This window comes from Thunnus albacares, chromosome 17, assembly GCF_914725855.1.
Source record: "Thunnus albacares chromosome 17, fThuAlb1.1, whole genome shotgun sequence".
NCBI lineage: Eukaryota > Metazoa > Chordata > Actinopteri > Scombriformes > Scombridae > Thunnus > Thunnus albacares.
The window spans coordinates 20,923,670-20,984,617 of NC_058122.1; the positions used below are offsets into that span (position 1 = coordinate 20,923,670).

Consider the following 60,948-nt stretch of genomic DNA (forward strand, 5'->3'; position numbering starts at 1 on the left):
TCGACAACCTCAAATATTTGTTTTGTCTGACCAACAGTCTGTTTAATTTACAGTGATAGAAACAGAAAGAAGTAGCAAATCCTCCCAACGGAGAAACTGGTACCAATGAATGCTTGGCATTTTTGCAAGAAAAACTGACTTATAAATTGAATCAGATTATGAAAACAGTTGATTACTTTTCTTTTGATTGATGTCAATTAATGGATTAATTGTTTCAACTCTAAATGCAATCAAATACAAAAACAACCACTGACTACTGCCTCCAAATTTACAATCAAGCCGAACCAACATTTTTCTGACAGTGTCAAAAAATAACACTATAAGCTTCATAAAGACTGACGTTATTGCAGGGCTGCTGCATTGTAATTTGTAATTTTGCAGAGAGCTGAACTCCGCATACAGACGGTGGCTATATTGAGCTGACTCGCTGCTGTACACCCACACAGATTAATGAAATTCCAAAGCCTTTAGTAAGGACAGTGAAAAGGGACTCAACCTGAATACACACAGCCAAGCATTCCTTAAGGGAAACGCAGGCCGCTTCTCATGAAAACGTCCCGAGTCCTGAACTACACACAGCATCAGAGAAAACCGCCTGCATGCTACAACTGCAGACAACGCCTGCAGGCAACAGTTTATGTGCGACTCACACTGTTCAGTCACACCTCCTGCGTCTCTTCTATCAGCTTCCATTTTTCCTTTCACTTCATCACTACACACAACAGTGTGTGCTGCAACTATTTTTTTATTCAACGGATAATCTGTAAATTAATTGTGGATATGTGAAAATAAAATGAATTAAAAAACGATGAGCAATTCTGCATTAGGTCAGAAAATATAGGAGACGATATCACAGTTTGTTCATGTTGGTGTTTTTCTCTGTTTTATATAATTGTTAAGTGAATATCTTTGGGTTTTGAATTGTTGGTGAGACAAACGAGACATTTTAAGATGTCAGCTTGAACTTGAAATTATAATAAGCATTTTCAATTTACTTTTTTTCTGCCAGTTTACAGAAAAAAAAGAATATTCAATTCATTGAGAAAATAAAATCTCCAGATGAATTGATGATGAAAATAATAATTGGTTGTAGCCGTACAGTCAACGTACCAATTTGAAAATTCTTCAAAAGTATGCATCCCCTCTAATATCACTATTGTGAATTTCAGGATATTACGCCATATTCTTTCTTAAACACAGAGAACAGATCAAAAACTAAATATAAACTGAACATAAGTGGGCTGAAAATTCACTTTACATTAAGTTACATAAGTGATGTTTCAATCCAAGGCAACTGCAAGTACTACTTTTTATTAGGATTACGTATATTGTGAACAGATTTCTAGAAAGTCTTTTCTGCACTTTCTTTCTATTTTGTACAGGAAAAGAGAAAAGACATTCAGACTGACAGGACACCATTGGTTTCTCATTCAAAGATGGATCCAGGCCAGTGCTGCCTAGCAGTAAATGCAGGCCAGGAGTTTGACTCAAGGCCAACAAAGGTCCGGTGTGTTGTTGTGCAGTGTGGAGAAGCATCAGAACTGGGGCCCATCAAACAGTACCTGTCAGTGTGACTAATGTAAAGCATCCAGTCTGGTAAATATGAGATTGTAATGGCATAATGTTTAATATTTCAATACAGATGAGATAAGAGGTAATGATGTCATAACATTCAATACAGAGGACAACCTGGAATGAACATAATGTCTCTTCTTATTAAGACTAAGATACTATTAATAAAGTTATAATGACAAATGCATATATCACACCTTTGTATGTATTATATACACTGTGTATGATTATGGCCCTAAAGATATGCTTCTTATTTTGAGATTGTAGGCCTATTTCTTTGTCTTAGAGGTAGCCTAATATAAGGAAGTCCTTTCATAGGGCTTCCATGATAGACAAAAGCATCCAACAAAAGTCAGCAGTGGCACTGAAAAAGTACAACTTGGAGTTCAGAAGTTGTTTTAATCATAGACAGCTGTATTCAATAGGCGTATGTGCGGTTTTGAATAACTTTGATGACCTAACTGCCAAACTTCCAGTAACACCAGTTTAATACCTATATTTTAAACTTCTAACTTTTGTTGTTCTCAGCTATTGTCACAATTTGGCTATATATAGCCTATAAATATGTAATATATGCCCGTTTGGTTGTTTGAGACTGCATATAAGCGCTCTCAGTGTATTAAAATAATAACTTCCTTCTAGCCACGCCATTTCAAACTAGGGCCGAAGTGTAGTTACGTCTTGTAAAGTCTATAAGTAGTCATTAGAAATTGTTTTCTCGAAGACAGCAGAAGAGATTGGGCTCATAAAACCATTTACCCGGTTTAAAAAATTCATTTTATAGCTAATATACAGTAAATTATTAACTTACAGGTCTTCCTATAGGCGTCGGCCGGTGGCGGCGGTTGGGCACTGTCAAGTTTGAATGAAATTATGGTTTTCCGGTTATGTATTTCAAAGTACTACTATGTTCTTTTGATTTTTACAATAAAGACATATAAAGTGCCGTGATGCTGACTCGGGTTAGTGCTATTATTATCATTCATTGAATTTTTTGATACAATTATATTGTTTCTTGCGCTCTAGTAGTATTTTTACATGCTATGTAAATTTGAATGATACTTTTAATCTGTAGAACACATATCGGTGCTTCCTGTTTTGTAATGAGTCATAACGCGGCGGTGCAGCAGCTCCCTGGAGATGCTTAAGAGAAGGAAATGGTCGTGAGGTGTGAAAACAGAAATGACATTTCAAGCCACAGTGTTGTGAGAAAACGCACGAATGCATGTCACATCTGTACTGTCCTCATATTAAAGATGTCACATATTTAAAGGAAAACTATGGTTAATGAGATGTAGGCAATACGTTTCATTGGTGTTGCATTTCCCCTTTTAATCCCATGTTAAATTTTAAAGTTGCGATATTCTAGTCTTTCTTCTTGCTGTTTTACTTTTTTATTGATATAATCTTTCTTTCTTTGTTATTTATTTGTTTTCTATCCAATCCCAATCTCTTATTTATGTTCAATTTCCTATGTGTTGCTTGACTTTCCTATAATGATAAAGATTCCTTACCATAGATAAAGCCAAAGTTTTTCCAAGGTGAGTAGGCCACATAGGCTAATACTACATTATATTCATGTGCACAAATACCTATTTTCAAAAGGGGTAGCTGTATTGACACATATATACCACAAGATGGCGTTATGAACTTCTTACTGGAAGGCGATTCTGCTTCATTAATATAGCCTATATTTAGGCTGACTGATGTGCCATCTAAGGTAATTTACAGTAATGAAATGTAATTAATGAGGATATTGAGATGTGTCTTTCATATGCAACAATTTTCATTTCAATTAATTGTTGAGTCTAGCAGTGGTGTTGATCATGATATTGTGATTTTTTTGAGTAAGATATGACCAAAATGTTCAGGTGTATGACAATGACACATTGTCAATGGCATTCCCATTCACATCAATATAACTTTTAATAAAGGCATAGTGTGGTCTGATTTAGGGGTAAAACCAGCTAACAGATCATGTATACATGTATAATGTACATAATCACCTACTATATAAACTTAGCACTCCTTGCACTTTTACACAGTCTTATACCATTTGTGTACTTGTCTACAACTTACAGACCTGCATATAGTAGGTACATAAAGCTATTATGTTTGCTTATTTTGTTAAGCTTTGTTCTCCTTGTTCTGGCTGTATGACTATGTGTTTCCCTGAGCATTGTTCTTGGAACTGAGTAAGTACATTGAGAGAAACCAGAAGTCGGAGTCAAATTCCCTCTATATGTAAACATACTTGGCCTATAAAGCTGATTCTGATCCTGATTGTTTAACAGGATGTTCAATGTAGGTTTCAAAAACATGTGAAAATCTCCACAAATCTCTCACTACTAACTACCAGGGTTTTATTTTAACAACCATTGCCATGTTAGTCCTCAAGTACCCTAACTGGTATGACAGTTTGACTAAAAGCAGATTTTAAATAGTAATACTGAGCCCCTTAATCAGCTTCATCCAGAAATGTTCTGTGTCCGTTTCATGTGTGAGTGGATGCCAAAGAGGATATTGATGATCTGGTAATTTCCCCTTTTCAAGACCAGGAAAATCCCAGGATATCTTCCTATTGTGACACTCATGTAAACAAAAGCCAAATGATTCTCAAATTAAAGCAAACCATGGAAGTATTTTGTTTGAAAAAAGGCAAGCAGAAGAGAAGATTTCACTCAGCCATTTGGTCCTAAGCACTTGTTTGGAGCAGAAAATATGAAAACAAGAAATGCAAGCATTTTTTCATGTCTGCAGATTGTACGGATTCTGACACAAAGCAGCTGCCATGTGAGCAGAGGGAAGAGATTACTGAAATGTTAAAACGATTTGGTGTCTTCATAACCTTTTCCAATCAAACTACTCCCCATTAATACAAAAAATCTGAGAGGATTTGTCAAGATGGTCACCTTTACCAACTTCATTTCAAGGGAGAATCAATGCAATTAAGAAACTACTTATTGTACACATTTCCACATTTCTAGATACATATGGAGTAACAAACATTAAAGAGTGAAATTCTCTATGTTCACTAAACCAAAAAAGTTAGAGGGAGCCTCCCTGCCAGACCTACAGATTTATTATTTGTCAGCCTAAATTTAAAATATCATTAGCTGGTTCCAGGACGAGAATCCTTGTGGATCGATTTGGAATCATTTGCTTGTGACCCAAGATCACTCAAATCGCTTTGATTTATCTATAACCTTGAAAATCTTTAACTAAAAATCAAGTCATCTATAGCACACTTTTGGTATGGAAAGATGTAAAATAAATAAATAAATAAATAAATTAAATCAAATATTCCTAATTTTATTTCTTTGCGATCACCAATTTTACACAATCCTAACTTCCTTCTCCAGATCAGGAACACTCTGGACTGTCAGACTGGACATCAAAAGGCATGTCAGACCTTTCTGATTTATTTAATCAAGACTCTCTGATGTCTTTTGAAAAAATAAGCTTTTTATTTTATTTTTTTCATTTTATTAATTCTCTTTTGAAAGAAAATAAAGTCCACTTATCAGAGTTTGAAAATTTTCTCCTTTCAGCTTGAAGGTAAAATGTCAAAAACACCTTATTGTTCCATGTGTTTTCTTCATCAAATGACTCATTGAAACCAGTGTGGGAGCATGATCTGGAGGTGAGGTTTAACCCACAAGACTGGGACAATATTTGCAATAAGATTACTCCCAAATGTACATCTATCGCTGTGCACAAGCAAAATTTTTAGTTTTTCCACAGATTTATTTTACTCTGGTTCGTCTTCAGAGGATGTTCCTGAACACTTCAAATTTGTGTTACAAGTGTAAATTACATAAAAAAAACATTCACTCTGTAATCCAGTACATCATTGGGAAGCAATTTGTAATGTCTTCTGTTAAATTATATTACTGATAAGGGCTTTGATGCAAAAACCATCCTTTTTTTCTTGGCCAAGAAATATATCTTGTAGTTGTGGTCCAGCTCTCATGCTGCTTCAGTGGAAATGTGGCTATCCCAGATTTCCTCTCTACTTCCTTTGGAGACTGACATATGACCTTAAACGTCATACAAATTCTGGGAAATCTGGAAACCTTTCTATTGATTTTTTCTTTAGGGGGTTTTCTGTTTTATTTGCTTTTTTTGCAGCATCATGTTATTTGGGTTGAGGACATTATTGGGTTTTAAGTACTGTGTGAATTGTGTCATTGTTTTGTGTTTGTAAAGTATAAAAAGCATTAAAATAAACTGATCTGGGCCTATATCTTAGATGTGGTATATTGGTTCTGAGGAGATTCATTCTCTTATAGTGATACCATTACAGCTGATCTGGTCCCCCAGGTCAACCAGAAAGTAAAATTTAACTCATGTTTGATTAGGCAAATTTGAACTCATTTAGCATAGAGATATGTTAGGGGAAGATCAACTGATGAACAAACTCACTCACTGAACCTCTGCCCAATCTCTCAAGAAAGAGCACCCAACAAGTAAACAAAGTCCTCACTTATGTCATGTACACTAGAAATGTATAGGCTACTTGTAAATTGCAAAACTGTCAAACACTCCATCATCCAGAAATTGTTAGCATACATTTTTGTTGACATATGTTGATAGTTTTATCTCTGGATTAACTTGTTTGGAGGCATTAGGACAAAAATCTACAGTTGGGCCCCTATACTGTCCCCACCTACCAACATCTGATCATTGTTTAATGCTTATGTACTTGATCAAGTACTGATCAAGTATGACTTCCCTGTCCCTGTACAATACAAACTGAATTGTCTGAACTGTAATGTTTACTATATTATACAGGCCCCTATAACAAATTCTGTAGAATAAATAAATGCCAGAAAACACAACACAACTTAACACAACCTGTTTTTTTTTGGTTTGATTTAACACAAGTTTATTTAGAAATGTACAACATGAGCACAATATATAAAAAAATAAAAATTGTTTTTTTGAAACATGGGCCCTCTACAACACAGGGCAACAAAATTGATTTACTGTTTATTTGTGTAGGGACAAGTATATAGCATGAACTTATACACATACCAAAGCATTTATAGCCTACTTTGAAATGCCCATCCCTAGACGGGCTTTTAAGATACATAAAACTCTCACGCGATGTGTTTATGACTGGGTCATAAACGTTGAAGATTCTCTTTCAAAATATCCACTCAGGGACTTATTGCTTTTTAAGAAATTAAACACTATCCAATGCTGGTTTTAGCCAGTGGGGGAATAGAGGCATTAGAAGGCTGAAAGACTTATTTTCTGGTAATACAGTAATGACATTTGAACAAATGATTGAGAAATATGGTGTCCCCAGACAGTACTTCTTTCATTACCTGTGGATAAGGAACTATATATTGCACAGCACTACATTTATGGACAATGCTGAAAGATCTCCTGTTGAGAAACTGTTGTTTCTAACAGCTGAAGCTATGAGTTTTGCACCCCCTGTCACTTTATGGGGGCTTGAGGGCACATGGGAGAAAGAGCTGTCTGTCACAATTGATGACGAAGAGTGGAAAGATATTTGGAGACATGCTAAATCAGTTTCAGTTTTCAATTGTGTCAAAGCAATACAGTTTAAGATTATACACAGAATACATATATCCTCCAATCGTTGACATCATTTTGACCCTATTCTCTCACCCATGTGCCTTAAATACAGACAGAACAGAAATCTGTGCTCTGACTCACTGTCTTTGGTCATGCTGTGAACTGCAAAGGTCGAATGTCTTATCTGAAATAGAAAAAATATTATGTTTGGAACTTGAGATGGAGCCAGTGTCCGTCATCCCGGGCCTCCCAAGCAGATACATAACCTCAAAAAACAATGAGAGACTGTATTGTATTCTTACCTACGCTGTGAGGAAAAACATTTTATTGCAGTGGATTAATGGGAAAGCACCAACTGTAAAGGAATACTGTTTGATTGAGTGCCACTAGAGCACCTCACATGTATACTGCATTAGAAAACAGGCCAATTCTATCAAATTTGGGAACTATGTAGAGCCTGATGCTTTTCTTGATTGCCCTTATTGCACATTAGCACTGTAACCTATGATGTTATGTATATGAAACTGAGCTGATGTTTTGTGTTTTTGGTTTGTTTGTTCTTCTTATTTATTTTTTTGTGTTTTTTTCTCATTTTCCTGTGGATTTCATAATGTATACGTCTTTTACTTGTTGTAAAAGTGAAAGTCAATAAATATATTGTTAAAACATACATAAAACTCAGCAGTACATATGAAACTGCACAAAACATACGTTTAAGCACAAACACACAAAGCTCAACAATACATATACACACATTTTTAGCACAAAACACAAAAGTCAACAATACATATGCACACATTACAACATGAAACTCAACAACACAATACATGCAAAGCAGCACAGAACACAACCAACTCACAAACATACCATATAAGTTACATACAACAACAAGCAACCAGTTCACTGATGACTACATGACTGATCCCTCTTTAAAAACTGTTTCAGTTTGAGTTTGAAATGTTCCCAGTCATGACCCATTTTGAGTTATGTGGGTAAAATTTCACATGACCTAATATGCAGGGCTTAAATTAATGATACTGTAGATCACTTAATTGGTGCAAATTCCAAACAAATGTGCAATTAATCAAATTAAATAACTATCAAACACAGTGAAATATGTACTTTTAGGGGGCCCTTGAAATCCCCTCATCCATTACTATTATTACTATAAAATTTTCCGCTCTGTCAGCAGATTAAGATTGAATACAAACCTTTGTGTAAAGTCAAATATGCTTAAATGCAAATTATCTCTGGATACAGATTAACTACAGGCATTAGTTTTTTTTTAATATGGCCTCACTACATTGCCTGGGTAACAGTGTAACAACTGAAAGGTCAATTCACAGAGAGTGAATCGTTTGTGAAGTGCACATCCTCCGCACAGCGCGCTTCTGTTGGACACAGACGGAGCGAGCAGAGAAGCTGCTGCTGTGCTCAGAAAATGGCCGACAGATTTTCTAGGTTCAACGAAGAGCGTGATTTCCAGGTAATGCGTGCTATACGGTTGAATATTTGCAATCGATTTTGACTGTGCTCAGACGTTTTAGCACATAAACACGGCTCAAAACGTCAGGGACAGAAAATACATATTGCAAACAGCATCGTGCATTTCGGCGTAGATGTCGCTCGCTAGCGCTGCAAGCTAGCCAGGCTAACGCTAGTGCACTGCGGCTCTTCTGAATTTTATTTCCCTTAACTTACGTCTCCGTGTTTGGCTGCGACATCTATCATGGGTTACGGACTGTGACACAGTCTATGCATGCTACATTAACCCCCTTAACCATACTACAGCACACTAGATATTCAGCACCAACTAGCTACTTAGTGACCTTGGTTATTTATCGACATATGCTAACGATATATAGCTAGCTAGCAGATAGCTAACTGTTAAGTTGCGCTCATAGGGGAATTGTAGCACTAGCAAGCAATAGCTGTGTCATTTAGACAACTAGAACACATCCATCCCCGCTATTCAGCACTTTGTAAATAACCTAGTTACAGTCTGCTATCTGTTGGTCCAGATAATGACATTACACGAATTTACATCTGCTAGCGATTCAAAAGCGTACAAGTGCGGGGCAGGCAGTTATAGATAGATTTCTACATCTAGCGACATGTCTCAGGTTATTAATCTGCTGTTTTTCTCCTAATCAAACAGTGTATAACTAGTTTGTGTATTTGCATTTTCCATTTGTAAATATGATGCTATTTCAGTGTTGTTTATGCTGTTGTGACGTTGGTCGGTCCAGTTACTCCACCTGGATTTTGTTTGTTTATTCAAATAATATGCAATCTTAAATGGAAACAACGTAGGCTGACCACAGTGAGATGGCAATAAGAGTTCCTTATTTTGCTGTAGTTGTGTGAAGTTATTTATCAGTTATATTAATAGACACAACCCATTACTACACATTGATTGAACTATTTTTGTGACAGGTTTTACGCTGCATGTATTACAATAATGACAAAGCTGTTTGCTGAATTTAACAACCTACAGATGAGCTTTTAGTCTTTTACTTGCCTGCTTTATGACCGCACCCAGTAAAAGCCAAACAAACACAACATTACTGGCTGGACTACAGAATTATCTTAATCCATATTTATAGATTGTCACCTGATATTTTTGTCATCATGAACATGCTGTCATTCATCATAGTAATTACTTTTGTAAACCACAGATTTCATTAGAATCTCCCTGTTGTACAAAGAATCAGTCATTCACTGTAAACACCTTTTTTTTTTTTTTTTTAAAGCCGCATAACTGGTTTTCATTTCTTGAGAACTTCCCACTCATTGATTGTTGTTTGGTAGAAGTGACTATAGCCATATGTGTATAATCCCAAACAACAGTTTTATCAGACATATGTTTTAATTTTGGATTTAGTGTCCTGCTGAAGAACACTTAAGAAAGACCCTTGCGGGTGGATGAATGCCACTGCAGGAGCTTGAACCCCAAGTGTGGCTCTGCTACGTATGTCGGCTAGGAAGCAACTTAATGTGTTAGAAAGTAACTATAAACTGTGTTTGTCAAGCAAAACAATCCTGACACTAATGCAAAGAGTTTTGGGAGTACAAGGGAGCAGTTTTGCCTCCCCCAATCACGCTCAGATTTCATTTACCTGTCAAAACATTCATCTGAGTACTATGTTTTCACACATGGATTTGTCCCATTAATGGTGACCAAACTCGGTGCCTCTCCTCAGAACTTATCTACTTTTTCTCATCTTTGTGTATTTGTTTTTTTGTTGTTGTTGTTCTTGTTGTACTGAAATTTACAAGTATTTTACTATTCGCTGCAGCAATGTTGTGACGAAATAGTTACCGTCAAATATATCAGTACATCAAGCATATCAAGTCATCATGCAGTGCGACTCAGGACAAGTTTAAGCATGTGTGGAAGGGATGGTTTGTGAAATTGCTTGTGTTTTGTCTTCTGTGTGTTGGTGTCCAGTGGGAACTCAGTATTCTGCTATTTTGTTAGTGAGAGGTGAATGGCTGTGTGGTCTGAATGAGTCTGTTGAGGGGAGCTCCAGCTCAGCACAGTGGATCTCTGTGTGTGAGATCTGCTGTGAAGGCATTCATATGCTCAGTATTCAGAAAGTTTCTCCATGACTCCATGAACTGAAGCCTGCTGCCGAGCAACACAGCGCAGGAAACACCCACAGATGGTCTACCTAATATCTACAGCGCAACCAGTCCAACAGCCCCGTCTGCTCTATTGATTTACATTGTCGTCGCTGCTTTAGCATGCGGCTAATCTGGACTTGCAGAAACAGATCAGGCAATTTATATGGGTTCACAGAGCTCGCCGGCAGTAGCTCTCTCATTTCCTAATGTGCGGCGGTGTGGAGAGAAGCATCTATTTCACTTGTGTAGAACAAATGGAAATTTACTCTTGTAATGCACGTCGGAGGGCAGAGCGAAGATCATTTCCATGTTATACATTGCTGCGGTGTTGTGTGCCACAGTAGGGGCAATGAGGAAGCAAGCGGCAATGAAAATAAGAAGTCAGTTGAGGTGGGTGGGGGCTGAGCTGATGGCATATTAAGTGGTCAGGAGGAAGAGAGATGGAGGGGGGGGGGGGGGAAGAGCAGGGAGCCATCGATTTATTCATAAATAAATCCTTTCCTCTTCCACGGCATCTCCCTTTCTCATAATCCCCCGGCCTCGCTCATGCTGATGCAGGGTCCTGTTTCATCAGAATTAATGACTGCCAATGTGGCATCAAATCACCTCATTATTGTAGGCTGGGTTGAGCAGTTGCTTATCTTTGCAAAGCCAGATTCCCCAGAGAACGTGGCGGGTAAAGCCTCTTGCATGGCCCAGCCCATGTTAGCATTGTGTTTTTTTTTTTACAGAAACGTTACTTCACAGTTCCACAAAATAATTAGAAAACGCTGTAGACAGTGTTCTTCCAATGTCACAAGTCCTCAATGATAGGCAGGCAAAGTAAATATCCTTCTGTATGTTCCATTCCTCAATTATACTGGGGTAATAAAACCTCTGTATGTTGTATAGTTACGTTAGAGATGTCTACACATGTCCTATTGTTTAGCTGCAAGCAGCTAGTAAATAATATAATATGATGGACAATTTTTTGGAATCTCTCTGTTTTCTGCTGGTGTGAAGGTCAGGAGAAAACAGACTCACAAACATGACCTTCATCTCTCCTCTGCTGCTAAAGAGAGGAAGCCATCTGTCTCAGAGCAGAAACTGCTCTGTAAACACACTCCTTTTGGTAAGGGCAGCAAGTCCATCACTCATTCTCTGTCCCACCCAGGGCATGGACTTTAAATATAAATGCTCAGTTGGTAGAAGTAAAAAAAAAATGGTCTTACCTCACTATATGCTGTTGTCACTGCTTGAAATAAATTTATCAGTAAATGAAGAAACAGAGCCCAACCCTGTCAAGTTCTGTTTTTTAGCCATAGCTATGAAACTGAAGCATGGGCTAACTAAAATATATAAGTGATAATAATAACAACCACAGATTGAATTGAATAAAAAAAGGACCTGAAAATGGAACGGACAACAACGGTGTCGACACAGTGTGAACTTTCTCATAGCATGAACCTGCTGTGTGTAACCTTTTCCTCTGGTACATGAAGCCTAGCATCTGACTTGCATATATATTCTTGATAAACTGTGTATTTCTCTATTACACTAAACAGTATATGTTTCATGTATGTTACTGTGTACTGTGTATGTTTCATGTATGTTTTATCTTAATCTTATAATTAATTACTATCAAGAAAGCATATTTAGGGATGATTTTTAAGATATGACATGATAAAACTTACTTTGAGACTTGTCTACTTCAAGGATGACATCACTTGTTGCAAAGCTTTACCTACTTAACATTGGTTGAGCTGAATTTGGCCCTTGATGGACATTAACTTGTGCTGCGGATACCCTCTACAATATTATTCCAATCCTACTATTCAGTTTGTGTGATTGACTATTATTTAATGTGTATGACTATTATTATTATTATTATTATTATTATTATTATTATTATTCAGTGTGAATGACAGGTAGGAGGCATGCCAGCTTGCACAGTGCAGCCTGGAGAGACAGCACCGTGCAAGCTGGAGATGAAAATAAACTCTGATTTTGATGGTATTTGGTGCCTCAAGCAAGACTGTTCCCGGATATATTTCTAAAAGAAGCTTTTAAATGTGTGTCACTCAGGGTGGGAATCACTTTGACCAGTATGAAGAGGGACAGTTGGAGCTGGAGCAGGCGTCCCTGGACAAGCCCATCGAATCGGTAAGGCTGCATCCATCATCCCACACCATTGGACCAGCTGTGAGAATGGATGATTGGTCCAGGGAGAAATAAAAAAAACCACACCTTTTTTTTACTCCATTCATTCTGTCCATGTAGATGCATCCAGTGTTTTCTTGAACACATTTTTGCCACCTAACCTGTAGAATCATTTGTCTCGTGTCCATTAATACCCTTAAAAGTCCCTCCCACTTCTCATGTCCTCTGCCTATTCCATTTCCTGTGTGACAGTTTAAAAATTATGATGTATATGCTAGATCTTCCTGTTTTTTACGTAAAGCTTACAGATAAATGTTTGATTTTTTGTATCAGTCTCCCATTAGTCATTGTTTGTCATCTTTGCACTATGAGATGAGATGACACTGAAAGTATGGAGTGGATAAAGCACTGTCGTTAACGGCTGCTCTCTAAATACTCTAGATGTTTATTCATTTTAAACTCATTCAGAAGAAAACAACAGATTTGGTGATGACCAGATTTTATTCAGGGCTATTTGATAAAGCTGCTTTGGTATACTGAGCCTTGTAGTGTTATATTTCTATGATCCATCGGTGATCTACCTATTCAACTACTCTTTGATTCAAAAGTTATTTTGGAGGGAAGGGAGGGGGATCATAAATGGGGCCCTTTTTACATGAGAAAAACACAATAGATGTTGCAGAGAAGATTTGGAGTTAAAAAACGGCTCGATCAGATAGAGTTTACAGTTTAAAGTAGATTTTTATTGCAGTGCCCAAATTATATTTATTAGATATCGGCAGTGCTTATTCCACTCCATTTAGAAAACAAGAGAGTGCACATTAGATGGTATGAATGGCTACATTTGTGTTTGAGTGAGTGTGTGTGTATGTAGCTTAGAATTTATGTTTGTGTCTATAGGACAGTTATCTTATTGTACACAACTTGGGGTGTTCGACATTTCTCTCCTGCAGCGAATTGGCCCCTATTAGCTAAGCAGCAATGACCCGGTTTGTATTTGCACGCTCTGCTTTCTTACTCCTATCTTTAGGGTCCTTGTAACGCTTCTCTGACTGTCTTTCTCTCTCTTTCTGTTTCACTTCTGTTACACTCTATATCTATTCTCTCTCTCTCGCTCTCTCTCTCTCTCTCTCTCTCTCTCTCTCTCTCTCTATTTCTATCTTGCTCCCTCCCTACTACACAGTGATTCGGTGTACAGTACCCTCTGTCATTCTGTGCTGGCATGGTGCTTGTGCAACTGGGACTGCATTTTTCGCTGAAGAGGCACATAGATAATAGCGCAGGCAGCTCTCTCCTTTCTGTCTTTCCAACTCTCTCCATCCCCTCTTCTGTCTCTGAAGCATTGTGGTGAGCAGGCCCAAACTCCTCTTAGCTCCACAGTGTCACAGGCCATCTCTCCTCAATATTATACATTTGCTTTGTGAGCCAATCAGATAGGAACCAAGTATACATCAAAATAATGGTGTGCTTATTGTTTTTTTTTTTCCTGGTCTGAAATAGATATATTGAACATTCATGCATATCTAACAGGCATGCAAATTTCAGTTCCCTTTATCAGTCGTAAACTATGTAAATGACCAATAATCGATTAATCATTAATCTTTTATAATATACAAAATGGGCGTTTATCCTTTATAAAAGCTATATATACTATTTTTGCAGATATTGGACTCATGAGTTAAAACAAGTGAATTTTTAGTATTATAAATAAAACAAAATAACAAATTAATAACAAATAACTCATTCCAAACATGAAACATAATAGTTCTATGCAGTTAACTGGATTTTCTGGAGGATAAATTAGATAAGCTTAACATGCAGGGTACTTTAGAAAAGGCCACCTCATTGTTATATCAATGAAAAGAGCTGTAGGCTACCAATGAATGTTACCAATTTACCATTTTGAGTTTTTGAGCAGCAGCAGGAGGAAATTCAGTCATTGTTGACCAAGGTGATATTCATGTCCTTCTGGAAAGTAAAGGCACCATTTACATATGTTTTTCTTATTTCCCCATATGTATGAACATTATTTGTAGCCTCAACATGTGTTTTCCATATCAGAATCTAGTGAACCAAGAACATAAAAAAAAAAATTTTTTTTTTATTCTGGACGAGTTTTAGGTATGACGCACTTTCTCACAGGCGCACAAACATCCCGTTGTGTGTGGGAGGTGGAGAGGGAGAAAAGAAAGGGAGAGAGGTGGCCTGCTCACCTGGCTTGAGTGGCTCTTTTTGCTCCTGCGCTATTATTTGTGGAGGGGCGCTGAGGGCTGCGATGCAGCATCACACAGTTCTTCACACATCCATGGAAAAAATGGCCACATTAGAGGGGCTGTCAACTGTCAACTTAGTCACCAGTGCTAATACTTACACACTTGATGTTTCGAAAGTGCACACCCAAAAAAAAAAAAGCAGCCAGACTTTTTGTTTTTTCATCTAAGTGAATTTGTTAACACCTGTTGTGACATAAGGCATGATTTCATAGCACAAGTTCCTACCCGCTAGGCCTCAAAATATGTTTTATACGTACACTTAAATGAATACCTCACATGTTATTTTAAATGGTAAAATGCATAACCTGGCATACAGTGTGTAACCATGTTTTTTGGGTACACAGGTCTGTCCCTGCCTTCCCCTCTAAGGTGGTAGGATTTGTGGCGTTGTTGTTATATTTTGGAGCTGTCAGTGAATGCTTCGGCCCAGCTTCTCGGAGCCCCTCCCCTGCCACTTATTGTGTGTGATCTATAGGCAGCTAGAGGTCTGTGGTACTTTATTGGGATCTTTTTTCTCTTTCTGTCTTTCCCCTTTGGTCTTTGCTCTTTCTCTCTAACATTGTTTTTGCATTGCATGTGTTAACTTGGTAGCATTCAGTACTATTTCCTCTCAACATTCTGTCCTAATCACTACTACAGTTTTCCTCCCAGACTCATTCCTCCCACGTCTCCTGCCCCCTTCCAGTCCTCAAACCACCCCCCCTCCTCCTCCCTCCTCCCCTTACCTGTCCCCCCCGTCCCAGAGCGATATGCAGCGGGCAGCCTCAGAGCCACAGAAAACAAATATAGACGCTGCTAATCTAATAAACACATGTATACAGGCCGCAGAAATATTAATTTCTCAGTATAAAGATTTTTAAAAATATTTTCATCCTTAAATATATCTAATACAGTAAATGAGGCCCATTAGGACTTTGGCTACATACAGTTAAATGGCAAAGTGTTAGTGAATTAACTGTAACTGAATCTTGAACACATGAGCTGTCAATTCTGGTTGATGAAGTGTGTGGCCTTTTGCATTATAGCCAGATCTAATTTGACACAGCTGTTTATCCCTGTAAACTGACTATTATCACCTATTAGGTGAGAAGACGAACAAGGTCAAACCCAACACTTTAGAAGTCCTGACCCACTTTTTTTTTTTCTTTTTTTTTTACAACAAACACAGGCTCTCCCATTTAGCATTAGTCCTAACTCAGTGAGCAGCAGGGTTAACGAGTTCAAGGTCATTGCTGAGGCCCTCAAACTGTTTTTGAAGTCAGAAATAGAGGAATATTAGGGATTTAAAAAAAAACAACAATAACCAAGCCCCAAAATAATCTGTAAACGAGTCAACAAGTTTTGCTGACTGCTTCCACCTAATTTAAATCTCAAACGGACTGCAAATCTCTGTTCAAAAATGTTGGAGACTTCCTCAACCTTTGGCCTTCAGTGTCTTTACTTAACTTTGCTAAACTTCCAGTTGATGAATTATGAGGTAAGTATGTATGTTAAATTACTATACTTTCAACTTTATATTAATTGGACTCTGCTGTTTTATGATTCCCCCCCCCCCATCACGTAGCTGATTTAATCCCTCCATAATCACTTTGACACATCTACACTAACCTCCGTTTTACTGGGTAGTAGGATCCTTCTGTTTTTAGTATTTTCACTCTTAATGCATCAAGACAGTTGTTTCCGTTTAGTCACACCCTCAGCGGCCAAGACTTGGCCATGAATTTACAGAGCACCAAACACGTGGAGCTGCAAGAGTTAATAAGGAGCAACAAACAGCAGACTTTTTTCCACCACCAGCACTTGCCAAAAGACATTCAATAGGGTCACAAGAGAGGAGGATGACTTATCTGCAGCAGCCCACTTTTTGTAAGACATATATCCCTTAAGGGTCTTTCTCAGTTTTCTTTTCCGAATGTGCAAAATCTCAGATCAGTTGTTGAGAACAGTCATCTAAGGACAATTGAATTAAATATGAGGGTTTGATTTAGTATAGTTTCATTTGGTCACTTATATGGATTAGTATGCCTGTTCTGTGTTATATCCTCTTGAGTGATTAAAATGATAACTCCTCTGGAAAACCCAGAGTAATCTGAACCAGAGCAATTTCTCATACCTAGACATGGACACACACACATCCACACTGTACACATATAAATGACTGCATAGATCGAAGACTCCTTCATACTCTGAGGCCTCTAGGTGGGGTCCCCTGCATATCACTTCCCTCTCCCATATCTTTTGCCATGCACTGTGCCGATGACAGCACAATGCACATTTTAAAAACACCCCCTTTTGTAGATCTCTTTTGTTTGGATAACATTTTCTATTTTTCTTTCTCCTGTATTAACAGTCAGTTGGTGGATTTATTGACATGCCTACCTTTTCTGTTTGTATACAGTATTATGTTTGTTTAAAAAGCAGAGAGAGATTTGCATTTTTAAGAACTAGAGAAGCTAGCAGAATTGCAGTTGAAAGCGTTTGGCCGGTTTCTTACGTTGTGTCACGTGTGACTGTTTTTTTGACAGCCCAGTATTTTAAAGCCAGGTTCGTATGGAAATGCCTTCACTCCACTTGCACTGCTGTTGGACTCGCCGTCTTTGCTTTCATCCGTCTGTCTGTCTATTCTTTTGGTGCACTCATCTGTTGTTAACACGCAGTCTGCACCTCATCTCCGCCCTCTAACCTTTGCTGAGCCCATTTTGAACTAATCTCTTTATTAGTGTCAGCAGTTGCGACCGGTGCCTCATCCAACCTGCCCTTCCTGTTTTTATTTTGTTTTCAAATCCGAGAGAAAATACGAAATGTGAAGGGTATTTGAGAGGACACACGTCTAATTTTAAGGTAGGTAGGCTTATGTTTGTTACATTTCAATGTCCAGCCCTCAGTGGGACTTCTGACTAAAACAAACCAGCTGACAGGAATTGTGTAGAGCCTGAGCAAGAGTTTATTTCTTAGGCTACTAGCTTAGGGTGCATTTTATTTTCTCTCTTGCTCCAAGCCTCAGATATCAGCTTAATCCCCCAAATCAATATCAATGTTCATGTGTAGTATTGTTGCACCATAATACTGCAGTAAGGGACAGAAGCATGCCCGATGTCGGTGGGAGGGGAGGTGTTCACTGCAGCAAATTCTGCAGTGTTTCCCTGTCGGAGGACATGTTGTCCACCAAGCGGGAGGAAAGACACTCCACACAGCCTCGAATTCTGTATCCTCGGACATGTCCAGGACCTGCGAGGCAGGAACATGTTCTACACACTGATGGCATGTTAATGTAGCCTTTAAATGTCCTAGTTGTGAGTTGATATAAGCAAGCTGTCTCCAGTTCTCTTCCTACCATGTGAGGCCTAGCAGAGATTCCTGTCTTATCTCATCCCGCAGCGGAAGGGATCTGACAGCCGCACAGAGTAAGCGCAGCTCACACATCCATGAAATGGAAGAGAAAATATCAAAACCCTAACAAAAACAGGAAGTGGTGCAGTTTAGCCTCTCTCTCGGGTATTGCAGGCAAACACCAGCAAGATGTGTCGGATATATTTATTTTAGTCATGGTGGCTTTAAACGGTTTTTACAATTTAGTTTTTTTTTTTTTTTTTTTTTTTGGAAATAATAAATAAGGAAAAAAGAAGGCAACAGGTTGCTCTGAAATACCAATAGTGCTTGAGAAAAGGATTATGCCAAATGTATGCCAATTGAGACCTTGTGGGCGGAGATGCAGTGTGTGCTGTGTGTGTGACTACCACTCCCCTTCACATGCACTAACCCATACAAGCCCAGCTCACCTCCACCACCCTAGAAACTCATCCACACCATGGCTCAGCCTGCTCTGTTCTGCCCCCCCCTGTCCTGACCTCCTCTTTTTCCAAAAAAAAAAAAAAAAAAAAAAAAAAAATCGAACTAATTGAGCCCTGTTGAGCCATCACCTTCTTCTCTGTGCCTGATCCACCTGAGACTAACACAGTTGGAGTTCTGTTTAACCCGCCCTCCACCCCCAGCCCGCCCCACCCCTCTGTATGTGTACCATTCACAGTGCGCTACTAACACCGACGATTCTTTTTGTTAAAGCTCTTTAACAAAAAGCTGCATGCAGTTTTTTTTTTTTTCTGTTTTTTGTTTCAACCTCTTCACCTTCTGTTTGTGAAAGTTGATGTCAATCTCTTTGTGATTATAAATATCCTTTTTTTTTTTGTTTGTTTGTTTGGTTTGTATGTTTTTTGATAGAATGCAGCACTCTGGTGAATGTTAGACAAGCTTGGAATAGTCATAATCACAACAGAAAAACACTGCTTATTAAGAAATCTCATTGTTTCCTGTTTATTTGTGCTTGAGGATGTACTGTAGTGTGTAGTGGTGGGATGGTCTTGCATTTCACTTAATGTTTTTGTTTTTCTTGCTGACCCATACTAGTGATATAACGGTCTCAGACATGCACATTTGGCCCCTACAGTGTGTTAGGAATTCCTGTTGTGCGTGTTCTCACACTTCTCTCAGGCGTCTTTGATTCATTATCATTTGCCTGATCTTGTCCACGTTGCTTGTTGAATAACGTTTGCATACTTTCATCATAGCAATCATTAGTATTAAAAGAAAAGTAGATGGCCTCACTGCAATTGCACACTTTTAGGGATACACGGTGAAAATGAGCTCATTATAAAGCCACTTGTAAGTACATTTATGCTAGCTCACCACTACCTTGCATTTTGGTAAAGGCCATCTAGTCTGTAAAGCATATTTTCTAGTTTATTAATACTAATGATATCTATGAGAATGATCAAATTAGAGGCACACAAACACATACATTTTTTTTTTTCTAATAATGGCTATAAAAATCAAAAAGTGTGAATGTGGTTGGGACCAGACCAGAGATGCTGGAGGTGTCTAAGAACACACACAATAGCTATTTCTAGTATATCTAATGGGGCTACATGCACACATTGTCTCCCTCTCTTCACCTGCACACCCACATATTCCCTCACACATGCATATGCTGTCTACCCTGGGCCTTGTAATGGTAATCCAAGGCCCACTAGTTCCACTTCTGTCTCTTCCTCTCGCTCTATATATATATATATATATTTATTTTTATTTTATTTTTTTGTGACAGCTGCATATGTTTCATGGTGCTCCCCCTTGTCATGGTTACGGAATCACAGCAAGCTTGGAGTTTCTGGTCTTCGTTTTGTTAATGCAAGATTTCCATACCTGTTCTGTGTCACTTTTCTTTGTGTACTAAGATCTTGCTCTGTAGCGGTTCATATATGTATGCGTGTGATACATATATTGCCCTCTCCTCCTTCCTCCTCCTCCTTCCTCCTCCTCCTCCTCTCAACTTCTCAGTTAGTAGATGTGACTTGATGTGTTATCTTAATCATCCTAAAAAAAAAATACAGATATTTATATATATAAATATATATAAACGCTCATGCTCAATTTCTTTTTGCCTTAAAAAGGTTTTTTAAACTGCACTCCTACTGTAGGAGGGTATCCTGTATTTTACAGACTACACATAGCCTCATGTATTCATCATAGTTGAAAACCTACTCGTCCTCTCAGTCTCCAAACCTCTCCTCCCTCCCAACCCCCCAACCGCCCTTACCACTCCTTGTGCTGGAAGACACTGATGTTACACGCTATAGGTGATGTGGATGACGATAATGATGATGGTGATGGTGGTGGTGGTTGTGCTGATGATGATAGCGTGATCTGAGTGTTTTGTTTTGTTTTTATTTTGTTTGTTTGTTTTTTATTTGTTTTTTTGAACCCATGCCCACGGGGAAAAGCTCCTCTTATTATTGGAATATTTTTGGTTTTTTTCTCCTCTGTTCTCTCTGCTAGGATAACATCGGGCACCGGCTGCTTCAGAAACATGGCTGGAAGTTGGGGCAAGGGCTTGGCAAAACCATGCAGGGTAAGGACTCACTCCTCTGTACACTTAATGTTCAATGTATGCTGGTGGCACTCGCCACTATCTTCTATCATTTTCTTTCCCCTCATATTTCCAGGTTTTTTGGTACCAGCAAATTTAGTTTTCTTTTCTCTTCTTCACATCCTTTCTCTCTTCTCTTTATGTCTGTTACTGGGTAAAATGGATTAAACGTCATTCCAGTTATTCCTGTCGCTCTCATGCTGCTGTTCCCTCAAACTTGAAGAAGGAGGAAAAAGTTCCTGAGGCCTTGTGATGGATGAAGACTGAGGCAGGGACCCTCAGGCAGGGTTGGGAGATGGAAGTGAATAGTGCTTGTCTTCCCGTGATGTATTTAGTTTACAGCAATTCAGTTTGAAGTGGACTTTTCCCCTTCTAACACGGTTTAGTTCACATCCAGTTGTTTCAGCTAACCAGCTTGGAAAAAAAGTACTTATGGATTGCCAGTTTGTTTGTTGCCTAAAGAGCACATAAGTCTCTCACTTTCTGTAGATCTTGTGCAGCACCCCTGCTTTGATCATCTTACATTGCTGTATCTTGGTTACAGGAGCTAAATGTTGTTGCTCTTTCAAAGGTGGGAAATTTATTTTCTTTTGTGGTAGTGACGCACATCAGGGAAGGTGTGGAAACTCGCGCCAGCAAACTTGTTTGCCCAAACTCTATCCAACATGGCAGCCTCTTTGCTTGAACATAAAGCACTTGAATTAATGAGTAAAATACAAGACTGTTCTCGGGTCTTGTCTGGGCTAGTTGTATTTTCCAATTACAGACCAAGTCCCTGTGGCAATGAAATTGGATCCAATCCAGACTCAAGGTATACCAGAGAGTCTGGGTTTGAGATGCTCGGGTTGTGTCCTAAGGTTTTAAAAGAATCTCAATACTGGTCTAGTTCTTTTGAGATTCATTTTTGGTACAAGATTTTCTGTAGTGTTTTCTGAAAATGTGTGCACTGTAAAATGAATTGTCATTTTTGAGTGTAGTGAAAGCTGTACTATAGAAAACACCGTCAAGCTTTGCACATTAATTTTGTAAGACGTAGAAAGCTGCATTAAGGAGGTTCACTATCTGAAGACAACTGTCACTGGGTGGCCTAGTCGATATTGACTTGCTGTAAGAGGGAGCAGGCTGAACACAGCTGAATGTGTGGGTTGGTCCTGGCTGACGTCAGCACCTTATTAGTTCAACCCGGCTGTGCTCATAGGCTCAGAGGCAGTGGTGCAGAACCCTGGCATGTTTTTACCGAGCCCCATCCTGTCTCCTCACCCTCTTTCCTCTCTTAATCAGTTTCTTCATTTTTTTTTCCCCCCTATCTTTCTTACTTTAACTCTCACTCCATAGCCTCACCCTTCCCTGTACTCTCTCCAAAGAGGATGATGTATATCATTGTTCATGAGTGATGTCATCACTGGCAGGCCAATTAGGCCTTTGCAGTCTGCTAAGAATGGAGATTGTTTTTCCACATGACTTCTGGCATTTAGTCTAGTTTACTCATCCATGTTCCTTTCTATCCTCTGGGTCTGTAGCATTTTAACAGCAGATCTACCGTTTTTAATTTCGACATTTCTCATCAGCAGTTACTTCTGACATGTTAATTTCTCTCTTTTGCACAATTGCAACTGTTGCTCAAGTGATTTTGCCCTCCCAGTAAAGTCAGCAGTAACAGTCATGCTTGGTATCAGCATCTTAACAAGAAGCACCACTCATTCTGAGAAACTGACCCACCCCAAAAATATAGACAAGTTTACCCTTGCACAGCTATTTAAGGAAGTGAGTCACTTAAATTCAGAATGTAAATCATAAGATACAGACTTATTTGTGTCCAGACTTGTGCTGCTTAACTCAATTTGTAGGCAGCATAGTTAGATTATTGAAATTACTGCCACCAAGTCCGTGCATTCCTCGTGTTGATGCTTCTGGGAATATGAATCTCAACTTCGTGTGGTTCTCTGACATCAAAAACAGAGCAGGGGCCTCATTTATAAAAGAGTGTGCGTAGGATCCATACCAAAAAGTGCACGTGCACACAAAAGCCAAAAGTGGCGTGCGCCAAAAAATAAACAGATTTATAAAACTGTGAGCACGCACGAATGCACATATTTTCCCCTTCATAAATCACAGTCAACTTGAAAATGTGCACACGTGGACGAAACTCATATCCCACCCCTGTAACTCCCACAGTTAACCATAAATGGGCAATGCAAAACACCTCATGAATATTTATGTACATGTTGTTCCTGTGGAGAACAGCAGCAGTATTAAAAACTGAAGAAAGCGCGAGAGGCTGACGGCTGCAGCAGCTGGTAATGCGGTCGGCGCAACAAACAAAAACAATTCACAAAATTAAACAAAATGGTCAGACATGGAGGTGCCTAGAAGCACGTCGGTGCACACTGTCAGTGTTTGGACTTATGGGGACACAGGGACACCGAAGCTTACTGCTTTTAATTTGTTAAGCATCTACTGTATACAGACACATACATGACTGATGAGACCACACACTTAATATCTAAAATACAATCAACACTGTATACAGGTGTTTCTCTAATTTACATGATCCATAGATGAGTGCAGGTGGTGAAGATGTGCAGGGTGAGGTGACTGGAGAAAGCCGAGTGTCTGTGGCAGCTGCCGCAGTGTCTCCAGTGTGCTTGATGATATATGCACTGTATTAGATTATATTATTAAAAATCTATCAGCGCTCTGTTTTACAATAAGTTATTTGTTGTAATCTTGGATTTCTACAACCGATGATGATAATTTAATCAGCTAGTTAATGCGGTTGAGGTGAAAAGGAATCAGTATATTTAAGCTTAATATCGGAGAAAGGAGAGCCAGACTTTCTTGCCACCTGCCACATCCTGGCATCATCCTCGTGTTTCAGCAGCTGTGCTGCTCCACAACTGACCATGTGAGTGTGAGCACTCTGCAGCCAGGCCCTCTCCTCTGCTCTCTGGGGTTTGGGAATGTGATGGTGAGACAGCACATTGAGCTCAATGTTTCAAATTCAGTATTATATTACAGATCTAATTGGGTCCAGTTGGTTTGTATCTTTTTAACATTGAAAGGTACTTATGGAATAATTATGGCTTACTAGCACAAGCAGAAGTAACACTGATGGCTTCTATGTTTATAATAAAGTGGATTTATAATTAACATTTGATATGAAGTGAAATTAAATGTGTGTGAGGAATCATTATACAATCTAGCTTCAGTTCACCACCTCACCATCTGCTTCGCCAGTTTCCCCTGTCTCTAAAACGTTTGTACGCATGGCTCAAAGTTTCCGTACAGGTGCACACATTCTCCCATCAAGTTTGTATTTATAAATCCCAACTTTTTTTGTGGGAAATGACGCACGTATCTTTCAAGCCTTGTACACAATGGTTATAAATGAGGCCCCGGTTGGTAACAGAAAGGAGGTTAAACCTGTTTAACCAGGCTGTGTCTGCGTTACCAGACGACGGCTGTGATGCTGAATGTTGTTTACCCATCAAAAGACGGAGAGGAACAAGAGAATGTAGCCCTTACTTGGTGTTTTAGTATGTTTGGAGAACTTTTCACAAACAACTTGAAAGCACTTGTCATTTTCACATATACATGTTGTTATCAGATTAATTTGGAAATTACAGCTCTTACAGGCAGATATGGATATAAATCATTGTTATCTTAACTGTTGACTATCTGTGTCTGACTGAAGAGCCATGATGTATCGCGGTCTGACATTAAGACATTAAAATATACATTGTTTGTATTGGTTCGCTTCCAGAGACACACTGATCTCATGACTGGTCGTTGAGCTTCGCCTGTGCTGCCCTTGCACCTCTTGTGCATGTACATATATGGCCTTCATTCACTGTGTCGTCTAATAGGTATTCTCAGCCGGACCATAGCCAGGGACCAGAGTAGACAAGGAAGCTGCTGCATTCTGGGCAGGCTGTCAAGTGTATGAAGGCGAACAACATAGCAGCAATTCCTGAGCTTAGCATTCAGTGTCCGTTGTTTATTTCCATCTGGCCTTTAACAGCTGAATACCAATCTATTTAACGTGATAAGGATGTGTGCTTTGTGTGGAGGAGAGAACAAGTTGCAGGGGCTGACTGTGCTCTTGTTTTTTGCCGCTGGCATCACTGATGTGTGGTTATGTAAGCATCCTGCTTTGTGGGCAGATGAGACTGCGGCAAAGTGTGTCCAGTTGTTGTGTAGGAATTAACGGCCCAGTGTTTGAGCCCACTATCTGCTTTCAAATTTGCTAATGTACTTAGGAGTAGACTTGCAACACAATTGCACCATTGCATCACATTGAAGTCTGCTGGATAATCATTATAATCTTACTCTCCTTTCCTGTCCTACTTGACAGAAGAGAAGGTTATTGAATTTTGAAGTGAAAGCATTGTGTCCCCTTTTTAAGTTTTTCACTGTATTGACTTTGTTCTTATTCTTCTTTTGTCCTTTTTGCCCCTTTTTAGGTAAGGTTTGTTGGATCCCCTCTGTATGTCAGTATGTGTGTGTGTGTGGGTGTGTTTTCTTTCTCCCACTCGGCAGTTGACCTCAATGTAACACCCCTTTTACAGTGTACTGTAGGCTAATGGCCTCTATCAGCTTCCTCCTCTTTGCTTCATAATCACTAAACCTTTATTTCAATCTGCTCAAGAGTAAAAGTGCTTCGATTTGAACAAAGAACAAAAAAATCCATTTGAAATCAAGGTAGATTTAGGAAGCCGTGATTCCATCACATCCCTTAGAATCATCATCTCCACGTATTTTAGATTTTTTTTTTCCTCTTTGAGTTTCCGTGGCTGCTGTCGGGTATCTGATTGGCTGTAACCACGGCTCAGACTTTGAATGGCTTGCAGAGTAGACAAGTTTTCCCCCTCTGCTTGTTTGCCTGTTTCAACCTCCAAACCTGTGAAACTTGTGTATGTGTGTGTGTGTGTGGTCATTATGTGGGACTGAGATGTGTGTGTGTGTGTGTGTATGTCTGTTACTGACCGGGCCATAGAGTCAACTTACAGGGAAAACCTCACCACCCCTCTACACCCCGAATGTCTCTGTCCCCATGGTTACACGCTCCCATCCTCCCCCTCTTTCTTTGCCCCTCCTGCACAGCATGTTTTGTCCCAGAGGTGCACTCCTGCCTGCCTCAAACTGTCACACTCACCTGGGGCTTTAAGCAGTGTTGGAGGTAATACACTGAAGGTGGTTTCACATGATAGAGTGAAATGTAACACTCCAGTCGGGTGCACAGTTCACATTTTTAAGTGTACTTTGGTTAAAGAAAAAAAAAAAAATTGCTGTTCCATAGCAATGCAGAACCCGCTCTAAGCACTGCTCAAAGCCTTGCTGGCTATTTCCTCAGGTACATTTTATGTGTGTCATGTGTTCACTGTTCCGGGGTTAAGCACATCCCAAAAAACGAGCTTGCTGGCTGTAGGCTAGTGAGGAAATGAAAGAATCTCAGGGAGATTTGCTAACTGGGCTGACAAGCGTCAGCGAGGCAAAAAGCTCAAAGGGGGAAAATGGTGGTTGTCCCTAGAGGCATCTGTCATCTCAGTCTAGATATTTGACCACATGTTTAAAAAAGCCACAATCATTTCTCTGTACCAGACACTTCAAAAGTAGATGTTACTTTTGATTCGTGACCAAAGCAGCTCTTGATAGACAGTATGCTTCTTTTTTTTTCCCTTTACCTGTCAGAGTTGATAAGCCTTAAGACTCAGCAGTTTTTAAAATCATTCCCTCACCCAGTAACAGCTCCTCCAAAAGTACTTTATCTGATGGGGTTTCAAATTTCGTCCTGCTTGGCTAAGGTGAAAGTGACACAGGGATACAGGACTTTTGGCATACTTTTGTTAGGGGTGGTAGTCTGGTACCTTTTGGGGCATATTCTGGTTGAGAGAGAAAGATGAAACCAGACTAGGAGCCTGGGGACTGGGACGAGAGGTTGGGAGAGAGTGGTGAGAGCAAATCCCTGTAAGCACCTAGCCCTTGAGTGAAGGGATGAGGGGGGTGGGGGGGTGACACACTGAAGCCCCTCTGGTAATGAACCCCCCTAAACCCCACAACCACACTCCCAACCCCACCCTCCCTTCTCTATGTGCCTCAATCTTCCTGCTTAACCAATTGGTGTTTCTTTTTTACAGCGATTTGATCCTGCCCATGTTGTGCTGATGGTAAACTTAGTGGTAAATGTTATTTTATCCCCCAATTGAATTGTTTATTTTGTTTTTAATTTCTCCCATTTTCATTTTCCTGTCATCAGAGCACCAATGCTACATAGGCTTTCAATTCTCCCTGTATTAGTCCTCATTCTGCTGCTTGTATATTATCATGCATATGTATTACTCTTAGAACATTGTCATTTTGTTTGTTTTCAGTTTTTTTAAACCTTGTGATTCACACCCTGTGATTTTAGATGCACATTGTTTTTGTCTGGTCCCTTTCTTTTCCACTGGAATGGGTAATGTGGAAGTATTGTCACTGTGTTTTTAAAGATTGGTGATAGGTTTGGGATGACTGTAATTGTTCATTAATCTTTAATTCTGGGCCTGGCTTGTGACTCCATTCAGACAGACCACTGCAGTGGTCTGGCTTAACAGACCAACCCTGTTTTGGTTTCACTTCCCTACCGCTGTCAGGCAAAGAGCATGAACACACATGTTTATCAGTAGATAGTCTTGTGATCGAGATATCACACAATCAGTCCTCTGCTCCCATTTCCTCGATGGATTAAGGCCTGCACAGTAACGCAATCAGAGTCAGGTTTTGAGTTTAAAAAACCCACCCCGCTGACAGACACTGCAGTGGGACTGGGAGTCCAGGCAGGCCATTATATGTTACAATGCCCATGCATCTATGATTTCAGAATTAATATGTCATTGGGCTGTGATGACTAAATTACTCAAGAAAATCACAGGAATGACTCAGATATTTACATAAATATATATATATTCTTACCCTCCTCTGTCCAGGAAGGTAAGAATGTCTCAGGGAGTAGCTACGCCTACAGTTTTAAATTAATAAATTCATATTCTAGGGAAAGCCAAAAGCCTTGAAATGCATTAGTATTTAATACATTATGCATGTTGTCTCTGGGCTCTTTTTGGCTCAAAGTATTACTTTTGCAAGACAGTGGAAATGCATTAGTATTAGAATTCTGGGTTGTTTGTAAGAGAAGCCCCTTAATTTGGAGTTTTTAATTAAAAGTCTCACAACGACACTGGGATTGTACATTCCCAAACCCAGTGCCTGTAGCTATTCCATATGCCCAATGGTATACATGTAAAAATTGATTCATTGAGAAAAAAAAACAAAACACTTGATTATGTGTGAGGAAAAAACTGAAACCAAACTGAATTGATAATCACTATCAGTAAGATCGATTATTGTATCTGGCTGGCAACAGGAGCAGCAGACTAGTCCAAATTCTTTTTATGCCTTTTGTTTTGAGATTCCCCTGTCTATCTGTCTGTCTGTCCTCCCTTCTCCTTCTACCCATACCCATGTTTTACCAGGTAAGTATCCCCATCCCTTGCACTGTCACCATGGCGATACCTGGCCTGTGACGTCACTCTGCTGTAGTTCAGTGCTTGTGTCCTTTTTTAATTTTTACTGTCTTTCTCTCTGCTTTGTTTGGCTGATTATGAGTGGATTAAGCAATTCTGTGTCAATCTCCAAAGTAGTTTTGATTTTTATATATTTTTATATCTTTTTTTTAAATGTTTCATTCTGTTTTGTTTTTGGTTGTCTTTGGTTTGTTTATTTTTCTACAGTTAATTTCCTTCTGATCTAGCTCTTTTCACAGCTTACGTAACATAGCTTAAGTAGATAGAAGAAAATAATCTTTCAGCTGCAGTCATGATGAGGAAAGGGGCCTGGGACAAGGGACCAGATTTGGACCTCAGGACAGTGAAAGGGGCTTTCAAGGGTCAGCCAGCCTGCATACAGTTCAGAAAGAGATGATGCAATAGGCCTTAGATAATATTGAGAGGCTTTGTTCTCCTCCATGGAGAGTGTCGCAGTGTCGCTCAGTGAGCAGTGGCAGCAGCTGCGCAGGCCTGTTGCAACTCCCTACACACACACACACACACACACACACACACACACCACATGCAGTCCCTCAAGCTGTAGCGTCCTTGATAAACTTGGCATTCTGGTTTAACAGGACTGCAGCAGTGAACGGGTGGAGGAGGGGTTGTTGGCATTGACAGCACAACGACATTAAAACGTGATAGATATAGAAACAGATTGGTTTTCTCTAGCAAGACATATCAATGACCCTGATGCCCTTGACTTCATTTAATCCACCAGGATATAATAGGTGCAAAAAAAATTTGACTCATTCAAAATCCAAATCAGCAGCCTGGTCAAAAATGTAACAGGAAGTCTAGATAAATCTGAACTTAGTGGCTGCAGTAAGCTGTGAGAATGGCTGGTGTTTGGTTCACTGTAGCTTTCTGGTCTCTTTGCACTTAAAGGCAAATTTCTCTAACCCCAGCACCCTATGCTCTAAAAGCAGGCTGTCTCCGAGCTGGCCCTCCTTCTCAGTTTCAAAAACTCACCTAGTCATCTCTCTGTCTCTTTTCCCTCAGGACGCACCGACCCTGTGCCCATCATCCTCAAATATGATGTCATGGGGATGGGAAGAATGGAGATGGAGGTAAGATGCTTTGTTTATTTTATACCCTACACTTGTTTGTATGTTGTATTTGATGAGGACATGTAATAGCTCAGCACACTGAGTGTCCAGCAGTGGTTAAAGGCATTTTGACAAACCTGCTCTTTTGCTATTGGACCAAATCCAGTATAATCTTTAAACCTTAATGTAATCATCTTTGAACCTCATTTTGCTGAAATAAAGAACAAAGTCAAGGTGTCATGTCGTAACACAACTAGGTAGTAGGAATAATATTGAAGAGCTCAGTGGTTTTGAGCATGGAACTGGGATAGAGCCGCCCTGGTGAAGTGTGAGCACCATCAATGATCAGTGGAAACAACCAGGAGTTACAGCAGGACACTTGGCTACACACACTCACAGAACAGGAGGTGAAGCTTTCAGACAGCCTCTGGAAGAATCTTTAAATCTATTTCCAGGGCAGAAACTACAAACATGATCCTAAGAGCACCATGCGCAGGGCCAGGTGCCAAGTTTCAGCTGGAGTCATGTAAAACTCAGCAGTGTTAGATCGCGGAGCAGTGAAAGCATTCTCAGAAGTTATCAATCATGCTTCACAAACTGGCAGTGTGACAGAAGTGTGGCGAATGCTAGGAGCGCACTACCTGCCCGAATGAGTAGTGCCAACTGCAAAAGTCTTGTCAGTGGAGGTCAATTTATGGCATGGGTTAGGCCCTTTAGTTCCACTGAAGGGAAGTATCAATGCTACATCCTGTGCTAATCTCTTTTGTGATGACAGTTTAAGCATAACAGTGATTCTGTGCACAAAGCAGAGTCCGTGCAGAAGTCGTTTGTCAAGATGTCTGTTAAAGATCTTTTGCTGCGTGCAGAGGCATGACCTCAAATCCCATCAAACACCTTTGAGATGGACAGGTCTTGAAACTGGAAATTTTATGTGATACAATAACATCGGCTACCTTGTTAAAGATGCAGATGCTTCAAATTTACTTGGCACATAAAGCTTAATTTGGGCTGCTGCTGTTCACTCAGGTGTGTTTTGTTTCCTGAAAGCTTTGTCTTTTGTATTCATTTGTTTTTTGGCATTATTGCAATACATGATTTAAAGCTTACCTGTGGTTTCACTGGAATTTACACACATCTGGTCTTCATATCCAAATTCTCATTTAACATTTAGCTAATCACATGCTACATGAGTATTGTAACTGCTGTGTTTGTCCTCCTTAGCTTGACTATGCAGAAGACGCTACAGAGAAGAGAAGAGTGCTTGAAGTGGAGAAGGAGGATACAGAAGAACTGCGGCAAAAATACAAGGTAAAGCCTTTCAGCCTTGTTTCATTCTTATGATTAAATTCTATAACCTATACTAGTAAGGCTGCCATGGCAAACCCTTTTACACTCTGAACACAGTCTAAGATTAATTCACTCATCCCCCTGTGTATTTACCATGAACAATAGGACCAGATGGAAAAGGAGAAAGCCATCGCAAAGGCGCTGGAAGACCTGAGAGCCAATTTCTACTGTGAGCTTTGTGACAAACAGTACACTAAACACCAGGAATTCGACAACCACATTAACTCTTATGACCACGCTCATAAACAGGTACTGCTTACTATCAAATTTTTTGCATTCTTAATGGTGATCTGAAGAAATTATTTTTTTTCTGTGAGAGCAGAGATCCTGACATGCATTGTTTCTTTTGTGTAAAACAGAGGCTTAAAGAGCTAAAGCAGAGAGAGTTTGCTCGTAATGTATCATCTCGTTCCCGGAAAGGTGGAAAGAAGCAAGAAAAGATGCTGCGCAGATTGCATGAGCTGGCTGAGCAGAGAAAACAGCAGGACTGGTAAGATTTTTTTTTCCTAGAGTGCCCTCTGCTGGTAGGATTTTAACATATACCTATTGGTGGCACAACTGCATTTCTGTTGTGTTTTGAATGATCATTGTACAACTTGTTTAGCCAAACAAAGTCCACATACTAAAACAAAAACATAGATATCACATTATTGTAACAATTTAATTTCAAGATAGGTTAAAACATTGTAGAATTTACATTTGAGTCTTGTCTGGAGGACATTATTTCCAAAATGACCCTACTATAACAGCCTCGAAATCCCTGGAATGCCTTTTTTTGATACTTAAGACTATCAGGACCCTGTTATGACCTTTTGTGGTGAGAAACAAACACAACAAGCATGCAATTCCTGGTAAACTGTTACTGCAATTATGTTTGGTATTTCTTCAGTTGGAAACATTTATCCCACATCACATTATTATCGTTCTTTTTGTGTCTCAGTACTCCAGGAAGTGGGCCCATGTTCAAAACTACCACAGTGGCTGTGGATGGAGAGAAGACAGAAGATGGCGACAACATGACGCCCGAGAACCCTGCTTTGACAGATGGTACCCTGGAAGGATCACTGGCAGATAAAACTGGGCAGGCCTCCCCAAAGCCTGGCCCAACTATTAGCTTCTCTCTGGGGAAAAACAATTCCTCCTCCCCAACGCCTAGTGGTGCATCCAAAGTCAGCGTGTCCTTCTCTTTTGCCAAGAAAGCCCCAGTTAAGCTGGAGACAGCAGCTGCAGTGTTTGCTGATCATGGAGAGGAGGCTATGGAGGAAGAGGAGAGCCAGGAGGGAGAAAGGGCTGGAGGACAAGAGGAGACCTCCGTCTGTAGCACAGACAGCCCCAAAGGAGGATCAGGTGGAGGTGAAGGTGAAGGAGGAGAGGGCACTAGTGTGGCAGGGACAGAGGAGGTACAACAGCCTGATGATGGAGGCTCTCTAGCCTCCACTCTCAACAAACTGAAGATGATGATGAAAAAGGAGGAAGGATATGCTGGACAGGAACCTCAGTACTATCACTATATACCTCCAGCTCACTGCCGGGTAAAGCCTCACTTCCAGTTTTTGCTGTTCATGAAGGCAACTGATCAGTGTCAGAGCAAAGAAGAGGAAGATGAGGAAGAAGGGCAGGAGGAGAAAAAGGTTGAAGATAGTTCAGAACAGACAGAGACCAACGTTACAGAGTGTAAGACTGAAAAAGAACAAGATATTGTCACTTCAACCCCTGACCCAGAGCCAACTCCTCCATCACCTAAAGTGAAGACGGAGGAAGTCTCTTCATGCGCAGCAGACACATCTTCCACTGTACCCACTTCTCCTACACAAAAAGAAGAGAGCACACAGGACACCCCGGATTCCAACTTGGGCCCTAAAATTCCCACAGGTCCCTTCTTCCCTGTTCTGAGCAAAGATGAGAGCACTACCCTGCAGTGGCCCTCTGAACTCCTCGAATTTACAAAAGCTCAGCCGTCCCTGTCTTACAGCTGTAATCCCCTCTACTTTGACTTCAAGCTGTCCCGTAACAAAGGAGTGCGTGGTGGAAAAGCAGTCAAGACCTCTAAGCCTTGTGAAGAGTCTGATGACAAGGGACAAGAAATAGCTGCTTCAACAACTAAAGTAGATACAACTACTAAACCCGGGACCAGCACCGATAAAGATAAGCAAACGATGAAGGGGGAGTCTGGCCAATCAGAAGGTGATGAGCAAAAGCTTGCAACTGGCAGCAGTAGTGCCAAGAAAAAAAAGAAAAAGAAGAAGCATAAGAAGTCTTCGAAGCACTCAAAACGCAAAGGAAAAGAAAAGGGAGCAGCAGAAGACGCAGAGGGAGACACTGAGTTAACACAAGAGAAGCCCAAAAAAAAGAAAAAACACAAACGGAAGAAGAGCAAAAACAAGGCTCCAGATCAAGAAGAGGCAACTGGTGATGACAAAGAGAAAGCAAAACCAAAGTCGGAAGATAAAACTGTCGCCTCTTCTGTTCAGCTGACACCTGGAGGAGGAGGAACTCCCGGAAATACAGGAGTAGAAATGGGGAAGAGGAAACGTGCTACTAAGGAAGTGCCTTGCAAGTCTGGAGTCGAGGAAGGTGGCACCGGGAAAGGCACGGACAAGGCTAACTCCTCAGAGGAGCACAGTGGCACCAAGCGACAAAAGACTGACTCTAGTGCACCTCAAAGTGCCTCCTGTTCCAGCTCAGCCCAAAAGAGTCCTGGTCCCGGAAGACCTCCTAGCAGTGACAGTGAAGAAGAAGGGGGCTCTACTACACAGCGCTCACGTCATCACAGGTCAAGTCCTCGGGAACAACGGCGCCACCATAGTGAGGAATCAAGGCGGTCCTGCAGCCGCTCATCAAGACGGGGGGAAAGACGGGGTAGCAGTCGTCGTCGGCACCATCGTAGCAAAACCTCACGAAGTCACTCTTACTCTAGCAGCTCTGAGCGCTCCTCCGCAGGCAGCAGTGCCTACAGCCACCATAGCCGCAGCTACTCAGACAGCTACAGCGACTACAGCACAGAGGGTCGGAGACGGAGGCACTCCAAACGCTCGTCAGACTCTGAGTATGAGAGGAGGGGTAGCCGAGGACGTAGACGATCCAGGAGACATCAGTACTCCTCTTCCTCCTCAGAAGACTCCCGCTCACGTTCACGCAGCTACAGCCGCAGGAAGAGGCACCGGCGGCACCACCGGAGTAGTTCAAGAAGCTCCAGTAGCTGGAGCCGCAGCACCAGTGCAAGATCGTGGAGGCGCAGCTACAGTCGTAGCCACAGCTCCGCCAGCCGCTCCTCCAGTTCCACCAAAGGCTCCCCTCACCGGAGAGGCCCCAGGAGTCGAGCAGACAGTGACTCACACCGCAGAGACTTCAACCGCTCTCGCATCTATCGCTCCCAGTCTCCACGTTCATCTTCGTCACGAGGCCTTAATCGTAATACCCATTCATCTAGCTCACAGGCTCTGAGGCCAGGAGGGTCCCGAGATGCAGGGGAACAGAAAAACACCCTTACTGCACGCCAGCTGCTGGAGAAGGTTCAGTCTAAAAAAAGCTCTGATGATTCTGCCACAGGAACAAAATCTGGGATTAAGATTAAGGACCCACCGCAGGGATACTTTGGTCCCAAACTACCCCCAGCCCTGGGAAACAAAGCCCTTCTGCCACTATTCGGTAAACTTCAGGCAGGAAAGAAACCACCAGTGATTCCCCTAACCAGACCCGATGAGGGAGAGAAATCAGGAGCGGGGAAGGGCTCTGAGGCCGAGGGAGAGGTTATCCTGGTAGAGCCTATAAGAGAGTTCCCTCCTCCACCACCACCTCCAGCTCCACCGGTCCAGAAAGTTGAGGAGGCCCCACAGAGCACAGTGGTGCAAGAAGAGACAACGCACCCCACTGCAGAAGCCCCAGTCCACCAAGAACCCCGACCACTGTTTGAACAGGAGCCTACCATAATGATGCCGCAGTACCAAGGAGAATCAGGACAGGACCCCTCTCAGAACCCCATGATGGAATCCCTCATGCCAGAAATGCAACAGCAGCCCCCAATGCATGCCTATCCTGCTTACCCACCACCTAACCTGGAGGAGGATGGCATGGAGGCAGAAGAGGATGGATTGGCTCCTTTGGAGAGTCAGCCCATTACGTTCACACCAGAGGAGATGGAGAAATACAGCAAGCTGCAACAGGCTGCACAGCAACACATCCAGCAGCAGCTTTTGGCAAAGCAGGTCAAGACATTTCCTTCTGCAGCTGCAGCCGCCGCCGCTGCTGCAGCAGCTGCCAACTTGGCCCCAGCTCCTCCTCCCCCAGCCCTGCAACAGATCCACATTCAGCAGCCCACTGTATCCGTAGCCTCTGGCACGTCGATCACTACAGTGCAACATGCCATCCTGCAGCACCATGCTGCCACTGCTGCAGCCATGGGCATCCACCCAGCGCATCCACACCACCCACACCCTGCCCATGCACAGTTGGCCCAGGTACACCACATTCCCCAACACCACCTTACCCCCATCTCCCTTTCTCCTTTGGGCCCCTCCCTTGGTCATTCTCTGGGACACTCACTGGGACATGCTGGGCTGATTCCAGCCCACCACACAGCCTTCCTCTCTGGTCAGCCTATTCATATTATCCCAGCATCTGCACTTCACCACACACCCTTAGCTCTCCACCATGTCCCACATACAGCCCTCTACCCCACACTTTTCACACCCCGGCCCTCACAGGCTGCTGCTGCAGCAGCTCTTCAGCTGCACCCTCTCCTACACCCAATCTTCTCAGGGCAGGACCTCCAGCATCCTCCTAACCATGGCTCTTGAGTAATGATGCAAGTGAAGGATTAAATTCACAGCACCAAACCACTGGAGGAAAGACTTAACCTGAACCGGCTTGGTTTAGGATTTTAGATGAAGTCTTTGCAACAACACGCAGGCAGTGTGACAGGAAGCTAGTCAACACACGGCCATTTTACTGGCCTACACAGCGCAGCAAGTTGTAACCACAAAGTGGTGCTGCCTGTGTTGGGCTCAAAATTGACACTAGCATTTTCTTCTGGCTCATGTGAGGGTTTTTCTTTCATGTTTTGCCCTGGTTTTTTTTTTTAAGACAGGGTGTAGATTTAAAGACACTGGGTTATGGTCTACCGTGGTGTATATTAACAACATCCATTTGTTTCTGAATGACAAGTCAGAGAAACCACTGGAGTTTTTTTTGTTTTCCATATAAAAATATTATTCTCAGTTTCTGCTCATTTTGGCAGCCAAAGAGAGACGTAATGGCTGAAGCTATACGCAGAATCATATAAGGAGGAGAGGAAGATGAGTAGGAGGAAGGTGTTGTTCTAGAGACAAACATTCTGCGCTTCTGTAATGTAACCTTCAGAGACAAACTGTTTCATAATTACTGATACTCTGTTTATATTCTCATATGACTACTTGCTCTCTATTGGATCCTTGGTCTCAAAAATAATTTGTAATGCAGTAACTTGTACATATATCAGTGTGTAATGTGAAGAATCCCACCAATGATGACCATATGAAATTACAGCTATGGTGTCCAAATCGGTATGACATTGTCACATAAGGACCCCCCCCCTTTCTAAAGGAGGGGGAAATGTGATGTAGGGGTTTTAACATCCCTGATGCTCTGAGGCAAAGCTCATGTTCCCTGTGCTGAGGGTACACCTGAATGAATTGCACTGAAATCTGTACATCGAGATGGTGCTTTTTGCATCATGTAACAATAAGATTGTAGTATACTCCAATAATTGTATTTTTATGTTTTTAAATTATTTTCCAAAATGCTCTTCAGAAGAAGGGCTGTGTTTTGCTTTTGTGTAATTTTGTAAATAAAACTGCTGTAGATCAACCAATTAACATTCTAGAGGTTTTAGACTGCTACTGGAAAAGCAGAACGACAAGTTCGATGGAAGATGGACACGTTTATGTATTTTAGCAAGGTTGTTTCTAATTTCCCCCTGCTAAAATGGGCAGGGACGGCAAAGGACGGTGATCTGTCAAACAGTAGCAACTCTGTATTTTTTGAAAACTTACTCTGTTTCAGCCAATAAAATCTTGAGTTCATCTGTGTTTTTCTATAATATGGAGGGGTTAATGAAATTAACACGCAAACACTTGATCTTTGAACCACTCAGCAGTTACAGCAATAAAAACACTGCCGTCACTTTTTCAGATTACACTCTCATAACTCATTTGGGTCAGACAGTCGAGCAACACTTAGTGTCACACATGAAACACTAGATGGTGTCCTAGTTGCCTTGAATAGACCTACAAAAGCAGTAAATCCACAAAAGGGCATATTAACAGGGAATGCCGCAGCCTTCAAGTGCATAAATGAATAAACTACCAGTAATCCTGATTACAGTGAAAAAGAAGACTGACAGAAGATGACAAAAACCAGTTTTAATTGAATCCTGTTAGTTACCAGCAGTCATTAGATGAAGATATATCTAACAAATGAAACATTTTGTTCTTTTAAGAGAATTAAATCACTCACATAGTGAGACTAGACCCAAGCATGAAACCAAGAAAAAGTATTCAACAATTACAAAATAACTTCCATTGTTTGTTTTTTTCTTCCTTAACAGATCCTAGTTGCCACCTCATTTATCTCTGGTGTATAATGTTAGATACACATACATATTAACACAAACAAATGATTCTCCAGGGAGTATTTGTGAATTGTAATGTAATGAAACATGGAGCATTATGAGCTATTTCTCAATGAACCGTGTTTTTAGCTAAGCAGAATGACAACATTACAACATTACTGACATTATGGAACATAAACAGCTTTTCACAGGAGGTAAAAGTAAGTTGATGTATTTTTAGAAAGCCATCTGGGTAAGGTCAGAGTGATTTACAGTTTCAGAGTGGTTTTGATAAAAAGAAAAAGACATAATCTGAGGGAAGCAGCAGACTTATCAAAATGTTCATTGCTCCCTTGGAGCTGCAAATGAAATAAAATACTGAACGTAATTAAGTTTTTCAGCCTCACAATTTTGCAGGTGCCACAAAAATTTAAATGTTGGAAAAAATATAATGGCACAATTTAATTCAAAAAAATTACTTTAATCTGATGTTAAAAATTCAGTTCTGCCACTTTTCATATCATGAGGGATGATGCTGCAGAAAATGTCCACGACTGATCAAAGACCGCCATTGTGGATGTATGGAGGTCAGCCCAGGTATCTGATTACCAGGAACATGAAGACGCAGGTCAACAGCATGCCTCCGATCATGATGAACTTATCTTGAGTGGCTCGCCTTTCTATGAGTCTCATCACCGTGTTGGAGAGCCCTAACATGTTGGCCACATCCAGCATCTTCTTATGGGTCCCCTGTGCAGAGTCAAAACACGCTCGTGTGAAAAAGCGACAATCACATGTATTAGATTTGACTTAAACGGCCAGAAATACACAAAATATTTGGGAAAATCTAGACATCGCATGACTGCATTGTAATTATCAACACTAATTCATCTGATTTTGGGAGACATTGAGTGCCAACACCCTCCTTGACGCGCCGTTCTGTCGGAAGTTTCTCATGGCTAGACAACAAGGCTGTCAGTGCTGATCAACAGACACACCCTGATAAGAGGAGGCCTAAAGCAAAACCAGGAAGACCATCTCCTCCCTGGAAACAAAGACTCACAATCTAGCCGAGCATATACACACTAACAATAAGACTATTGTGATCAATGTGAACACCAGAAACTGAGTCAGGGGCTACAAATTTTAACCTGTATGTTTCCAGAGAATGTCCTTTCCCTTCACTAGAAAACCTTTTTATTTAAAGTAAAGTTCTCTGTAACAGATACACATTTTTCTTGTGAATGAGGTCATACGCACACACCTTCAGCGTAGATCTTTGATCTCTGAGGCCGTTGAGGATGCTACTGCCGCTGCCCAGGAGGTCATCCATGCCTCTGTGTGCATTGTGCAAGTTGGAGTTTAACTGTAGGGTCTCATCTATGGGGATGGAGGTATCTGCGTCCTATCGAACAAGAACAAACACTTTTTAATTCCACATTCAACTTGAGACTAACACATTTTATGTAGGTCAGGAAACTAGCTGTCAAAGTGTCTGAGCAAAAAGGTCTGAATGCTGGATTCATATCCAATAAAGTGATTGCAAACTTCACTCGCCACAACCTGAGCTTGGTAGCTATCATCATCAGGTTGCTGGTGTTTATTCCCCACCCATGTTTTAAGATACATTTGACTTGCATTGGTTGTAAAGGTGCGGCTCATGAGTTCCTCCCTCTCTCTGTCCTGCGCCTCTCTAGCGTAGCGTCGGTGCTGGAAATTTTGCAGAGCGGTCCGGAGGTGTTGAACATCATACTTGAGCTGGTCCACTCGCCTGAGGGAATATATATGATATGATATAACGTTTGACATTGCACCTCATCATATAATTCATGCTGTTCATAATCGTTCTGAATGATGAGAACATTTCTTTTCTGTCAAATCTCTAATACATTTGGAATGAAGAAGAGACAACTGAGGGCACAGTCTCGCCCTCTCCTGAGCTTCACTCAGGCCCCACTAGAGATCTACTAAGATCAGAGGAGTGCTGTGGGACGAGGTGTACTGTGTCCCCTTAGGCCTGTTTACCCAGCTCAGAAATGAGTCTTTGCCCAATGCAGCAGGAATGCTGGTGATGACAGGGCTTCTGAGGAAATGTTTTCATAGAGCCACGTCGCCACAGGGCAGGACAGGGCTGCCTGTCTCATCTCCTACACCCTCCCCATGACTTTATGAGATATGGTTCACCCTGCCAGCTCTGGGGCTTTAGGGTCACCATCGACTGACTCACTCCAAACTCACAATTTGGCATTCTGGCGGCGGTTTGGTGGTTCCTTGCTGGCCAGGATCTCGAGGCGCTCTAAGTGATTGAAGATCTGGTCGATTCTGGCCTGCAGTTCATTCTCTAACACTTGTATATTGGGAGAAAGAAGAATAAAAAAAATGAGAGAACACAAAAAACAAAACAATTAAATTGGTATAATTATAAGAAGGAAGATACTACATCATATTTTCCTTTTAGATCTAAAAGGAAAATGTGCCACAACCTGGCAAAAATGTTGTTGAAGGTAAATCATCTTTGTTTGCAATAAGGACTTACTACTTTTATAACTTCATTCATTGTGTGGGTATTTGTTTATCCCAGAGTGACGGCAATGGCATTCTTCAGTGGAATGATCCTATCTCATTAGTAACTGTGTAGGCTTAGCATGCCCTCAACTTGGTTAAAATACACGTTGATGTCATAATTTGGGAAGAGGAGGGGAGCTTGTGTGCAGCCTGGCTCCCACCATTATCTAGAAGAAGCCCTCCCAGCCTCTGTCACTGCACCCACCCCTGCTGCTTCCTGTCCTGGCACCAGCCTGGCCCCGAGCTGATCAACCAGGGAGACACCAGACCCCACCCCCCCTTGTCTATACACCAGAGAAGGGTGACACGCAGTCACAACAAGAAGAGCCTGCACTGAATGGAAATTAAGATCCCATTCAAAGGATAATCACTAAGCACTGATGCACTTAAACAATAAGAGCACTCATGTACAGAGCAGTGGAACAGCTGGATGTGACTGAATGTTCAGCTCACTACTTACAGTGTACTGACTGACGGTCTGTCTTCTCCAGGTTGCCCATAAGAGACTGAACCTCCTGGATTTGCCTAAATTAAGCAAACAGTTAATCGTTGGTGGAGGCATAAACCAAAACATGAAGTCAAGAAAGGCAATTTCAGTGAGTTTATAAACATTTCTCATCGTCAAAGAACAACAACGGAAACATTTTTAATGACCCAATGTGTTTATACTGGTTCAGTACAGCTGCGAATGTAGTTAAATGGCTAGTTTGATAACACTTGTTAGCAAGATAAGAGAGTCTAGAGACGACAGACGCACTCACTTGTTTGTCTGATGGTAAAGCGTCTCCATTTTTCCCCCCGGTCTGATGAGACACTTTGCTTCCCTTTGCTTTTAAAAAACGTGGCTTTATTTTAACACCTTTACTCTGGCAGGTAGCTAAGCTAGCCAGCTAGCTAACGGTAGTGGAGTGTACACGTCATCAGCCGAGCATTTGTGTACGGAAATAGGAAAGCGGAAGCTCCTCTACGTCATCTCAGAGAGGAGAAAAAAAGAAGAGCACTCACTCTGCCTCGATTTTTGAACACTGCAGACCTGTACTTCAGCTTTTGTGTTGTTAATGGCTATTTCTGTCACTTTTCTGTGAGGTAAACTTTCTTAGGTTTATTGCCCATAGTTAATACCATGGTTAGCACCCACCTATATATACACACAGTATGTCAATATTTATTCAATTAACCATATTTGGCTTTACACAACATGCTGAAGAAACACCACCTAGTGTCAGTACCATTCACCAGCAGACAAACGTGCAAGAATTCTACTAAAAAAATAAATTGTTAGTTCAATTTTATGAATTGTCCTTAATGGTTTTAAATTATCTATACTGTGGTGAAATATATTTATTTTTAACGCTGTAGCATGTAGCACTTTGAGATTCACTGAGAATGCAGTGCAAATTAAATGTATTATTATTATCCTATTATTAAATAAGACATCAAATTCAATGTCACACATACACTGAATCCTGTGTGGTTGTTCAAAATCCCCATACACTTCCCAAATGTAACTCTAAGCTGTAGGCTACATGTTGCATTATATTTGATATTCCCTTAAACGTAATAGCTGACAGGTGTGATAGCAGAGATCTTTTCCCCTAGTAAGTCAACCTCTGAGAGCATATAGCATAATCTGTTGACATGTAGACATGTGACAGCAAAGACTCTGTGAAACATGTCCTAGGGCTAGCTTTTTTCAGTTCACCCTGACTCAGTCTAATTAGGCTATCCTCTTTTTCCACAGATATGTGTCAGAATATTCCTGTCTGTCCATCCAGAGGCTTCCTTCTAGCCTGCGGACAGAGACACCAAAACTAATGATATCAAACTTTATATAGTCACAGATCACTGTGGAGAAGATGTCTGCATAGGCAGACAGGTTTGTTTGTGAAGTTGCCCGTCACGGACTGACTGTCACGGAGGAGTGTGTGAAAGTGCAATGATTGGATTTCCCAGAACAGGCGGTGAAAATTTCACAATAGTTCCTTGGTGATTTGGTGGGAGGAAAATCATTGTGCGGCTATGCCTGTCACCTAAACAAACCTGCATCTCAGTCACCTTGCTCCAACTCTCCATCACGGTCTACTAATTTGGGAGGGGAGAATCAATAAGTACAGGAGCAAGCAAAGCTAATTCAAGCATCCTTTGCCGAATTGGTGCAATGAGCTGTTACAAGCTCCTGTTTGCCATTGATAGCCGTATTTGTTTACCTCATTCAGTGCAGCAATCAACAGTCTGCCCAGACAGTTTTCCATAGCTGCCTGATGGTACTTGAGTTGATGGCTGTATCTTCAGGCTAGACACTTCTCAACAGAGGTCTTTTTTACCCATCCCCACATGTCAGAAATGTTGAGATCTGTTCATGCCACTTCTTGCTCTTGCTGTTCACCGTTTTCGGTTGTCATAACACATCCCCAGGGCAGTGGTTGGATGTGCACGGCTTTAACCTGTTAGTCAGAATAGAGAAGAAGTAGAAAAAAGGGAGAAATAAGCCCCCCCAAACCATCTCTGAGCAGTTACATGAGGCACATTTACCTCTCTCTCAAGGTCGTGGGGTTCTCTCTGTCTGTCCTTTATCTTTCAGCCCCGAGGAAAGGATGAGATGAGCTTACTGGTTTTCCTCCACACCTGAGCACCACGGGCACAAACTGGAATCCAGACTCCAGGTGTGGAGCATGATCACGCTACTCCGACTGACCGAGAGATCACATGTGGTTTGACTACCATACCTTAATGCACATTCAAAGTGTAAAGTTAGGGTCGTGCTTTGTTTGTTTGTCTTAGGTCCTGTTTGTTTGTTGTGTCTGTTTGTTAGTTATCAGTATATATCAAAAGCTTTTTAACAGGTTAAGTTAGGCATAACTCAAGTAATTAGTTGTGGTGTGGATCCAGGATTTTGAGATATGGTATTTTTGAAGATTTTAGATTTTAGCTGTTTTCTCATGAATTACTAGACTAGTACGGAAGTCCTGAGAGGCAAGTGAGAAAAAAAATTCTGGTGATCCATTTTCTAAGTCTGATCTAAATTGTTTCTGCTCCTGTGTTTATGACTTAAGAACAAGTGAAAAAAAGGTTTTGGCAGGATAATCTGTCTAAGTTCCTTTTGTTATTTTCATCTGTGAAACCAGTGGGGAAAAAAAGTTTTGCCAAGTGAAAGAGAAAGTTTTGCCAAGATCATTTTTTAAAGTTTTTTTTTCATCTGTGAAAATGGGTTGGGAAAAAAAATTTGGCAGGGGAATTATTATTATAATTTTTTATCAGTGTCATTTTTCTAAGCATTTGTTGTTGTAATACTCATTTTGGCCACAAGAGGCTGAGGTGCACCATTACCCCATGTTCTAAATAGGCCTGAAAACATTCATGTTTTCTTCCAGGTGAGTTTTCATTTCTCCATGCACTGTAAGTGCCGATTAAAATACATTTCTAGCCAAAAGAAAGACATACATCACAGTAATGTGATATAACTTGCTAATACACAATATATGTACCTTGTGTTTAGAGTGCATGGAGAAATTAAAACTCACCTGGAAGAAAACATGAATGCTTTTACTCCTATATTGAACATAGGGTAGTGGTGCACTTCAGCCTCTTACAACAACAAACTCTTAGAAAAAATGATCCTGACAAAAAAATAAAAAAATAACCTGCCAAAACTTTTTTGTTCACCCGTTTTCACAGATGAAAAAAAGTAACTTAGAAAAATTATCCTGGCAAAACTTTTTTTTCAATAGGCAAAACTTTCTCCCACCTGTTTCACAGATGAAAAAAAAATTAAGAACTTAGAAAGATTAACCTGACACAGGAGAGAAAACGATTTAGATCAGACTTAGTAAATGGATCACCAGAATTTTTTTTCCCAAACTTGCCTTCAGGGCTTCCATAGAGAAGCTAATAAATATGTATTTTAGCTATGTATTAACTATTTAACGATGTATTTTCTATCACTGCAATTCTAACATATTTAGAAGATTTCACAGCCTCGGCAATGGGATCCGATTTGTTTCATAGTAAGTGAACAAAATTTCCCAAGAATCAAACAAAAAATAATGATTTAAAGTCAATAAAAAGAATTTGAAACCAAAAAAGACCCCAAAGAAAACTTATAATAACACTACACTATGCATCACTTCATAACTCTCCAATTTTCTTTCACTGATAGGAATTTATTTTCACTTTCTCCAGTTTCACTGCTGAATTTTTCAGTTTTCACTCCAGACCACTGACCTGTTACTCTAGAAGTAAGTAGCCATTGGGGATGCAGCCCTGTAACTCCTGCTTAAATGAGAGCTTTGTTTAAGAACTTAAAAAATTCAGCAGTTAAACTGAAAGGAAATGGCCGCAGGAAATCACGATCAGTGAAAGAGAATATTATAATCAAATATCTTGAATACTTTTATTGTCAGTTTTGCCTTTGAGGTCATTTTTTGGTTTCAAATTATTGTTACTCACTTGGGGAATCTTGGGAGATTTTGTTCAAATATTATGAAACAAATCTAATCCCATACATTGGCAGAGGTATTAGATTTATCTGAACACAAAATTTAAGTGGAGTGTGTATATATATATTGAGAAAATGTGTGTCTTTGTGTGTGCGTGCATGGACTCTTCACTGGATCATCAAAGAATGCTATTTCCTGGTGCCAGGCTTTGCTCCTTTGGGGGCAAAATTTAGTGCTGGATCAGTCTCCCTGTCCCGGTTAGACAACATGGCAGCAGAGTTATTGTTCATTAGAGGAAGAAAGCGCTCAGTGTACTCAGTGTGATTACCCCCACACCCCACCCTTATAACACTGTTTTGTTCACCAAGGAAAATTATGTGTTATTGAGTCACTTCTATACAATATACTTAATGATGTTTTCCAGGCAATATAACACATCATAACTCTACAATTATTGCCCAAGACAGACAGAGTGAAGAAGCCAATTATGAGGAGCAAAATTGCCTTGGGTCAACAATTTTTGGATACCAGTCATTTTTTGACGGCACACTGATCTTCTCACTCCCCCCGAGGGAGATGATCCACTAGACTTTGAAGCCGTGATGAGACGCTGAATGAAAGCAAAGGAGGGCCTGTCAGAGACGACAGGAGAAACTCATAAGCTCCCAGTGTCTCGGTGGATTCTGCTGGGAAAGGGGTCTACCGTGGAGAAAGCACTGCCTTTTTCTGAATGAGAGAAGGTGTTCAGCCTTATTGTTTCACTCTCTTGCACTTTTTCTTCTGACCTCAAAGAGCATAGAGTGATCATACAGCTGTCAACCACTCATACCCACTCAAACAGACACAGCCCTGTGGCCATACCACCTGTGACACCAAGACCTCTCAGGATGAGAGATGCTGTCCACCCCTGTGGTTGGATGACAGCTCAGCTTGGATGGGAATAAAAACAGCAACATGGCACAGAGAGCGCTACACCGGGCTTCCCCTGCCTGGCCTATTACACAGACTGACAGCTTCCTACCCACAGTCATGCACCCAATCTCAACCACACTCTCATGATCAAGTCATATGTGTCAGCGGGGCGAAGTGTGTGGTTCTTAGAGCTCGGAAGATAATAGATTTTTATGGGACATTATGTGTATCTGACTCTTTTAATGTCAGTGATGGTTTAATAAGTTTGAGCACTCATGGAAATAAAGCCAATAGACAGTATAATTGTGTGGCTGCAGATATTACAAATAATCACACACAACATTCCAGACTTATTTTTCAGAGATGTTGCTTGTTGAGAGAACACTAGGCTCTCCTTTTTTATCTGTGTTTTTCTCTCTTGGACATTGTTGATCTGGGAAAGTTTTGTTTCGGTTGTAATGGAGGTCAGGGTGTGTGTGAGTGTGTGCAGCTGAGAGAATGCCAGAGGAGTGCCATATATTGAGCGGAGGGAGTCATGGAGTTATGAAGGTGCACGAGTTCTTATCGTGTCATATCACAGCGGCTGCAGCAGCGCTCATGGGAACGGCCTCCCCCAGGAGTTCCCCAGAGGGGGGAGAGGGGGTGCTTGTTGTGGACTGGTCAAGGGAGACACCAGTAAACATTTGCAGGGCATCAACACTGTGTGAAATGAATTTACAAGCTGCCATATCTGCTGTGTTATGCTTTGTCTTGCTGGTGTCAGCCACATTCTCAAGCCTCTTGCCTTGTGCAAGCTAAGTCCACTTTTCACAGTTTGCTTTTTTTGTCTCACCTGGCAAGCTTATTTGTTGAATACATTAGTCGAATATATTAATATTGCACACTATTGCTTAACACAGCAAGCTGATGAGTGGTATCACTGTGACCAGTAAACTAAGAAGAAAGCCACAGAGACAGTCAGAGAGGTCTTTGGGCACTAACAATTATTTTTGATTAATTGGTGGATCAATTTCTTGGTTTATAAAATGTCAGAAACTAGTGAAGAAAAAGTTGACATATTCAACCTGCTTGTTTTATTGGACCAACAGTCCAAAACCTGAAGATTTTCCTTTCAATATCATAGAAGACACAAAAAATATTCATATTTTAGAGGCTAGAAGCAGAAAATTTGGGGCATTTTGCTTTAAAAAAAGAGACTTAGCCAGTTGATCAATTATCAAAGTGATTGTCTATTAATTTTCTGTCAATTAACTAATTGATTAAATGACTAGTTGTTGGGTGACAACAAAGGCTCTGTGCCTCAAGGAGGAATCTTCACGTCCCCTCTTCTCCAGGTTTGAAAGGGGAAGCCACAGGATTTATTTTACAGGCAGTTGGTTTTCTCAATTTTAATCTCTCTTTTTTGTCTGTTTAAATGTTGTCTATTGAATGTTCATATAGTAAGAAACTTCTATTCTACTCTGTTCTTTTTTTCTCTCTCTGTCATCAGGTGAATATCCATCATTTCACCTCTGCCGCCCGCTCAATTGACCATCACACATGTATACACCTTCCCTACACCCATGCGACTCATCACCCACTGTGAGGAACTCAGCCACCGTCCCGGTCCACCCCAGCCTCGGAGTTAGGCCCCCCCATAGAGGTATGCACTCAGCCTTGTCATAGCTCTAGGCAGTGCATGTTCTTGTTGTGGGTTGAGCAATTGCATTACTCATTTCACATTCCAAATTCCTACCCCATGCTGTATTCACAACTCTCTGTCTCTCTCTTTCGTCCCTCTTTTTTTTTCTGCACCAAATCCATTTCTATCCTCATCATCATCATCATTTAATTCTCCTTCCACTGTGAGATGTCAGGGTGTGGGGATTAGGGCCAGCACTGATGCTATCTAAGTACCCTGTCCTCAGAGGCGGAAGTCTGGAAGGGTTTAGGTGTGTTTGACCTGGGGCTCAGAGGTTCCGATTACAGGACGGGACTGCGCTTTGTGTCCTTGAGCAAAGTATCAACCAAGCCTTCTACGCTTCAGTTAACGTCTACTGTTCGTACACAAATGAGTGATGTATAAACCTGAAAGCTATGTAAGTTGCTATGGAAAATATCTTTTTGCTAAGCAACGCAAATATAATACATATCTCAAAAATGCCCCAGCCCCAGTATGCCAATTCATCTTCATCTATCAGAGGACAGACCACTACCGCAGCCCAGCCCGGCATAGTAACCTCTACCTGAACCAGGCCAATGCCGACACAAGAGATAGTGTTACCAGCAGCGTCACCCTACATTATCTGTGTCATTCAGTGTCTCAGAGTGACAGACAGAAGCTCCAGCAGCTCCAGCATACAGCAGGCCGACTGTAGCCCACACCCGCACAGGAAAACCTGACTACAAACACACGCTCACATATCACTCCCGCTGAAGTGACCACAGGTGTGCACACACGGCAAGTATGCACACACACATATGCAAAAACCTTTCTCTGCCTTCACCTGTCAGGACTGTTTCAAGCACACACACACACACACACACACACACACAGACACAGGAGCTTGCATATTGCACCCCTGCTCCATCCAACCCCCCACCCTGCTCAAAGCAGCCACCCTCGGGGCTTGTGCGTGCGAATCCGGCTGTGGACTCAGCAGCCCCCATCGCTGCACCCCCTCCACTCAGGGTAGTGAGGGAAATGAAGGCTTTAGGAGTTCATTATAAAACAACAACAGCAGCAGCAGGGGATAGGCCTCCTGGGGCCACAAACTATCCCTTCTCATCCCTCCATCCTCATCTTTTTCCTTTATGTCCCACAATATCTCAACCCCGCTCCACCCCGCTCTGCCTGCGACACACTCCTCTGTCTTGTTCCTTATCACACGGCTCCGCTGAGAAGAACACAGCTTTTTAAAATACAGCATTCATGTTGGATAAAGTTAAATATTGATCCACAATATTATAATATGGTGAGTTAATATGGTGAGTCAGTAGTCTCGCCATATGAACTTGTTTGACCTCAGTCATCAGAAACAAGGTTGATGCATTTATGTATTGTTGAAGTGAAGTTTTCATTTTTATTGTCAAAGAGGGGAAATTCATTTTGTATCAATAAAATACATGCATTGTGTTATTAGATAGATAAAAACAGGAAGAAGCCTGGAAAAATAAGATCTTCAGTGCTGAACTATGTTTTAGGGATTTAAAAACTTGTTAAAAAAGTGTTGTCTGGCCTTAATTGACAATGTTTGATTTCAAAATGAATGTAGAAAGAAAGAAGAAAGGTTCAAGATGCATTTTTTTTCTGCAATTTACTCTTTGACATGAGGAAAACCCTTTCCCCTTACTTGTTTATTACCCTTTGTCATATGGCTCAGATTAGTGAGTAACATTTATCCATCTCTTAGTGTTGTCATCGAGGCTCAACAGTGTTTTTTTTTTTGTTTTTTTTTGCAAGATTTTTCTAAAAGTTACATAAAAAAAATGCTTGCCCCCAAGACATGCAGTATTTCATTACTCTGAGAGATCATTTTCTCCAACAATGCAATGTAATTTTGAAATTTTCTTTTAATTCACTGCAATGCTTGGGGTCTCAAGTTGATGTTCTAATAAGGAATAATAATGTGTAATCATCGTAATTAGAGAGCAACATCAAAAGCACCATAGCACACACTATAAATACCTCATACAATAGCCCTCTGTGTGCTGTAGGTTCACTGATGCCTTGCAAATAAGTGGAAAGTTATGATTCACGGTTAATAGCACGTAAAATGCTCTCATCGTCATTCTGGGGCAGCTAAGTGTAACTTTCTAATGGCGATTCGGGGGTCAAACGCTCTGTTTACATTTGTAGACAGCATTCTTCTGAGTCATCATCTATGTCATCGTCATCATTATGATTGTCATCGTGGCTGGTGTGCTGGCCAGAGGCACAACACCTGTAAAACGTGTGTCCCACCCACCCCCCTTCGCCTTTTAACCGGTCGGTTAAAGGGTGATGCAGCGAGACCACAATGCTCTCAGATGAAAAGGAGAGGCAGGGCAGTATCAGCAGGAAGTGGTTTTTGCTGGATAGGTGCAGGTCGCAGAGTTTCAGGCAGGTGTACTGCGCTTGCTTTCCTGTTGCGTGTGGAGTGCGTGCATGTGTGCGAATTGCGAAAGCACGGTTGAGGGCAACCGCCTGCAGCGACTGAACAAGACACAACAAACACATAGCTCTTACAAATGTATTGTCCATTTATTCATCTTATTTGTTTTAAATAAGAATATAATGCAACAAGATTTAAAAAAAAAAACATTTACTTTTGAGATACGGAGATATATTACCAAATTCAAAAGGACTGTACAAAAAAATCTGAAATATGATCTTGTCTTTAAAACAAATGCAGAGGAAAAGACATGTATCTACAGAGAGAATAACTCCGCACAGGTCATAAATCTTGCTGATATTTGCCAAAAGATGAAGTGAGGTAGAAAATTATGATTCCACATTGTCATACGCCTGGAGCCCTGACATGAGTTATATTCATATCATATATACAGTTCAGAACCACTTAAACAAAACACAAACTGGCCAATAAAATAAAGCTTTTGGGTCCAACGTGCACTTTTGACCTGCATTCTTGGACGCATAGAGTCGTCTTGGGTATGAGGATAAGGGAGTAAACACAGTGATTTTCTTTGATTAGCAATTTGGGGAAAATAAGGAGCATGATTAGCCCACTTCAAAGGCATTTAGAACAAAGATGTGGCTTAATTAGACTTTGAAGACCAAATGATTCAGTCAGGGCAATTTTAAACTTGAAAGTGTAGCATAGTGTGTGCCTCTATAAATAGAAGGAATAGAAGAAGAGGACTGGTATGTTTAGAAATTAACGTTTTCTTCATTCTTTTTAGCAGACGTTGTTTGGTGTTTCCCCCACTATTACCCCTGACTGTTTCTCTTTGTTCTGCTAAGCACACATTAGGCTACATGTAGAGATTTCCATAGACATTTCCATAAGAGCAACTGAAACCCAGCTTGTTTCTTTACACAGTAATCCTGTTAATGCAAGTAGTTACAATGTATATTAGTGGCATCAACCACCCCTCAAGGCTTCCAGTGATTAAATTTAGACATTTAAACATACATTTAACGCTTTTTTCTAATTTCTATGATTAATTACACACTATGTATCATATGTAGCAAGAGCAATGTAAGTGCTTTTTACTCATAAACATTCTCCACAGCAGAAAATGCAACACAGCAGACAGAAAGACAGACAGGTTGATTCCTTTTAAGGCCTTTTTAGCCTTAGTGGCACCACTCGGTTACAAGAGGGTTAAAGTATAAAGCAGCAGTACGACAGACACAATGAATGATACAATAAATAGTAAAAATAATAAAAAGTGGAAGGGGCCAACACAATTACAATACAACAAAGTCACTGTCAGAGGACTCCTGCAGACGGGGTCGGCGTCGTACTGCTGGTGACGTCCAGTCCAGTACCTGTTTTAAGAGCTCGTTTCCCTCCTTCCCGAGAAGAGTGGGATTTCAGTGCATCCAGTGAGAAAAAAGCAGAGTAGCTCACCTAAGCTGCTGCATATCAAATCGGTGATGATTAGCAAATAACCAGCGATATTATAATGTTACAATTCTATATTCCTGTCAAAATAACATGCAACTCAGAATCTGTGACGACACGTCTCTGATGTGAGATCCCTCAGTGTCTATAGGAGATTAAAGGTCAGCCATGTTGATATGTGAATGATGAAAATGAAGATCAATGACGCGATCACCTCAAAACGCTTTGTCTCTCACACATTTTCCACTGACTCAATGGATCATTCATTTCTTTTCTTTTTTTTTTGCAAGTCTTCACATACTATATCATTTCTGTCCCCTGCTTATGCGTTTTTGCAGGTGTACACCTCCTCCTCTCTGACACATGTCTGACACTCCACTTGGCAGCACCAGCGTACCTGGCAGTGGCAGGACAGGCTAGTGAGGCGCATGGCTGTGTTGTAACCGCGCCCGCAGCACAGACTCTGACAGCTGGTGTCTTTGGCGCACGAGCGGCCGCCTGTACCCGGAGAGTATCGGGAGGGTCTGCAGAAACTGGGGGAGTCCTCCAGGTAGACCAGGTCAGTAGTGCGCAGGCTCTGGCCGTGGCGACGGGGCCCCGCCAGCTCTGTCTCCCCGGTGGCTGTGTTGGTGACACTCAGCACTCGCACTGCGGTGTCATACCGGTACTTCAGCAGCCGCCCGGTGTCATGGAACGGAGAGAGCTGTTTCCAGCAAGTCCGTACGGCACAAGAACCGGAGACACCGTGACACTTGCAGGTTGTCTTCAGACCACTCTTCACTGCCTGCGATGGGAGAAAAGAAAGCATGGGAGGGAAAAAGGGGAGATGTCAGTTCTCTCAGTTTGATTCATTACCTGGCCTCTTATCTGGGAGGTCTATCTGTACAGAGTCAGCCAGTTTCCTGCAGGGTGGGTAGGGGGGTTAGGGGTGGTGGTCTGCAGTTAGTACGCCTTTAGCTCACCTCAGTCAAAATTTTGAAATAATGGATTGAGGGGAACTGCTCAGCATGTCGTATTTCATTTACCTTACATTGCTCACTTGGACAGCTCTGGCAGATTCTTTTTTTTTTTTTTTGTCTCAATGTGTTGAAACTAGCTCTGTCTGCCTCGTTCCTGTCTCTCTTTTCTAAAGCCCGAGGCATAGGTGACAAACAGTACAGACAGTGGAATCTCTCCACCCTGTTCTTTGTACATGCCTGCTCATGGAAAACATTGATTAGAATTTTTGCACAAGAAGTGCCAAAAAATGTAGCGGTGGTTTGTGATAGTGCCCCTGATTCAGGTTAATAGTTCACTGAGGTTGATGGTCAGTGATGAGAGCGCGATCACTCAGCCTGAGAGCTTCACTCTTGGTGGGGGCCAGAGACAGGTCAGATAGCACAGGGGTTAGTCTGAGAGGGAGGGGCGGGCCAGAGGGTACTTCTGGGTTGAAAAGTTCTGCTCAGTTCCTCCCTTTGCAGGTATGAACCCCTCGGGGGGCTTCAGAGTACTATTACTGAGAGATGAGGGGACTCTAGCCACTTCATGTTATTGTTAACACGGCTCCTGGTCTCTTCTCAGCCACATCAGTGTAAAGTGAGGAAAACATTTAACTCAGTGAAGATGAGATAAGATAGTTCTTCTTGTTGTGTTTTTTTCTTTTTTTCTGCTCCCCAGTCTCCACCAACTCTGGCCCTTCCTTAGGTGTGAGCTGCAGGGTTAGGACCCTGGGGCCTGCTATTTCAGAGCTACACGGTGGTGGTTATGAACATTAGGGGGATTTATGAAGAGCACGGTGATTTAGTAAGTGGAAAAAAATGCTCGCTCATATATTAAAAAGAGGCCACGGTTATAATCGTTCTCTCCGACATGAGACCTTTAATTTTCTGTAGGCCCGCACAGCAAGCTTTATCATGCCTGAGAACACCTGGCTCCAACGATCCCACAGCCGTCTTGTCTCCCTGCCTCACCCACTGCCTCCGTATTATCCACCAAGGCCAACGACTGCAGCAAATAAAGGGGCATTTGTCTGGCTGGCAGCATGAAAAATATGCAGGTGAAGATTACAATTCTGTATCCTCTGATGGCACAGGAGCGTGTCAGAGGTATAATTGTCGCGTAAAATTGCAGCCCGACTAATTGAGCCGAGTGCGGCTCAGGTATAGGTGATGTTTTCGACGCCTTGGACTTGAGAGGCAACTCACCCGAATTCCGACGTTGATGTTGTGGGTGTCGACCTGAGCCCTCAGGTCCTTGCTGACCCTCTTTTGGCCGAGGAACTTCTTGAGGAACTTGGTGCTGTATTTCAGGTTGTCGCCGCAGACCCCCCACTGCCACGCTTCTCGATGCTGGATGCCAGGGGAATCGTCACATGTGCACCTCTCCATTCGACCTGAGCTGCACGCTTTGGCGAGGGCATGGGTCAACGCGGCAGAGGACACTGCCAGGAGGAAGGCGGTCTCCTTGAATGCTGGGAATAGATGTAAAAGACATCAGAGGAAGTAGAATAACTTTGTGTAAAAAAATAAATAAATAAATAAATGTTTCAGTCCATTTTTATCTGAGAAAAGTTTGGAGAGGTGAATTTACAGAGCTTTGAATGCAAGAGCTAATTGTGGCATCCAAAACGTGATCTGAGTGCAAACTGTGTAAAGCCCATGGGATTAATTCATAGTTCACAATCATCGGAATGTCGTTTGTGCCATTAAATAAACCTTTAAGCCGAAATGTTTACAAAGAGCTCACCACGTTGTCATGGTTAATACAACCTCAGCATTATTCTGCGAGTTTTGTTGTGTCATAAATCATTTTCTGACCCTTCCTTATGGTTACGCACTGTTATTTGCTTCACCAAGAGCCGTCACCAGGGTATATTTTGATCCAATTAATTATTATTTTGACTAGGAAGGATTTTCCCAGATGAAAGTGGGTAATCACGCCACCCTTTTCCTCTGGGAATGGGCGCTTTCCCGAGATAAAAATAACCACAGGGCTTGAGCACTCTCCACCACACCGCATTTCTTGGCTTTCTACTCCCTCATTACCTCCATGCTGACCTGTTCATGTTCTCCCACACACTGATATCCATATGCATAAGGCCTGGGAGATCCTGAAGTATTTTCTGTGCACAGCTAGACCTGCACTGGACTTGAGCTATATGCAATATGGTGATTTAGTAGAGGCACAGCTATTTTTCCCCATGTGTAGCTAATAAATGATTTTATCAGGTCATGCAAAAATATTCAAGAAGGAAAACTTCTTTCAAGAGTCGTAGCAAGTCAAGAGACCGCGTGGAATATATTAAATAACAGAAAACCCGGTGTCATCCTTACAATACTTTGTATTACAATTGCTGAAGTGCACGAGAACGACTTTTAATAAAATACACTACAGAGCTCATGATGACAAAGTCACTTAATGCAGCAATGTCTCCAAAGGCACCATAGTCAAACACTTGAAACTATAAGTGCTGTTTGTGAGTAGTTGAAGCTAATTTCTATGTTGTAAGATCAGTGATGCACTAAGAAAATTGTGGACAAATTTGAGTCTGACTTTAAGGTTTGTAATGATTCTAAGGCAGCAACAACAAATGCACACAGAAATTTAAAATTTTGTTCTTTTAGAGATTCACATAAAATATCAATCGATATTCATTTTATACTATTCTCTATAATGTATAACATTAATTTATATTAAAAAAATAAGTTGCTAATTTAGATGCTTAAATTCCATTACATTCCTGCTAGACTGTGTTTACATGTGGCCTATGAGTCAAACCATTAATATGAACTGTATATATAAATATTTTATTTTTAAGATTAACAAGTATCATGTGTTATTACTCACCCAACAACTTTTGTAACCACTCAGCTTGAGATAAACAGTTTGCTCGTCCAATTTTTCTTCCCTTCACCATTTTTTTTTCTAACATAATGTTCTTACCAGGATTAACTGATGTTGCCATTAGTGCCATGCAGGGCAGATGTTTATCACTCCATTTTGGTGTCCTGCTCAGAGACACTTTGGCAGGACAGATGCTTTTATATAAAACACACTGCATGACACCTAAGTAAGTGATGGAGCTGGAAATACCAGGCAGCTATAGAGCTGTCTCTCTGTCGAGAAAGGAGACTGTGCATAACTTGAAGGTCTCAGGTTTGATCCCAGTAGCCGCGCGTCCTCCTGAAATGCTCCTGATCACTACTATCACCCTAGATGTCGGATCAACAAAGCACCTAATTTATAACGCGTTTACCTCTTTTCAGAAGGCTTCCGCGGCCGTCCAGACTGCAGTTCCAGCGCTCATTCCTGAACTGATATCGACACTCCAGCAGGCTGAGGCGCACTGACTCACGCAGCGTCTCGGCTAGACCAGGTTCCCTGCGACACAGTCTCTTTTGCCGCTTAGTCAGAGTCATCTGCTCGCACTGCTTCAGATGGGCCTTGCCTGTAGGAGCTTCATTGGAGAACGGACCCGGTAAAAACACCAAAGGTTCCCGACCTGTCAGCCTTGGAGCAGAAAAAAAAAATAAACACATGAGGAATTGTCAAGTCTTGAACAAGTGGTATGCATTTTCTAAATTTAAAAAACAAAACAACACAGTATACACCTATACTATTATGGTGAAATATCTTCCAATAATTATAATATCGCTGCCATTATTATCAGACCAAATGAAAAGATATGACTACATTTGCGTGTTGTAGTCACTTTGATTTACGCTGCAGTTTTGCCACTTGAAAATTGTAATTTCTCAGATGGTAACTTTAATCCAAAAAATGGTTGTTGTTTTAGTTTTCCTGACTGATGTCCTATTGTAGGCTAAACAATTGGAAATCCATATACAGGAAATAATAAAGGACAATTCAACAAATACATGAAAAGCGTGTAAAAGTAGCCAAATAATTAATATTAATTTGGTTGGGATGCATCTTAAAATGATGTTTTTGGTTTATTTCCACAAATTAGCAGTAGCAAAACTGTAGAGGTCTCGAACACTTCCATAACAATTTGGCTCAATAGTTTGTGCATAATTACGCGTGCGTAATTTGGCTAAGGCTGTAAAAGTTATTGTTATGATCACATCAAAGCTTTAAAACAACAAAAGCAATCAATTAAAGAGAGCGGTAGAAGTAAAAAGAAAATCGTCTGACCCAAAATAAGCTGCAGTGTGCGAGAGAAGGATGCAGAGTGCAATGAGTCGCAATAGGCAGGCGGTCCGTGGGAGCCTGGAGCGCATGGTGCCGGGTTGGCGCTGCTCTTCATCTCGCTGATTCTTCAACGGAGAAAGTCAGTGCCGTCTGGTCGGCGCACCTCTTTAAGGGGCCCCACACACAGGCTTTCTATCCGCTACGCCAGGCCCAGTGGTCCGCTGAGAGGCAGGGCCCTTTGAGGGGGGGAGGGTGGATGGGGGGACGCATCGTCTTGCCGCATCCTCATTGGATTTTCTCAATATTGTTACTGTATGTTCCCTCCCACTGAAACGCCACCCAGGTGGACGGAGCTGCAAAATGACTGGGTTTACCTGCTGTAACATATAAATCTCGAATACACCCCAGTACCACCTATAGGACGTCCAGTTCTCCAGTCATCCTGGTTATGAACTGGAATCAAAACCACAAATATCCAGCCCATTTTTTTATGGGCAGAGACTCTTGGAATTAAACATATTGGTTTCTTTGATGTCAAAGGTTTTTTATTTGTGGTCAGTCTGTCTCAACTCCAAACAACTTAACTATCCTTTCAAATTTGCCACTCAGATTTTATTTTTGCATAAATTTCTATTACTCCAGACCCCCAATTACCCTGACTGGAGAAGAGAAGGCAAAAAGATAATTTCCCTTTTTTCGGTCATATAAGTTATTACATTATAATCATTGCCATTAGGCAGCATAAATCCACAAATATTACAAGCTAATTAAAGCACAGCAGTCAGGATTCAAGAGAACCCAGTGGATGAGAAGGAAATGATCCATGAAGTCTGAAATTAAAGGATGCAAACATATTATTAAAGATCTTATAGCCTGTTCTTCCAATCAAACTACACACGCTGTGTCCCTCCAAACTACACAAGTCCTTTTGAGAAAAACCAACCATGGACGGAGCCCCATCTAGTGGATTCAATATGGTAACATGATTGGATGACTTTGGCTTACCAAAGTAAGACCAGTAAGCCAAAACTGATGAGATGCTAAATGAATAAGAACCGTAGTTGTCACTGTGAGTCAGATGAAGCCTAGAAAGCAGCTGTCTGCCTCAGGTCAAAGTCTGCAGTGACAAATCAATTGCCAAAACAATCATAGATGTCAGGTCAGTATTTTCCAACACATTTCACCAGAAAGTATGTTAAATTACACTTTTATATGTTTTTTTATGTAACCTTATGTCGTCATGATACATCAGAGGACATATGTTTTGTTTTAACAACAGCTCAACCATAATTGTTAGTGACACAGCTTGGTTATTTGGGTGACATAATGCTACAGTGATGCACTCACAGGATGCAGTAATACAGCGAGCTACTGGTCACACTGGTTAGAAAGGCACCCATCAGCCTATCCACAGGACATGACTGCACTCCTCAATGATTTACTTTTATCAGCTGACTCTGGCCATTCATCTGTTTTAATCCTTTTAGATCTCACCGCAGCCTTTGATACTGTAGGTCATTCGAATTTAATTCAGCGTCTTAAAAAATGGGTTGGCAAAATAGGATTTTTAATGTTGCTATTGGTGATTGCAGATCTTCCACAGAATCTCTGTTTTGTGGAGTACCTCAGGGGTCAGTCCTCGGCCCCCTGCTTTTCTCAATCTACATGTTACCTCTAGGACACGTAATCCAGAGACACAATATTAGTTTCCATTTTTACACAGATGACACAGCATTATTTCTCTTTCAACCCCACCAGTAATAACCAGTTAATTACTCTCCATACATGCCTAAATTAAGTTCAAATCTGGCTGTCGAATAATTTCCTTCAACTGAATACAGACAAATCCAAGGTCATTATCATAGGCCCAGACACCCTACGTAATCACATCTCACCACAACTTGGTTCATTCTCCACCAGTATCACCATTAGCTGCAGAAATCTTGGTTTCTGTAACTCACTCTACTCATGCTTAAGCAAACACAACCTTTCCAGACTTCAGTTCATTCAAAACGCTGCTGCCAGATTCCTAACGAGTACATAAAACCCCAATTTTAGCCTCATTAAACTGGCTACTTGTGCATTTTATAATCTATTTTAAGATTTTAACTTTTAAGGGATGGGTCTGGCCCCTGAGTATATAAATGTTTAATCCCATATGAGCCTAAGTGTAGCCTGAGATCCTCCGGTGGGTCTCTTTTAGAGATTCCAAGATCTAGATTGAAAACCAGGGGCGACTGTTCCTTTGCTATCAGGGCCCCGTCGCTCTGGAATGACTTGCTGGATCAGATCAGGCAAACCACATCTTTGTCCTCCTTTAAATCTCTTTTAAAAACACACTTTTTAAAATGCGCTTTTACTTAATCAATTCTTTGCTGTGCATGTCTAATTATCTATTCTGTTGTTTTATTTTATTGTATTCTGCCTTTTATTTTGCTGTTGTGAAGAACTTTGTAACTATGTTTTGAAAGGTGCTATACAAATAAAGTTTATTCTTATTCTTATTCTTATTCTTATTCTTATTCTTATTCTTATTCTTATTCTTATTCTTATTCTTATTCTTATTCTTATTCTTATTCTTATTCTTATTCTTATTCTCAGCTGACCATCATCATCTGTCATATGATGATCTCTTCTTGGCATAAAGTCTTGGTAAACCGGAGTCATCTATCAGCTATGTATAATGACAAATGAGAAAAATGGCTGGTGCAGCACCTCTTAACAGCTGCTTTTCCTCTGTCTTGGTAATTGCGGGGACCTCAGTGTGGCCTCAACGTGATGTATGCAACTCGTCTTAAGAGGGAATGTTAGTCGCTGATTGTGAAATTCAAGTAACTAGACTTTTTCCACTTTTCATGTATTAAGTGTTGTGTTTTCTACTCTTTGAGGACGTGCTCAATGCCATGAACACAGCTGAGGTTGCAGACAAGCTGGCCCTGCGCTCAGTGCACCAGCATAACTGGTGAGGTCAACTATATGAGCGTCTGGACCGTCATGTCTGTCATCTCTGTCTGCAGCGTAATTGCCTTGCTCTCTCCTCTCTTTCTCTCGCTTTCCTTCCTCGGAAATGTCGGATCTTTGGCAAGTGCTCCCTTGCATTGTGTGTTTGGATGAGTATTTTTGTATGAATGAATGTGTGTATGTATAAGCTGAGTGGGAGCTGCCCTGCTATTCCTGAACACAGTAAACTCTCAAGATCCTCCTCCTCCAGTTTCAGCACAGCCAAAACCGCTGGTTTCCACAAGGCAAAGAATGACACAGGATGTTGAGTCATATGTTTTTTTTGTGTGTGTATGTGTGTGTATGTGAAAAAAACAAAAGGTATAACATTCAGTTTTTACATCAGCTAGTAATGTTAAAGCCTTTATGATTTTAACCTGGAAAGACACACAGTATATCACCATGTAACCTTTGTCATGTTTGGGCGAACTAAACTATAATTGTCATTTGAATTCAGAGGTTTATATACTGCGGGTCATGTTGATGGTCGAAGTGTAGTCACATTCAGCATCTGTTCCCGTAGAAAAGACACCACATTGTTAAATAATTTCTTCATTTTAAAAGTCTAAATTAATTCCCACATCTGGCAGTTATCACTCTTATAGCTATGACCCTGATATTTATGTTCCTGTTTTTGCACACATTGAATTAAAGGATCCATCATGATGTTCAGAGTAGGCAACAAATGTTTTGCACATGTTTATATATGTGGTTGAGTGTTTTTTAGAATTTCTCACTTTTATCTTATTTTCTCTTGTGTGTATTTCTCCGGATTAGGGTCTATTTTATTTAGTTTTTGATTATACTGTTGATGTGTGTATGACCTGGTTTACTTTAGCATGGGCGGATGTGCCAGGTGTGCAGGACCAATTGTTTGGATTCAGAAAGGGCTCATTGTGTGTTTGGTTCAGTTTTGGACTCACCTGCAGAGTGTGAGGTCGCCTCCTCTTGTGTTTTCCAAAGGACGCACACGCTCTTAACCAAATTGTCAGCTGTGTAATAGACGGTACAGTTTGAATTGGAGGTGTTTGCTCTGGCCTACTGTATGAATCAGCACTGTTTGATGCCTCCTCAGTGCTTCAGGCTTCATGGTGTTTCCCCTGTATGTATAATAGATGCCAATAAATGCACTACATTAAAGAGATCTCTATTGTACATCGGCTTCCCTGGCCTCTTCATTAGAATTGAATGAATGAATTTCAAGGCGTTCATATGAGAAATTTATGCAGCATAATAATGGATATGATGGATTAAATTCCTCTATGGTTTAGTTGGTAAATGTAATATTAAAATTGAATGTCAAATAAAGAACATGACAGTAATGGAGGTGTATGCATTATGAATTTAGGAAAAGACTTGAATCACAGTGTGCTGGCACACAAAAATATTAATCATTCATTTTATTTTTTAACCCACTAGCATGTTTATATTCTGCGTGCGGATCATGTCAGCCATTTTCTGTCAAAACTTCACATATGTTTTTTATGTTTTCGATGTTATCGAAGACATGACAGCTGTCAAGAATGCATGTCGCCCTTTGGATCTTGTTTCCCTGTTCTGTAAAATGTACAGACTCCCATCTGTCACATCGTCCTCAATGTGTAACCTGTCAATCAACAGGATCACAACCCAGATCTGTCCTCTTGGGGTTATTTTTACAAGCCACATGATGTTTATTCAACAAAACTGTTCCCGAGAACTATCTGG

The 60,948-nt window shown here is 41.0% G+C and overlaps 4 protein-coding genes and 1 long non-coding RNA gene across 11 annotated transcripts in view; 2 read left to right on the forward strand and 3 right to left on the reverse strand.

The window, feature by feature from the left end:
* Window positions 1-2,426, reverse strand: part of map3k14a (mitogen-activated protein kinase kinase kinase 14a) — a 12,352-nt gene extending 9,926 nt beyond the window's left edge. The window contains exon 1 of the mRNA XM_044332095.1: window positions 2,384-2,426. The gene's annotated coding sequence lies outside the window, so the exon portion shown is untranslated. The remainder of the gene's footprint in view (window positions 1-2,383) is intronic.
* Window positions 2,427-8,492: 6,066 nt separating this feature from the next.
* gpatch8 (G patch domain containing 8) lies at window positions 8,493-37,122 on the forward strand. 7 transcript variants are annotated; one of them, XM_044330567.1, is made up of 11 exons: window positions 8,493-8,608; window positions 12,814-12,891; window positions 13,842-13,877; window positions 17,687-17,705; window positions 20,994-21,066; window positions 25,548-27,263; window positions 29,670-29,737; window positions 30,938-31,024; window positions 31,169-31,312; window positions 31,423-31,553; window positions 32,004-37,122. In XM_044330567.1, the coding sequence occupies exons 7-11, from the start codon at window positions 29,711-29,713 to the stop codon at window positions 35,857-35,859; spliced, it is 4,245 nt and encodes a 1,414-aa protein (XP_044186502.1). In that variant the 5' UTR covers window positions 8,493-8,608; window positions 12,814-12,891; window positions 13,842-13,877; window positions 17,687-17,705; window positions 20,994-21,066; window positions 25,548-27,263; window positions 29,670-29,710; the 3' UTR covers window positions 35,860-37,122. The 7 variants fall into 7 exon arrangements, with proteins under 7 accessions (XP_044186502.1, XP_044186497.1, XP_044186501.1 ...); XM_044330566.1 differs by having other exon boundaries at window positions 8,502-8,608; window positions 21,265-27,263; XM_044330568.1 differs by having other exon boundaries at window positions 8,502-8,608; window positions 27,222-27,263.
* Window positions 36,779-41,169, reverse strand: gosr2 (golgi SNAP receptor complex member 2). The gene is made up of 6 exons (XM_044330570.1): window positions 40,976-41,169; window positions 40,675-40,739; window positions 39,888-39,996; window positions 39,288-39,420; window positions 38,914-39,054; window positions 36,779-38,399 (listed from the first exon to the last, which is right to left on the reverse strand). Exons 1-6 carry the CDS (start codon window positions 41,002-41,004, stop codon window positions 38,238-38,240), a joined length of 639 nt encoding a protein of 212 aa, XP_044186505.1. The 5' UTR covers window positions 41,005-41,169; the 3' UTR covers window positions 36,779-38,237.
* Window positions 40,723-48,107, forward strand: LOC122966391. Its single transcript, XR_006398388.1, has 3 exons — window positions 40,723-40,810; window positions 42,796-42,877; window positions 47,052-48,107. It is a non-coding gene; the product is annotated as an uncharacterized LOC122966391 (long non-coding RNA).
* Window positions 48,108-49,763: 1,656 nt separating this feature from the next.
* wnt9b (wingless-type MMTV integration site family, member 9B) lies at window positions 49,764-56,420 on the reverse strand. Its single transcript, XM_044332538.1, has 4 exons — window positions 56,245-56,420; window positions 55,346-55,599; window positions 53,295-53,560; window positions 49,764-51,895 (listed from the first exon to the last, which is right to left on the reverse strand). Exons 1-4 carry the CDS (start codon window positions 56,328-56,330, stop codon window positions 51,434-51,436), a joined length of 1,068 nt encoding a protein of 355 aa, XP_044188473.1. The 5' UTR covers window positions 56,331-56,420; the 3' UTR covers window positions 49,764-51,433.
* Window positions 56,421-60,948: the final 4,528 nt, after the last annotated feature.

Bases quoted from the DNA above. Each gene is read 5' to 3' on its own strand.
- gpatch8 (XM_044330562.1), top strand. From the start codon at position 8,564: ATGGCCGACAGATTTTCTAGGTTCAACGAAGAGCGTGATTTCCAG. The intron at 31,025-31,168 runs GTAAAGCCTTTC...CATGAACAATAG, and splicing joins AACTGCGGCAAAAATACAAG to GACCAGATGGAAAAGGAGAA. The intron at 31,554-32,003 runs GTAAGATTTTTT...TTTGTGTCTCAG, and splicing joins CAGAGAAAACAGCAGGACTG to TACTCCAGGAAGTGGGCCCA.
- gosr2 (XM_044330570.1), bottom strand. From the start codon at position 41,004: ATGGAGACGCTTTACCATCAGACAAACAA. The intron at 40,740-40,975 runs GTGAGTGCGTCT...TGCTTAATTTAG, and splicing joins CTTTACCATCAGACAAACAA to GCAAATCCAGGAGGTTCAGT. The intron at 39,055-39,287 runs GCAAGTCAAATG...CTTGTTCGATAG, and splicing joins GCCGCACCTTTACAACCAAT to GACGCAGATACCTCCATCCC.
- wnt9b (XM_044332538.1), bottom strand. From the start codon at position 56,330: ATGCGCTCCAGGCTCCCACGGACCGCCTGCCTATTGCGACTCATTGCA. The intron at 53,561-55,345 runs GTAAACGCGTTA...ATCTATTCCCAG, and splicing joins CGGAAGCCTTCTGAAAAGAG to CATTCAAGGAGACCGCCTTC. The intron at 51,896-53,294 runs GTGAGTTGCCTC...CTCCCATCGCAG, and splicing joins ACATCAACGTCGGAATTCGG to GCAGTGAAGAGTGGTCTGAA.